The sequence below is a fragment of the Aphis gossypii genome, chromosome X, assembly GCF_020184175.1.
Source record: "Aphis gossypii isolate Hap1 chromosome X, ASM2018417v2, whole genome shotgun sequence".
In the NCBI taxonomy this organism is placed as follows: Eukaryota; Metazoa; Arthropoda; class Insecta; order Hemiptera; family Aphididae; genus Aphis; species Aphis gossypii.
The window spans coordinates 37,233,148-37,305,236 of NC_065533.1; the positions used below are offsets into that span (position 1 = coordinate 37,233,148).

General features: G+C 26.8%; 4 protein-coding genes across 6 annotated transcripts; all 4 read right to left on the reverse strand.

Moving 5' to 3' along the window:
• Window positions 1-733: 733 nt before the first annotated feature.
• Window positions 734-5,984, reverse strand: LOC114121447 (tRNA selenocysteine 1-associated protein 1-like). Its single transcript, XM_027983793.2, has 6 exons — window positions 5,196-5,984; window positions 4,946-5,134; window positions 3,022-3,181; window positions 2,748-2,913; window positions 1,200-1,378; window positions 734-1,076 (listed from the first exon to the last, which is right to left on the reverse strand). Exons 1-6 carry the CDS (start codon window positions 5,415-5,417, stop codon window positions 955-957), a joined length of 1,038 nt encoding a protein of 345 aa, XP_027839594.2. The 5' UTR covers window positions 5,418-5,984; the 3' UTR covers window positions 734-954.
• A 1,509-nt stretch (window positions 5,985-7,493) lies between these two features.
• LOC114121436 (U11/U12 small nuclear ribonucleoprotein 35 kDa protein-like) lies at window positions 7,494-10,223 on the reverse strand. 2 transcript variants are annotated; one of them, XM_027983773.2, is made up of 4 exons: window positions 10,090-10,223; window positions 9,209-9,501; window positions 8,298-8,511; window positions 7,494-8,231 (listed from the first exon to the last, which is right to left on the reverse strand). In XM_027983773.2, exons 2-4 carry the CDS (start codon window positions 9,455-9,457, stop codon window positions 7,795-7,797), a joined length of 900 nt encoding a protein of 299 aa, XP_027839574.1. In that variant the 5' UTR covers window positions 9,458-9,501; window positions 10,090-10,223; the 3' UTR covers window positions 7,494-7,794. The 2 variants fall into 2 exon arrangements, with proteins under 2 accessions (XP_027839574.1, XP_050063822.1); XM_050207865.1 differs by having other exon boundaries at window positions 9,209-9,438; window positions 10,090-10,189.
• Window positions 10,224-14,181: 3,958 nt separating this feature from the next.
• LOC114121444 (ribonucleoprotein PTB-binding 2-like) lies at window positions 14,182-50,633 on the reverse strand. 2 transcript variants are annotated; one of them, XM_027983788.2, is made up of 7 exons: window positions 50,024-50,633; window positions 18,381-18,923; window positions 18,090-18,278; window positions 17,918-18,008; window positions 17,771-17,851; window positions 17,603-17,694; window positions 14,182-17,529 (listed from the first exon to the last, which is right to left on the reverse strand). In XM_027983788.2, the coding sequence occupies exons 1-7, from the start codon at window positions 50,297-50,299 to the stop codon at window positions 16,636-16,638; spliced, it is 2,166 nt and encodes a 721-aa protein (XP_027839589.1). In that variant the 5' UTR covers window positions 50,300-50,633; the 3' UTR covers window positions 14,182-16,635. The 2 variants fall into 2 exon arrangements, with proteins under 2 accessions (XP_027839589.1, XP_027839591.1); XM_027983790.2 differs by having other exon boundaries at window positions 18,096-18,278; window positions 50,024-50,632.
• Window positions 32,429-38,058, reverse strand: LOC126552832 (uncharacterized). The gene is made up of 2 exons (XM_050207866.1): window positions 35,597-38,058; window positions 32,429-33,128 (listed from the first exon to the last, which is right to left on the reverse strand). Exons 1-2 carry the CDS (start codon window positions 35,808-35,810, stop codon window positions 32,452-32,454), a joined length of 891 nt encoding a protein of 296 aa, XP_050063823.1. The 5' UTR covers window positions 35,811-38,058; the 3' UTR covers window positions 32,429-32,451.
• Window positions 50,634-72,089: the final 21,456 nt, after the last annotated feature.

Sequence of the window (72,089 nt, forward strand, 5' to 3'; positions counted from 1 at the left end):
AAATATTATTGTTTCAAGATACACTATATTTGCATCATAATATTAATGTGCCATATTGGCTACTAAAACTAAATTGTTGTAGAAATTTAATCAAATAATTAATATAAAATGCCATTTATTATAATAATAATTAAAATATTTTTAAGTACATAAAAAAATTATGAAATTGGTAATCTTTATTTTCTTTACGTCTAAGTCAAAAATATACATGATCTTTTTAGTCTCTTGTTTTCAGAAAATGGTGCTTAATAGTTAAGAACCAAGATTTAATATTGTAATTTTTATTATGAAATAAAATCACATTTAAATATAAATTAAATTTTGTGTACAAATAATAAATCCTAAAACAAAAAATAAAATACATACTTTTAAGTATTTTACAGTTATTTGTGTACTAACCGTGTAATTTGATAAAACAAAAATATTATAGATAAAATACACTTTTAATTAGAGTTAGCATTAATAAAAGAATATATTATGTAAGACAATACAGACATGTTATTTAATATTTTAACTAAATTGTAATTTAATATATTATTAATATGTAACGTGCCACGTATTTACATAATATTACAAAACTAAAAATTAAAATCATCTGACCTTTCATCATACAAGTGTTAAACATAATATACAGAAATGATAAATAATTATTTCAGAAAACAAGGGTTGGTTAAAACATGATAAAAGTAAAACTATTTAATTGGTAGCATTAATAATACAATAAATAAATGAATTAAATATGAATCAATATTATATGCTATAGATACACACACAAAGAATAAGATAAGTTGCTTATTAATTTTAAGTTATCTTAAGTCATATTTCTCAAAAGTATTTATCATATATATATAAAAAAAATATTTTAAGAACATTATTTATCATAGTAATGTATAAGTGCATAATGTATAGTAGATAAAAAAAAAAAACATAAATATTTGATGTTCTCATTCATATTTAAATAACCTCTACAGTGTCGAGTGGTAGCCATTTAGAACTTTCAAGTGCATCCCATAAATTGTAATCTTGTGTCACTAGATCTTTATTTAATGCATCTATATCAATTGACTTTTTGTAATCTGCAAAATTTAAAATTTTTAAAGAAATATTCAAAAATTACTTACATATATTTTATTTTTAAAACTTTAAGCACAACGTACAATTACTAATTAATTATAATATGCTGAAATATAATAACATACCAACTAAATTTAAATTTCCATTAGTTTTAATAGCAGTAGTTTCAATCGTTGGTTCTGTCCTAAGCATACAATTCTGACTTTGAGGTTGGTTCCACATTGAGTATCGATGCCAATAGTTGGTTTCAAAATACTGTCCATAATCTTGACTAGCCTTATATCCTTGAGATTCATTTGAAGCACTGAAAAAATTAATCAACTATTATACTGAATTATAATTATATTATAATTGTATTTAATACTAAGCCAATAATGTTTCATATCATAATTTAAATAGTAAAAAATGATTTCTAATAATATATTATACTATCTGATATATAAATACAGATTTTTATAGTTATTATTATTATGATTAAGGAATAGATTTTATTGTGATAAAATTCTAAAATACAGTGAAACTTCCTTATAATGAACTTGCATTTGATGAAATTTTCTATGCAACAAATTATTTTTGAGAACCATGACCTTCATTGTTAATTATGGGTTAATTATATTTTACAAATTCCTCTATGATACAATTTTTTTTGTTCTTCTTGAGACTTTTTTGAATAGAAGTTTAACTGAATGTCATAGTTAAACTATGAGTATTATTCCAGAACAAAGCAATGAGAAACAACATATTGTTGAAGGTTTGCAAGTAACAAATTGCAATAGTTTGGTCAAAGAATACTCTTGTATTGACTAAAAGAACATACCACATCAATAGATGTGATAGTGGCATAATTCATATTTACTATATCAGAAGAAGTGAATTAATTGTTCAGAGAATCTTGTTGATTTTTTTTCATTAAAATGTCTAATAATTTTAATAGTATCAAATTTTTTTCAATTAAATTGGAAAATTAAAGGAAGAATTATATTTCTTATAAGCTTAAAAAATAATTGAAACCTTGGATATAGTTGTAATTAAATGATACTTTATGTTTTAAAAGTGGACGTTAAATATTAGAATTTTCATTCTTCAGGAATAAAAATACTTGTCTTTAATTTCAACTATCAAAGATTAAAATATTGCATGTGTAAATCATTAAATATTAATTAATTTTCTTTGATTATATTTGAAGAAGTTTAGTTTGGAAATTAGTGGAGTTTTTGTTTGGTTGAAATAATATAATAAAGTAATTGTTTGAATAATATTGAGTTTAATTTCTTATGTATAATAGCTATATTATAATACTACAAGTATTAGGTATGCTACTGTATATCATTCAAGGAATTGATATCAATTAATCTTGGGCCTTTTTGATATTTATTGATAAATTCTAAGAACTTTTTTAAAAGACTCTTTCAGTATAAATTTTTATTAGCTTCTATTAGTTTATATACCATGTAAAAAATAACGAAATTAAGTTAACAAATTTATAATTTAATTGGTAATGTAATTATTCAAATAAAAAGAATAAAATCACATCAGTAAATAAATTAATTTTGTTTATAGGTTCACATTTAAAAATAACAAATTAAGATGTTTACTCGTCATTTAAGTAAAAATAATTATTTCGTTATATTTTATCAAAATAAATTGTTATTAAAACCAAAAAATTATCTTACACAACAATATGCCTTTCTGATTTTGGTATGACACTGCTAACCTTTATGGGTTTGGAACCAAGACCTGGAAAACCGTTCATATTGTTAAGACAGTGTTTTTGTTCTTCTTCACTGCCAAAACGAATAAATCCATATCCTTTACTGTAACCAGCACTGTCTAAAACCACTGTAAAATTTTAATTATATATTAAAGTACTATTTTAGTAAACATTATACTTATAAATATTATTTTTAATGACAGTATACATATTAAAAAGTATGTAAAAAGTAATACCTTTAGCTGTGCGTATAGATTGATAGCGGCAAGCAAACGTTTTATATAACTGATAATCATCTACATCAGAACTAAGTTCACCTAACCAAACAGAAAAATCTCTATCGCTTGTAGTAATTTTTCCAGGATTTCCAGCGTGGTTGAGTTTAAATCTTACAGGCTGTAAACAATGATCCAAAATTATTTAATAATTCTTAAATATATACCTGTTTTAACAAATATTAAAGGTACCTATCTATTTTTGAAAAAAAAAGATATATTTAGTATTTAACATTTTAATAATAATAACAACTTATATTTAGCTCATCTTAAATACATATACATATATATGATATAATGAATGTTATTTTTGAAATACATACAATATTATTTTGCTTATCAAAGTAAAAATATAAATAATTTGAGCCATATAATTATATTTAGTATGATTAAAACATATAGTACGTTTAATCAGCAAGCATTTATTTGGTAATATTATTACTTTATTATTGGCTGGTCAGTACAGATAACTACCTACTTCTAATGTAAAACATTTTGTATTTTTTCAACATTCTGTACATGATATTAGTAAAATATGTAACGATTGTGTATTATATCTATATCTTTTATTACCAAAACTGTTATCTGAACAAATTTTAATTAATACTTTATTACACATTAATAAATAATTATCTATATGTACTAGCACATTTTTATATAAGAGAAAATAAGTAAATTTTTATAAAAGATACAATAGTAAAAAGTTTTATATCTATATATATAAAAAAAAGTGTACATTTTGAATAAATTTTATAACTCAAGATCCACCAAAACGATTTCGATAAAAATTTCAGGGCATATTAATATTGATATGTAGATGGTTTCTGTGAAGTTTGTTCGCTATGGGATGAGTGGTTCTGAAGTTATGGCCTCTTATAAGTGCACAAATAAAAAAATTTTAATTTTTGATAACCCATGGTAACAATTTTAACAAAAAAAAAAAGTTTAAGTACTGATTATTATTATTATTATTTTATTTTCGGTAACCATGGTAACAATTTTTTATTATTATTATTATTATTATTATTATTATTATTTTCCCCGTTTTTGTAACATTTTTCACTGATAGTTTACTCCTATTCGTCGCAGGATCAGGTTTTTATATAATACAATTTTAGGAAAATCCACCAAAAAAGTACGGAATCTGGATGTAAAAAAACAACAACAATAACGTCACTGTCCAGCAAGAAAATATAAACTATATTTTTGGTTATTGTAAAGTCGCTATTGGTTAAAATTGAATATAATATTTGTAGACCTGTTGTTATATTTTGTTAAAACCATAAAAACAAAAAAAGAATTAGCGAAATAAGTCAACGTCCACCGTTAATCACAAAATCATAGCAATAGACTAACATAACAAGTTTTACCAAGTTTTATTGTTTTACCAACAGGCTACAATACAAAAACCACCAGATGGCACGTTATTGTATTTTATCCACCGTATTAAAAAAAAAAATTGATATAACTTTGAAACTTGAATCGTACCACAAATTTAGTGTGCAATAAGAAAGCATTTTACAAAATTCGTATTTTAAAATGGTGCTTGCACAAGTTTTTTGAGAATCAAAATAGTCAATGAAAATATCTAAGTTTTAAATACCATTAAACCAAATAATAAAGAACAAATTGATTAAAATTTGAATCATATTAAAGAATTGGCATTTTAACAGGCAACAAAGTGCACGGGTTCAGCTTGTTGTAATATAAAGACTTTGTTACAAAGTATAAAATTAAAAATCGTCGTATGTAAATTTTTAATAAGTACATTTTTTTTTTACATGGTTTTATGGTTAATATTTTTTTGGGTTTTAACAAAAAAAATGTTTAAATTTTCTGATAGATTATAAAATTACTGTTTGACTTAAACAAATTGATTACTTACTGGATTAGTACCAGGTATATATTTTCCATTAAGTTTATGCATAACAGATACGGGATCATAAAAGTCAACAAATGCATAGCCAGCAGTTTCACCAGTATTTTTATTACGCATCAACTTAACATTCTTTGGATATTCTCCCATTTTTTGAAAAGCACCAGTGATGAAACTCTCTGTCATATGAGGTTCCAGCTAAAATAAAAATAATTAATTGTTAACAATCATAAATTGTAAATAATTTCACAAGACATACACTTCCCATCCATAAACTAGTAACACTTTGTCCGGGAGTTGTTACTTGTGGCTGTTGAACAGGTACGTTTGTGCTTATGAACGTTGAAGCTGTTTGCGTTGGTGGTGGAATATTATAAGCAGGTTGTTGATTATAATTGTACATTTGGTAGTAATTAGGCGGATATTGTTGATATTGTTGATTATATTGTGAATATTGAGGAGTGTATTGATTTGTATACATTTTGTTTGAATTCAGATTATTTAGCACAAATGAAAGAACAGTAAGATGAATTATTTGCTAAAACACAATTCAAGCATATAAGTAATTATACAAATCTTATCGTAAATTATTAATTCTTCATCCAATGCACTAAATGTTAATTGTACAACGCTGGAACATGAAAGGCGAACCGTGAATGAGCATTAAGATGTGTAATGGTATTATTGGACTATGTATTGTGATTGATATTGATGAATTAAATTTAACAATTATCACATGGCATCATAATTCGCGAGTTGTTAACGTTTGACACACAGACTTCTATACTATATAGTATATTGTGGTTTGACAGCGTTCAATAAGGAGATATAAACATAAAGTATTTTATAAGCGGTAAATTATTGATAAGTTATCGCTATTTTATCTCATTCCGGGAGGCCTAATGTTGTCTGTAGGTGGAGCTGCTGTATAGTACAGTAAGTTATTCTGTGGCGTAGTGTTCACGGTGGTTCCTCGATATGCCGTTATCATTATTTAAGCCAAATCACATTTTCATACCTTTGCGATAGTACCATGAGACATGAAGACTAGAGATAGGTAAATTTCATCAGTTAGATTGGCATTTTCTTTACATGATTAAATTTTCAAAATATTTCTCTTATTTTAATGCTATTTATAGGCATTTGAAGTATTCGATTTTGTTTAGTTTTTTTATTATAAATTTCGATGAAATTTTTTTGACTGAGTCAAAATATTTGAACATTTTGTACAGAGTTCCTCATGAATTATTGTAATTGTGATAAAAAAAATTATACGAATACATAGGTAGACACAATTTTTTTTATATTAACGTTTGAAATACAAATATTAACAACAGTTGGTCAAAACCATTAATGTATACAAATTATTTTGTTGTTAAAATGTATAAAACATTTTTTATATAAGTAGCCAAGAGTTGAAATTTTAATACAAGATTTTCCATAAGTTTGGCTTACAAATAATTATAAAAGAACTTGAATTTTGACCATTTAAAATAAATGTTTTCCATTTTCTCAAGACACAAACCATCTTTTTTACCACCCAGTTTAAAATATAATATATTTTATATACCTTCGTTCAGAATCGTTTTTCGTATACAATGATACCTGGTACTTACCATTGGATTCAAATTTAATACATATCCAGTATAGCGACTACAATTATAATACAGCAGAGTGTTATTACTTATCACCTATTTTTTTTTTTTTTTTTTGATAGATGCAGATAGTTTAATGGAAATAAAATGTCCGATTTTAGCAAAAGATTTTGGCAACTATATGTAGGAGCTATCATTGAAAAAAAAGAGTGGTCATGTGAGTAACGCGCTCTGCTGTATAGTAGGTCACCATAATTGATGTATTTAATTTGAATCTATAATGTTAGGTATCATTGTATACGAAAAACTCGATAAAATATCTTAGAATGATTGAAAAAAAAAGATTATTTTAAAAACAAGTTCTTATATTCCTAAGGCAGTAAGAACAAGTTCTTATTTTACAAAACAAAGTATTTATTAAGTTTTTTAACACTCCCAACATTGAATTTAAAGAATAATAAATACTATTCATAATTTTGTTTTTATGTATTAAAAAAAAAACAGTTTCATAACTAAGCAGAACATTATTTTATGCTATAAGCTATTTATTAATCTAATGATATTTAACCGTTTGTAGATAATTTCTTTGTCGTCAACCTTAACCCTTCATATTTGTTTTGCAATCTTATAAATCATTTAATAATTCAGATGTTATATTTTTAGCTAATTGTACCAAATATATTAGGTATGTATAAATTATAGAGTTTTTAAAAACCAATATTCTAGAGGTATTATAAAAATATCAATTAACTGATTATTCTATTTATTTTCTGTGTTTTCTGACAGCTAAGATAATATATTTATGAAAAAAAGATATCCTTTGACATAGACAGTAAGTAGCCCTAAGCATAGAGCATATTTAGAGCAATCTGATGGTGATTTTGTAAATCATGATTTATTATAAGATTATGAGTTTTTATACAGAATATTATTATTTGAAATCATAATTTTAACTTCAAAAATATATTTTAATGTTGTTAACAACTTTTATTTTGTGTTTTCTAGTGTTACACAAGCAACATATTAAATATAAACAACAATAGAAAATAATACTAATATTATTTTTGTTAAATTATAAAGTATTGTAAGTTAATAATTGTAAGTAATAATAGTAAAAACGTTTATACATTCAAAATAATTATTATATTATTATTATTCAGATAAATAAAAATAAAACTATATATTTATATTATGAAATTACTTATAATAATTACTAATAATTCTTTTAAATTTTTAGTATGTTTATTAAAATTGAATATAATTTCAAGGAGGTGGAATTGAATTTAAGGGTGGCGTTAAAGGTAAAGATGTGGTTGAATGTGATGGTGGCGTTAATGGTAATGTGATAGTTGAATTTAAAGGAGGTGTTAATGGTAAGACAATTATTGGTTGTGAAGGTGGTGTTAATGGTAAAAATGGATTTGAACACGAAGGAGGTGTTAATGGTAAAACTATAGCTGGTTGTGATGGAGGTGTTAATGGTAATGATATGACTGTAGGTGCAGGTGTAGTTGAAACTCTAACAGAATTTGAACGAACGTCTTTTTTAGATTGGGAAGTTTTGATTGATTTTCTTATTGCATCGATATCCTCGTAATTCATTTTTCGATGTCCCATCAGATATACTGGTGGTATAAAACCTTTAATTCTACCGCCAAATCTAAGTTGACCTGATTGTCTTTTACCTCCAAAACCTCCACCTAAACAAAATTACAAAATACATTTTAATAATTATTAATAAACAATTTAAATAAATATATATATACCTAATCTTCGAGGTTTCCATCCAGGCAGTAATCGTCCACATTCAAAGTCTACAAATATCTGAGAATTCTTTATTATAACTGATCTACACCTGTTATAAGCATTAAGTGCCATTTTAAATGTTTTGTACTCAATAAAAGCATATTGTTTACTAATGCCAGTTATAAGATCTTTAACCAATCTTAAAGCTTTCATTTTACCATAATGACAAAATTCCTAAAATAAAATAATCAACAATTATTTAATTTATATTGTATTTTAAAGTAAAATGTAAGATTTAATCATCATAGTGAAATCAACCAATTTTATATCCAAGTACATATATGATATTTAATACGGTAAATTTAAATAAGACTCTTTCTCCATAAAAAAAAAAAAAAAGATAATATTAATAATAATTATTATTATTATGCGATAAAACAGTGTATACGTCTTTCACCAATAAAACTATTAATTAAAATTAAAAATATTATGCATAAATCTATGAAAACTATTTTTTTCATTTATGAACTCATTTACATATTAGAGTCTTTGCCAGATAAATTGAGATGGTTGCAGCGATGCTTTTCAGTAGGTGTATCCCAAACTAGTCGCGATGTGTAAATTATAATAATCTATATAAGTATAAAAATAAATATATATATATATATTAATACATTATCGGTAGTAACATTGAAATACAGAGAAGCCATGATTTTTTGTTATTGCGCTGCCGCCTCAATTTATCTGGAAACGACTGTACAACCATATGTATTGACAGAAGGAAATAATACATTATTTTATATGTTCCAATAAAAAATGGTTAATCAAATTTTTGATTCATAAATCTATCATTTTTTGTTTTACATAAAATAATATAAAATCAATCTACTTATTTTCTAGTTATTGTTTCAGAATAATAATATTATCTTACATTTTCTAAATCTTCTTCCGTTGTATCTATACTTAGTCTGCCAACAAATATGGTATTTTCAGGAATTCCTTTTGCTTTGTCAGATATTTTATAATTGGAATTTATGGCTCTAGTAATTCCTTTATCATGTGGTTCAATATCAGTACCATCTATACTACCAGCTTTTAATGGATCATAAACTATTGTTCTTGGATACCAACATTTCACTTTTGGTATTTGTTCTTCAGTTCCTTCATAATAAAATGACATTTTTCATATAAGTAGATATGGTGTTAAACTTTTATTTAAAAATACTGTAAAAATAAGATAAAAAATATTATAAGTATTTAAAAACAATTCAATGTTATAATATATTAATGTTTTAAATGTTAAACCATCAATATAATACATATGGATTTGAGTTGGCGATAAATGTATGTAAAATAATGTATAAATGTTATTGATTATTGGGTAATGTTAATGCAGTTTATTTCTATTAGCAAAAAGAAATCTAGGATACCTACGAAATTTACTATGCAAGTATGTATTATCTAACCTGTATAATTTCAGTTTTGACAAGTCTCAAATTTTACCAAGAATATTATCCAGTATTGCAATTAACATATGACGGTAAGAAAAGTTATTGTTATATGTACTCATTTATGTATATTTATTTATGTTTAAAATATAAATGGCAAGTGTACACAAATAAGAAAGTTATCAAGAAGTGAATGTAAATACATACATCTGAAATGTTGAAAGATGAAAACAATATTATTGCAATCAAAAGTTTGAACTAGCGTTGTGTCGAATTATTGAATATAAAGTAATCAGTATTTATTATAGGTATTATTGATGCGCTCACGACGATAATTAAATAATTTAGAATGGTAGGTACTTACGTTTGTGCATGTACTTCGTCGAAGAACTTAACCCCGAAATTTCAAAGTCAAAAACTAATCGACAAATATTTGTTACCGCGTCGTTAATTCATTATCATACAAACATTACAATTAATGAACATCTCTCTTATCTTAAGTACATGCCTTCTTCTAATCAAATACTATTGATAACACGGTGACTAACTGACGCAAAAAGGATCTAATTGACTGGGGATTAAAATTACTATACAGATTTTATAAATTAATTAGATAATTTTGTAGGTAGTTAGTATTAATAATTTTAAATTAAAATGCGCCACTTATAATAGAATACTTTTTACGTTATTATAATATTAAATCATAGTAACTATTTAAAGTATAGAACAGTTATGATCTATCAGCTATCTAAATATATAATCCATATAGATAGAAATTATAATAAGTGGTAGGTAGGTACCTAATTAATACTATAAGTATATGTATGCGAACAATTACTAGGAGGAAATTGAATGTTGATTAATTTTTAATAATAAAGAACATAATATAATGATGAAATGCAGGTACCTAATTAAATTTCTAATCTGTAATATTTTAAATTTTTTTTTTTTTTTAATGTTTTGGTTTTATATGATTTTTTTGTGGTACTTTTAAAAAAAGTCGCTAAAACTTCTATTGGAAGTTATGTTCAAAAATGTACTTAATTTTTCAAAAAATCGTATTTTTTAATTTAAAATATTGAAAGTTTGTGTTTTTGGAATTATTTTAGATTCTAAACGGAGTTATGGATGTAATGGTTCTACAATGATGTGTGTATGTGTGTGTGTGTGTGTGTGTGTGTGAAATACAGCTTCAATTTCAAACTTCGGGGGCAAGTGAATGGCAAAGTGAATATCCTTAGTGTATTATAATGGTCAAAAGTAAATATTTTTCAACAGTTATCAAAAAATCGAGTAAAACTATTATAATATATCAATCAATAATCAATATTATTTATTTATTATTAAATTACTGCTATATTTGATACAAGCGATATTTATTCCATGCAAATATGCAATACATTGATTTCGTGATATTTTGGTTACATAACATTTATCTACCGGTGATATTTTGTCGGTGATTCATTTCGTCCAACTTTAAAATTTAAATGATGTTTATAAAAAAAAATTTTTTATAATATATAATTTCAGTATAAACTACTTATGGGAAAATTTGTTTTAAATTTTCACGGAAGCTATACCTACAAATTAAAAATTTTCTAATTTTTCTAATTTTAATATAGTTGCAAATTTCAACTTCAAACGCTTATAAAAAAATTATATTTATGTGTTTACTAACACAGAACAATGTAAGTGGGATATTACATAACATTTCCAAACTATAGACAAATCCTAGACATTTTTAATACTTAATACTAAACAATTTTAAATAGGTACCTGAAAATAGTTTAAATGCAATAAATGGTTTTTAATAGGTAATAAAAAATGCATAAATATATCATTGGATCATTGGAAAATAGAAATATTCTTAGTTTAAAATTTTTTGTTACAATTACAATTGTGTGGTTATATGTAAGACATATTATAATAATCTTAAGTTAATAAACATATAGCTTATATCGACAAATGTCTATTTATAAGTTTATAGCTTAAAAAAAACTCCATGAGAAATACCCATGTTCCAATTAAATGATAGTCATTACTCATTATATTCGAGTAATTGTTTAAACACACGTAACAGCATATAACGTGACTCGTACACCCAAAAAATAGTTGATTATTAAATTGAAATCGATTAGCTTACTTCATTTCCAATAATTGTCATTGGGTTTTATAGTAGTAGGAATGTCAAATTTTAAGACAGACACAAGTAGTTAGTTCAGTACGTATCTACTGACTTGAGACTTAAGTAGACTAGTGCATGGGAGTAAATAAAGGGGGGCTCAGGAGGGTTTAGCTCTCCCTGGGCCATCTCAGTTTGCCTTAAGATATTTTTAGGGTTCCGTACCTCAAAAGAAAAAAACGGAACCCTTATAGGATCACTTTGTTGTCCGTCCGTCCGTCCGTCTGTCAAGACCGTTTTTCTCAGGAACGCGTGGAGGTATCAAACTGAAATTTCTATATGATACTCAGGTCTACTGTCCCTGTAAGCTGTAGAAAAATCAACCATTTAAGCCAACGCAATCAAAAGATACAGCCATTTAGGCCGCAAATTTCCGCAAATTTTCGAAACTCGCACGGGAATCAAAACCTACAGGGTACTTCCCGTGAACTTAGAATCTTGAAATTGAAAAGTCACGTCTTATAGTACAGATATAGGAAAAATTACGAAAACCATAAATTTTTAGTTTCATCATATAAAAATAAAATATTTTTGACAATTTTGAAAATTTCAAAGTTACTACTTCTTATCTCATGAACGCGTTGATAAATATAATTGTAGTTACCGCAATGGCCGCAACTTACCTCTATGTATTGAGAAGAGACAACATTTTTCAATCAGCTTGTTACAATGAAATATAACATGCTGAATTACCCGTCGTTGCCGGGTTAAAGTATAAAAACATTAATAATAATTCAGTAAATTTGATAATATTTTCAAATTCTTATTCATCTGTTAAAACATTTTATAATTCGCCCGTGTGTAAAAAAATTACCCACGGAACCCTCGGTGCGCGAGTCCAACTCGCACTTGACCGGTTTTTTTTTATTAAATTATTAGTTGTCACTGTTATCGGACATTAAAATGATTCTAATATTTAAACTTATTAGTATAATATTGTTAGAACAATAAACCGATTTTCATTTATATATCCCTGGCTGCCAGCAGCAACCCTATTGAATTCTTCACGATGTATCAGTCGACAGTTTATAGCGAGAACAGTAAAAAGGATCGTATTTTGTAAATTTAATTCACCATATTATTTTGAGTACATTTAAAATTATTCTATAAATGTTAAGACTTTTGTTTGTCTGTGATTATAATGTTAAGCATTTTTAATAATAAAAATAGGAGAAACTACTAGTATAAATCCAGAATACTGACTGAAATTCTTAATAGTTTTTAATTAAAAATGTTGGTATAATACAAATATACAATGTTTGTTTTATTCTTATATAGTTATTTACTACTGTATTCAAATTTTAAACATATACTTTATAACCAAATTAGCATCAGCCATATACATGTATTAGTTTTGATTTAAATGTAAATAAATAATTGTTTTTATAATATAATAGATATAATTGTATAATTTGGTGGTGTGTTGGTGGTATAAGAGGAAGATTCATTTTACATTTGCTTTTGTAACCTACTGGGCTCAAGCACTATATATTTGAGAACTATAATATTTAGTCAGTGACATTAGTAACAAAATTGGCGAACTCAGAACTGTGTCAGATGTCAGTATTTGCTACCCTATGATCCAAATAAATTGTTAAATAAGTGAATTTTTGAAAATGTTGATGTAGGTATCAAAACCAACATTTGAAGGAGTAGTTTCTAGTTTTTTAACTTTATAAGCATAAAGAAAAAATATTTTTATTTAAACACATAAATCACAAGTTACCATTTGGTGTTCAATAAAAAAAAAACTACTTTCTATAAGCTATGTTTGTTAAACGACCTTCATTGAAATGTTAATATTTTATTTTTAACAGTTTGTGATTTTTTTGCCGTAATTGGTATTACCACTCAGTAACTTTCACAATCAACAATTCAGAAGAAGTATCTTCAAAATCAAACTTATAAAAAAATATGATGGTTTATAAATACACATTTAATATGGAGTACAGTTCAAACTATTTTATTTCATATTTTCAAAAAACATCATTTTTTTGAATTTTCATAAAATAAAAAAAAAGTATAAAAATTATATCAGCTATAAATGCTTACAATTATATACCAAATCCAAATTTTAGTATAACACTTTTTTAAAAATACATTAAAAAGCACCAGTATAGCAAAACAATAATAGCTGACTGAAAATCGGTCATAAACTTAATTGTTTAAAATAATTAACAAAGATATCCAAATTAATTACCTCTATAAAAAACATAGTTGAAGGATTTAAGGAAATAAAAATGTATAAGGTTAAATCTTAAATTCAAAAAATAGTTAAGTCAAATAAATTCCTCATATTTTCTTTAAAATACAATACTATAAAAAGAAAAGTATCAAGAAAAAAAAAATAATGTATATTGTATGTATATAAAAAAATTCTGCTTAATGAACAATCACATTATAAATTAATAAAAAAAAAAAATTAAAATTCAATATTGTTTGAAAAAAAAAATAAGCGATACGCTAACAAATATATATATATATATATATATCAATCAGCTTAAAAAAAGACAAATATATGTATATAAAATCACATTGATGTATATTCTACCTATGTTAAGGTCATAGTAAAGAATAAGAACATTGATAATAAAATATCAACGGAATAATATTATTCTATAATTAGATAACGTAAGAATGTTAAGATAACAATATTATAATGAAAAAAAGTTTTACGAAGACTGAAGATCTATAATCTTTTTAGCAGATAATAAATCACATTTGTGTTGTACATAAATTAATGGAAAATTAATGATTTCATATGAATATACTAGTCAGCCTTTTTTTGAAATTGTTAATTATTGTAAACATCAAATAAAAGCATATGATAATTAAATTAACCATAGGCAAACTATTTAAATACATATTATTAGGTATACTGTCATAATAATCATATTATTTTAGGTTGTACAGATAATACTAATAAAAATGTTAACAGTTTAACATATATGTGGAAACAAAAAAATAAAAATTGTAAACATCAAGTAGTTTTATAACAATCTAAGAATAGTACTGGAAAAAAAAATAATACACAAGATATATAAACATAAAATTTGGTTAAAAAATATACATACAAATAATTAATATTATTTGATATATCAAACAATTAAAAGCTTAAAAATAAAATTGATGATAATAATTTTGCAAAAGATATGTTATTAAAATAAAGTAACACAATAAGGGAAATAATGTACTCTCTTATAATATTAAAAATATTATAAGATCAATTTATGTACATTAAACATTAAAAGATGTAACGGAAACTTGTACTTGGTACATGAAGCTTAACATAGCTTGGATGCTATTTATACAATACAAAGAATTAAAAAAAATATATAAATTTAAGATAACAGTTGATGAAATAAGTAACATACAAAAATGATTTTATACATAAAAATAAATAAATAAATAAAAAAAAACACTGCCTACTCCAAGATGTTTTTTTGAAAAATGAAAAAAGCAGGTTAACTAATCAGCCTTAAAATAAAAACAAATACATTAATTTACTTCTTAGAAACATTTTAAGTTTTTAAAAATATGTAATAATAGCAATTTAAATTGCATACCCTTATCATATTTATGCAGTCTTAATATAAATAATTAGGATGATTGGATAAAAATATTTTATTTTATTATTTTTTTTGTTTCCGATTGTCAACATCTAATAGAACATTATTTTGAACAAAATTAAAATGAGTGTAGTTAAGACCAAATGAGCATTATAAAATACAATAACTTTGGTTTATCAATAAATTTGATAATATTAAATTGTACAATCACAGTTTAAACATCTACAAATTTAAAATACATATATGTTCATATATTATATTAAGTAGTTCATAATATATAGTTATAAATTATTCCTAATATTATAATAAGTAAATTATAGTGGGGATTGAGGAATTGTTGATCCAATAGATCCTGCGCATTAACCCAATGAAATGAAAGTTAAAAATTAGAAATATTTCTTATTAAGATTGATAAATATATTATTTAAGACTTGATATTTATATTAAAATAATATATACTAATTGGTTTGGATTACAATAAAAAAAAAAAAAAAAATACTAAAAATACTAAAAAAAAAAAAAAAATAAATAAAAAATAGAAGACTAATATGACAAATTTAACTCATTATCAAACATAAAATGAATTATCTTTCATAATAAATCAGAAGTACCATTCAGTGTGTCGATCCCTATATAAATAAATAAAGTTAACAAGTCCATTTGAAGCATCTTTGAAAAATTCATGAACATAAAATTAATACTTTAGAAGATAAAAATAAGTTAATTTAGACAATTGTAATAAATCAAGAATACCAATAAAAAAAAAAAAAATACATATAAATATATGAATATGACATTATATCATATCATTTCAGTCAACATTAAATTGTAGTCATAACAAAAATATTGAAAATAATAAATTAGTCCAGGACTTTTTAATAAATCAAAAATAGATATGTAGATGCTATATAGAAAACAGAAATAGATAAGTTGCACGCATGCCATTTAAGGGTTTTGTTTTTGTTTCTTATTAAAGAGTTTGCATTATGCTCTCATAAGACACGAACAGAAGCGAATCTATAATTGTTTTTTTTTTTGTTAATAATTAAATTAAACATTAAAATAAGAATACAAAATAATTATTGAGTCCTGGATTTTGAAATTAACATAAAAATTATGTACGTTTTAGATAAAACATAGAAAGCTAAGTTGGAATAGTTTAATTTTTCTTATTACGTTTCAAATAGGAATCAGCATAGTGGCCGCCAATTCCTTGTGAATGCTGTCCAATATACATTCCCTCAGGACTGAGTTCAGGCGATGGTGGAATGCCTCTTTTTTGACCACGTGCTGTTTCATGTTGATTTGACAACGATGATGTTGACGAAGTGGGTGTCCAAATATTTGGGGCTAAGGGAGAATACATAGATTGTGGCGATGGAGTCGAAGCAATGCTCTGCATAGAAGACCAAGTAGATGATGGAGAGTAACTCAAAGACGATTTTTCAGGTACAGCAATAGGACTGGCTAGATATGAATCAGCTGTTGAAGTCTGAGTATTTTTTGGCCATGGTTGATCCAAGTTGAGAGACAATGATGAGCCAAACGGATAAGTAGGTGTAGTTGGCGTAGCTGGAGGTGTAGTAGTGTTAACACCTCCATAAATGTTAATAACAACATTTTGTTGTTGACTTATGTTATGTTGACCAATGTTGCTGTGTTGTTGTTGTTGATGAACTAATTGTTGATTCATCTGTTGTTGGGCTATCTGTTGTTGAGCTATTTGTTGTTGAGAAATTTGTTGAGCTAATTGTTGGCCAATATTTTGTAAATTTTGGGTTTGATAAACTTTTTGTACAGCATCAATTTGATTTAAACTATTATTGTTATTTGTAGTTTGTTGTACAGTATCAACGAACGCAGGATTAAGGTTGGCAGTCAAACCTCCAAATCCATTAGCTTTTTGTGTACCAGCTAAAATCTGAGCGGTTAATAATTCTCTATAATAATTAGCCAGTAGTGGATTGGATAAATCTCCGTCAAATAATCCAGCATTTAAATGTGGCGGGACTTCTCCAACAGGGGGGCTAGGTAATAACCTTGTTCCGTAAGCCTAAAATAACAAAATAAAAATAAACAATTAAAAGTCATTTATTTATTTATTTAATGAAAAAATGTTATTTTACCTCTGGAGTAGCACCCATATAAGATAAACTTGTTGGAGAATGTAACATAGTCGGTGGAGCTTTGTTGTTTGGTAAATGTGATCTCAGTGTTGCTATAGATATTGGTAAAAAAATTCAGTTATAAGATAATTAAGTAAATAAAATAATTGAAAATTTTAATAAACTTACAATCGTTAAAATCTTGTAGTTCAGACCCCATTTGAGCGGCTTTGATTTGATTAAAAATAATATTTTGAAGATTTTGTGCAACTAAAATTTAATAAAAATGTCATAAAAATCAACTCTTGAATAAATATGTACTATTTAGATACTTACAAATTGGATTTTGTTTGGAAAGGTTTTGTAACGATTGCTCAATAACTTCTTGAGGAGGATCTGGTAAGAGTCCGCCACATTTAGATTTACTCTAGTAAAAAAAAAATAATAATAAATAAATAAATGTTTTTAATACAAATTAAATATAAACGATTATTAAATTGCTTCACACCATTACCGGTTCGTTCAACAGTTTTAAAAACAAATTTATAGCTCTGACTCCGGGTATATAGTACGTAATGCGAATATTATGGCCTCTCAGTGTATGTCCATTTAACTCTGATTGCGCTCGTTCTGCATCTTCAGCTGTGTTATACTCGACTAGACCCCAGTCTAACGGACAACCATTTTTAAGTGCAATCTAAACAATAGATTTATGATTTAGCATCGATTGAACAACAATATAATATAAAGTAGGTACTAGGTACACAATCGCCATAGTTAATTGAGTATAAATACTAACCTGGCAATATGGCGGGTTCACAACTTTGGCGAACACTTTCCGGAATTCGCTCATGTCTCTGAATGACTTGGGCAAGTTGTCCACATACAGGCATTTGGAGTGAAGCGATTCGTACGTGATGTGACTGCCATCCAACCAATCACAGACCAGTGTTGAGTCGTCGATCGCTTTGCCATCTAGACCACATTTGGCCGTGATCGCGCACTCTTTGTTTAAATACTCGACGAATCCATAACCCTTGCTCTCACCGGTCTTCTCGCTGATTATCAAGAACGTCTTGCGCACCTCACCGTACATTTGCACTAACCGGGTGAATTGGTCCTCCGTGTAGTTATACGGTAACCTAGCCACGCACAAGAGCATTTCAGTGGGAGTCGGGGAAACTGGTATGCGTTGTCCTCTCAACACAAACTGCTTATGGAAATCCCATTCCTCCATTCTTAATTCTGGATCCTCTAGCGTCACTCGGGCCATGCTGCTGCCGGATGTCGTGCTGATGTGAATGCTTTCAACAGGGAATTCGATTAAAAGTTTTCTGATTTCCTGTGACAAATAAACAAATAAAAATATTATAGGATTGAAAAAAATATATTATTTTCATTTTTATAAAAGTACACTGGTTATTATTACTGTATAGGTAAGTATTAACGAAACACTAGAAAATATAAATTGTGCTGATACGATCCGCAGATCTGTCTTACATTAAAAAAAAAGTATTATACGATAAACATATTTGTTTATTTACATTATTTATATTTTACCACGAATATTATTATATGTTAAAACCCAAATACCCTTTTACAAACTCAGGCGAGTAGATAAATTTCAATCCAGTCACTGTACGAGTACATTTGAATTTATTTTAATCAAGTAATAAATTAGAAATCCCGTCAGTCAAAGGTAAAAGATAAGAAGCAATCTTAAGTTATAAGCATAACTTATATTATATACCTAACATTCAAGTTAGACTTGAATAATTTTTGAACTCACTTATTAAAGTAATAAAGCTAATCCAACATTAACATTATGGATTATTGTCTGAATTTGGTGAGTAAAATTTGATTTAATGATGTCATAATGTTATGGTAGACTCGGGGTAGAGGTTAATAAATCGATTATGACTAGAAAAATAAAAACCTACAGCCTTCATACAAAAAATGTATAAAGAAAAGAAAAGACATATTTTATTGCCACCGGTTTGTGATTATTTACCTATAACATTAGTTACTTTTAGATGTAATCAGTTTTTATTCTTTATAAACTTAATTTTTGTGATGCATTTTTTTTTTTAATAAAAATCAACAAATTATTATGATAGTGTATATAAGTCACAATGGCTATAGGCAATTACAATTTTTTTTAAGTAATTACTAATTAAACACAGGTTTTTTTAAGTACTGATATAGTTGAACAAAACAAGTATTGCAATAAATACTTGTATATTATAAGTATTGAAATGACCTAGTATAAAATTAGACCTTAAAAATACAGCACGAACATTTTTAAAATTAAAGAAGCCCAACTATAACATTAGGTAGGTTGTTAAAATAAACGGTATTTGAAATTTAATGTTTAATCGATTTTTTTTACTTATATTAAAATCTCAATAAATATACATAATACATTGTCACGTTAAAAAAATATGTTAAATATCGAACACGTGAACGGGTAAACTGCACTTCCGGTGAATATCATGCTTCACTAATTTTTTATTCGGCACGGTAAATATTACATGGGGACCATTTTACCCTAACGCATTGATTCGTCTAGCATACATACCATATTATATTACTTTAACCAGAATAATTTTTCTACACGAATTAAAGAATTTAACTATACTCTGATATTTATAATAGCTGTGTGCAACTAACAGGGTTTTAAGAAAATATTTATTATAACAATGAAAATAGTTGGACATGCTCAGCATATATATTAGACACTAATACACTAGGTATGTCATAGTAATAATTTTGAATTTTATTTATTGTTATCATAATGAGCTTTCATAAAATATTATATTATATTATATTATAATATTATATATTATAATTTTTTTTATGGCGAATTTCCAACGACCTTTAAATGTTATTTAAGAGAAAAAAATACTAATTCCATCATTCTTAGAACCATAAGAGAAATACCTACAAGGGTCCATAATACATTTTTCTCGTTTCTCAACAATTAATATTCCAATATTTTACGAAGAATAAGATAATAAAAACAAAAAAATTATATTGTATTATTGTATTAGCAATTATGCAATAAATAAAATCTGCAACAACATTTCACAAACATTTTTTTTTTAAATAGTTTCATCATAATTTACGTTACTTCGTTTTTTTCAATAATAGTGTTATTTTATATTGCTATGCCTCATGTCTAAATATTATTTAATGTACGTGTTATAGATATCAAACTGTTGTCCTGACTTAATAATTTGTCTATATACAATTATAACAACTCATTATACGCTACACGTTTTTTTAAAAATCAATATCATGGTAGACATACTTGTCGTTAAAAATTTAATTTATGGTTCCTTTTTATCTAGTCATATTCGACATAATATGATTTTGTAGCCCCAACTTAAACAATAAAACAATATGTACAATAAGTTATTATTATAAAAGTAATTTTAATGAATTTTAAAAATATTTTATTTTATGTGAAAATCCTAATTATAATATTATAGGACAAATATTTAAATAAATATTATATTACATACAATAAAAATAATAATTATATTATAATTTTAATATAGGTACTTATAAAGCTTTTAAAATACTATTGCACCATTAATGGAAATAGATGGAATTCGGTGGCAAATTAATAAAATGCCAATGAAAATTATAATTATACTTATATTTATTTAACAGGCTTATTATTTTTTTTGTCCATTAATGAAATATTTATATAACATCTGAACCTAAAATGCATGAAAGCTTATTAGTATTTTTTTCATTTTATAAAGTAAATATTATAATTGTATACGATGTTCATAAATTTATTCATATATATATTTTTAAATGTACATTAATTACAAATTTAAAATCTAAAAAGTACTAAAGCACATGTTTTAAGTAATGGTATATAATGGGGCCAACCTATTTTAGGCTGTTAAAAGTTATATAAATATATAGATAAATAAGTTATTATTTATTAGATATACAGTTCTTCAGCGTATTTAGATTTTGAATGTTAAGTCGTTAAATCTACGAACATTTAACGATATAAATACATAATTAAAGATACATAAGCGGTGCTTATGAGAATCATAATACGTCGAAAACGCGCAAAATCGAACTTATATTGTGGTCGGATATACAGAAAAATTAAGAATGGTCATACGAGTATATGAAGGGCCCAATAACGAATAAATCCAAAGCGTATAATAGCCGGACATAAAAAATGATGTGGCTCGACCAAAAATCATATCAATAGATTTTATGTTTAAAATGTAAAAGCATAGGTACTCTATAAAAAATAATACATAACATGATCCGAGTGTAGACTCAATGTTTTTTTTACTATATACATTATACCATGCAGTCAAATATGTGTGTAAACATGACTAAATAACAATACTCAGCCATGTGTGGAAGTAATTTTTTACAAACTCACAACACGTGTTATCCCATTTCCAAACACGATATACAATAATATATGGTTTATACCATGCATTATATTAATGTTATATAACAACTATAAAATAAATAAACTAATATCTTACATGACACCGAATGTTTTTACAATTTTGAACTTTATCCACTCTATGTTGAAGATTTTTTATACAATTGTATATTAAGAATTACCGTTAGTAATCTTTGCTCACCATAATAGTTTCAAGTCGATGACAATAATTTTTCTTTTGTAGATTGAAAAGAAATCAAATTATATTCAATTTTAAAAAATATTAACGAAAATGTAAAATAATATTTCACAGAGTAGAAAATTTCAATAATATATTTTGTCGAACCTATAGTGTTTTCCGAAAAAATTACTATCATTTTATCGTATTTAACTTTAAGTAATCTTTTTTCATAACTTTGCTGAGTAATTTTATTAAAAGAATTATTTGTTTCACGTCAAATATTATGATGTACTCGTACATGTATATTTTATTTGAAAGTTTTGATTTTTTGGTTTAGAAGCTTATTTAAAAATAGTTTTTTATTAGCGCAGTGAGTCTATAAAGTAAGTAATTATTTATAAACTATTATTATAAATCTAATATTTTTATCACGAATTGGAATACCGTATTGCCGTTTTGGAGACACCCCCAAAGAGGTAACTCAGAAGGTAAGGTTAGCAAAAAACAATTCACTATCTGCATACAATTTATGAACATTATTATTACTATTATTGTTATTATAATGTGTGCACGCCGTCGTAATATAACATTAAAGTTTTACTGCTGCCAACGTGTACGACGTACGTGTACTATGGACCATTGAAGTACATGGTAATTTATTTCGTACAGTCGTCATAATATGTATTTATTTTCTTTTTAGTTTTGTTATTATTATCGCGTCTTAAGGGAAAAAACATAGAACACATTTCTCGCGATGTTTAATCAGGCCGTAGCCCGCTCATATATTATTATGTTATGATATTTCGTCCCGAATCGTAAAACAAGATTTAAAAAAGTAAGTGGAACAGATGGCTGAATTCCAATAATTATATATGCCATTTTTTTCTTTATTTTTTCTCATACCAAAAAGAGTCTGTGATATAACACATATAATTTTCCTCCATTTACTAAGAGGGACCATAATATATATATAGGTATCTACAATAGCTGTAGCAAAGGAACTCAGCAACAGCAATGTATAAATTGTATATATACGGGATGAATAACTAAATCTCTCACTGACTCATTAAGACTTTATTTTCAAAAATGTTGATTTATTCATTTAAATTTTGATTTCGATACATAAGCATTTGCAAAACATAGGAGAAGGATCATGCTCGGTGAATACGTGAATACTCTACGCATAGTTTAATAACTACTGTAGTCAACTATTGTTATCCAATCACAATTATTATTTTTTAATATCGTCCTGCTGGCCCAAGCCCAACGATAGCGATGCGATGTCATTTCAAACGATGACAATCGCGCAATACGTATTTTAAACGATGATAGGTCATGATGTAGATAATTGCGAGAAAAAACCATTGCAGTGGTATTTAATAATATTGGCCGCGTTCGTATAAATAATGAGCAAATTTTCTTAGTCGAAGAAACTATATAATTCGAGAGAACTGCACAGATGGCACTAGTTATTTTCGTTTATCTGCTGCACGCTGTGGAAACCAACCGCCAAAAGTTTATTAACGGGAGCGTACCGTGAGTAGAAATTATTTATTATCTCAGCGGAAAGTTATGCAAAATATTCCATCGCCTAAAATACGATGGTTATAAATTTATAAATATTTTATAGACTATAATATCGACGCGGTCTGTAATAATTCGAATTCGAATCTCAAACGAATTTAAGAGGGCACCACACTCAACACATTACTGTAATAATGATAATGAATAATAATAATAATAATTCATAGGGAATTTTATCAAACTAATTTCTCTTATATGGTTTTCAAACATACATAAATGCAGACATAAATGTCTATAAATACATATTAAATTATAAATATTTCTACCTAAACATAATACAAAAATACGGAATTTATAAATTACTTTTTCTAATAGCTTCAATCAGTTCCTCTATAAAAATGTAGTACGAATCGGTATTATTTTTTTTTGGATACAATACAGATCAGCGGATAGTGAATATTAAAATCCAAATTCTAAGTTCGTGGCTTACTTTAACGGTCAAACTATACACTAAAATTCTACTTTATTTAAAATGGAAGGTGGTTACAGTATTTAAACTTAATACCTATATCATACCATAACATTTCAAAAATTTACCCTTTTAGATAAGTTATAAATTTACATTTCGGTCTATTTTTGTTGTTCTTTTACTTTAATAAATCGACACTACGACACATACGAAATATATGATAAGCAATAGGTATAAAATGTTGGTTTTATATATAAGGTACCTAACTATTTGGTTTGATAATTTTGAATCTATTTAAAAATCATTAACATTAATATCGGTAAAATAAATTAAAAAACCATTAGAAGCTAAGTTAAATTAAATTATCAAAGAAAAACGTCGTGTTTCATAAAACAATTTATAAGTCAAATGTAGAGATACAAATATTCTGCGATCCAAAGACCCCAAGTATATTTAATTGTATGAAACAACAACTAGGTATATAGGTATTTATACATATTTTATGTGAACAAGCAAAAACTTTGTAAATATGTAATATGTATATTGTATATACACCATAATCTGATTGTATAATATAAATCATGTATAATTCGTTAACCATTACGTTGACAGACACGAAATAGGGTATAATATTACAGAATTGTAATTAATATTGCATTGTGCGTGTCATCCATTGTACGACTCCGTTTATTAACAAAAAAAGAGTAGTTTATAGTTTTTTTTTGTTAAAACTGCGTATATTAAATGAGTAGTGTACTTTTCGTCGAATCGGGTCGATGGCCACATCGAATAACTAATTTTAGATACCTAAAATATCAAACGAACAAAATTATAGGTACTTTGGGATACTATTTCCATAAGTTACAATGTAATATTTTGTAATATTATATATAAAGTTAATGTGTCGTATACAGAGCGTTTATTAATACAATTTTTCTTAGTAAGAGCACATACATATAAAAATGTTATCAAAGAAACATATATTATTGTTATTTTATCGACGGGATGCGTTTGTGACGAGTCAATTGATTGATAATAATAACAAATCTATGTCAACGAGACGATGCACGCGCTGCTCTTTATGTCAGCGAGGCAAAATAATACAGTGATTCAATTCATGATATATTTAATTGGTTTTTTCTTTTTCTTTTTTAATACGACCTTACAGACAAACTCGTTTTACATTACTATTGCTAATGAAATGCTGTTGATTGTAAGACAAAATAATAACAGTCATCGATACATTATCCTTCTCTATTCTATATACAAACAACAAAATATAGAACTTTCGAAACTTTTCGTACAAGGAGGAGGATTAACCGAACAATTCTATCAAAGATTCTAAAAAGCAATGTTATACTCAGCCCTCGTACAGGTTATGAAAAGGTTAGGTATGGAAACCAAGACGATAATTATTCACAAATTATAAGACTTGGGAAACCATAAAGTATTATAATAACGTAGAACTAAATTTAAAATAAAATTGTACCGAATATAATTGCTAATTAATAATTACTAATTACAGTGTACAATCAAATGTATAATATGTTAACAATCTTGAAAAATCGATTATGCAAATAGTGAATAGGTACTATAGTTTTGTATTAAAAATCTATACAAACTGTTGATCGATAACATCAAGTCATACTTTTTTTCTAATTCTAATAATTAGGGGTAAAAAAATTATTTTTTTGTAAAATTTTTCAACAAGGTAACATTAGCTAGTGATAGACAATGATTAAAATATACAATTTTTGTGTTTCAATGCAATGGAAAAAATAAAATGAAAAAGTATAATACGGAATAAGACAGCTAATATATTAATACACATAGAACGTTTTACGACATCTATATAAATAGAGTAATATATAATATTAATATTGTAAAAAAAAAATACTATTCAAACAGACTAAACGAATTTCAGAAAAAATACACTATAATAAAGAATTCCGACCGTGTTCTCAATATTGTCAATAGAATATTTTGTCCTTAAAACGAAGAATCGTTTGTATAACGTACCGTGTAAATGTTTGAAAAATAACGAAAAATTCAACTGTGGATACAATCGACTAGAGTGTTAACTCGCCCAAGGACAAAAACACGGAGCACAGTGTGAGAGAGACAGTGAGAAAGATAGTGTTAGGAAGGGGAAAAGGAATCTTCTCGACAAGTCCCTAAAGAACGGTACTTTTGTAAGACACACATGATTTTTAATTCTAACGGTTCTTTGGCGTCTGTATATTATTTATCATGCGTGTATAATATAATAATATATAATACAGGTTAGATATATACTGTTATAGGTACATAAAATTAGTATACAATATTATACGCTACAAACATTAGGTTACGTGATTTAATATTACATATAATATTATCGTGCACGAGCAACGACGATAAGACGCATGTTAAAGAATGTCAAGTTTTTTAAAAAAATAATAAGAATGACGATCATAGAGTTGATGTGTCAAATCGATAGTGTGAATCGAGATGTTATTAAGGTGAATTAACGGTAATCGGCCGAACTAAAAACAAAAAATTGTGTTCAAGGATTAAGTATAATATACACTCTGCAAGGCTGTCGACCGTTGTGGATCATCAGGTAGGACTGGAAAAAATAAAATATCATCAACTCTTAGATATATCTAATATCCTATACATTGGACACGAGTCTAACGTCAAAAAATATTAATGATAATTATTATTATGTTATTAAATATTATTATGCATTACGACAAGTGTCACTATAGAAATAAATATCGTAATAGTTAAAATGAATGCATGAAACCATTGAAACCCATCCCTCGTGACCTGTTGGCGTATTTCGTTTAAAACTAAACACGATATTATTATGTTGCGCTGTGATAATATAATATTGTTCAATTATAATATTTTGCAGCGCGTTACTTTGTCGTTTATCGTTTTCTTATCGTATTCCTTATCTAAAATACACGCGCAGAATTCCGGGACACGACGTGGACATTTTTTTTCTTTACTTTTATAACATTATCTAAAAATTATTTTTTTTTTCGTTATAAAAATATAAAATGATGTATCGTGCGATAATAATGATATAATATTATAATATCTGACATTGTCACAATTTGATACTACAGACTCATTGATATACTTTTTGACAAATTTGCGATGTGCATAAAAAAAGTTATGTATAATATACGTTTGTGTTAGTAAAAAACGAGTTAAAAATAATTTGTTTTGTAAGTGCTACTCAAACAGTTAAATGCTTAAAGTTAACCAAACCAACCATTTGAGAGGCTTAATATAGAACATAATAATAATATTTAAGTATTATCATTTTATCATAATAAAAATTAATTATTGATTATTTACAATAATACAATATAAAAATATGTGTAGGAACAAGATTTCGTATTTGGATATACCTATTATGTATAATAGTGATTTATATGTTGTTATGTAAATATGTCACTATAAATTTTAAATAATAATAAAAAAAATATCTTACAATAATACAATATACTTAAAATAAGCAAAAATATTATTATTATTTTGCATTCGGTAACTCATTAATGAAATTATAAGTACACAGTTTTTCAACATGGTTCAATGTACCTATCACGAAAGAAAAAAAAACTTGATTTTATTAAAAACATTAAAAATATCAGCACTTATTTATGCAAAAAAAGAATATTGTTAATTAGAGTGTACAAGCTATTTAATTTTCTCTTTTATCGTGTTGTAAAAAAATGTAATTAATGAAAAAGATGAAAACTAACGACGACGTTGTGAGAAACACGGATAGACACACGTTCTATTTATTCAGTATTAAATAATAATGATAGCGTGATGAGAAACCGATCTAGTAATTTAAGCGTACTGAAAACAAACCAATGTAATTTTATCAATTAATTATATTAAATTATTATAACAAAACTTTTCATAATAGTAAAAAGTTACATTTCTATTGACGACCCTATAGATAAAATCATTTAAATAATAGAATATCCAAATTTGTTTTCAAAATGCATATCACATAATTAAACTGATCAGAACGTTTAGAATAAGCCTTATTGACATTAAAAACTATCTATTTCAAGTTCCTTATGTGTATTTATTTTAAATATCCTACTACATTGTGTGGCAAATTTCCTATTCTTCTAAATAGACCAAATACCTGTAGCAAGTAGTAACATACAGTAAAGCAAGTATATAAGCTGATCAAAACATCTGAAAATAAGTCCCCCCTAACTGTCGAATTTAGATTTTTTAAATAAGCGTAAGACTGATTTATTTTAAGATATGGCTGTATTGTCTACACATGTCATAGTCTTCGAGAACGTAATTAACTGAAATATGGTGCAGTATTAAATTCTATAAGATGCTAAAATAACCACAAATCATGAAATGCATAGCCGAATATTGATGATTAATTAACATCACAGAACTCAAAAATCGATTTTTATTTAACGTAGTAAAATTGCCACAAATCGAAATATACAGTAATATAATATTTTAGGTTTCATATGATTATTAGATTAGTTAAAAACGTAATGTACGAATTGTACCATAAAGTCAATAATTATGGCTATTTGAAAAGTAGTTTAAAATTGAAAAATGTCATCCCGAATGCAAAGAATATCTCAAAATGTATAACATCTATAGGTTGTGTATTGTTGTGTAGGTATGCCATTCATCATCATTGAACCTTATTCATATTAACAAGCAAACGTGTACATGATAATATTTCGAGTCAAGTGGCGGAAGCCGAATGTCAGGTGACCTTCCGATGTTGTACCCTGTGCAACTGCAGGAAGAATTAAGTGTGAGTGGTCGATGCGGTGACGCAAGCTGCAGCGGCTATTCAATAAAGGATACAATTTAAAATCAGGGTTGTTCCCAGAAATTTCAAACTCTGAACACACGCAGCGCTTTTCGTATTTTTCTTAACGTAATAAATTATACACTACTGTAGACCTAAATAAAACGCATAATATCATAAGACTGGTGGTTATTCTCATATAATCGTATTACTCGCTTATCCCTCCTCGGACAAACGACGTACGTGATCGTGACTTGCACCCTCAGACGAATGGGACGATTTATATTTTATAATATGTATAATATTTTATTATACAAGATATAAAGTAAAATATAGTATAGTCACATTGTTACCACTTTGCTATATAGTTATATAATAAATATAATATTTATAACATATTACTTATTTTGTACAAGTACGTTATTGTTCAAAACCTTAAAGGTAGGAATACGGAATATTGTTCGGTCGAAATTCTGACGGTTTTTTTTTTTGTCGTTATTTTAATCGAATGCTATAAGACTGTGTAATACGCACAAAAACGTGTTCATGTTCGATTTTTATCGTATTATATTATATTATATTATGAATTTTTGGTTCAGTTGGTACGATATTCGAGTGTTTAACACGTACGGACGACAACCGAGAAAAAAATAACATGCAAAGAAAACAAATGGCAATTCGACACAAGATGTATTATAAACAATTTGATTTCCGAATTTGCGCCGGTCAAATATATTATGTTTTATTATTCGTAAATTTTTTAAATCACAAATCAAAATATTAAAACCAATAATGGCAAAAATGAAAAAACCTATTATTGGTTTTAATGTTTGATTGTCGACATTATGATTAGGTAGCTAGAGACAAAGTGAGAATTATTTTTTTATCGAAAGTAAATTTACTCAATTTTTTTTTTAAATTTATACAATAAGCAATTTATAAATAAACGTAATTTTATTTAATAATTAAAGGCTAGGGTTAAAGTACAGTAACAATTAAATAAATAATACGAGAACAAGCAATAAATAAGTATAAGTTAAACAAAACAAGGTAAAATTAAGGTAAAAAGTATGTGGGAACATTAGCACATAGATACATTTTTTATTGAATTAAATTATTATGGAATGTAAAATTAAACCAACCTGTTGATTCATTGATTTAAAAAATTTGTTTTTCTTAATTTTAACGTAGATTCGTAAATTCGTAATGATTTATTACGCAGGTTAGCGCAATTTAAATGATTAAAGTAAATACGTGCACATCGCGGGTTTTTAAATATTTTATAGAGAATTATTGTATTTTTATCATAATCAATGATTGTTTTCTGAATTCGTCGGTTTTTAAAATACGAATTACGTCAAGTATATAGAACATCCATCATACAAGATTGTTATAAATAGTTTATAATTAATTTAACTGTAATTATGTTCGGGGCCATAAATCGGTTACATTGAAATATTATAGTTTAATAGCATTCCAATGAGAATTGTAATGTTAACAACATTTTCTAAGCAATCGACAAGGCAATAAAATATTAAATAATATTATTATCATTACTATGCTCCGTGTGGTTCAGTGCGTAGTTAAATTAATCATTAGCGAAACAAACATATTAGACCAATCCGGAGCAGCTTGGTATGATAAGTAGGTATTATAATAGTATTAATATATAATACACGTATTACGAGCAGATAACTTATAGCGAATACTGCGCCCACTGCTTAAATTGTCCTATTTGAGAAAAATATGCACAAACTCATTTGAATAAATTGCAAAAATTTTTAGAAAGAAACCATAAGAATAACACTATAATTATGATTTATAGTTTGCAAGAAAACTAAACATACATAAAACGGAAAAACCTCGGTATTCCAAGACTCAAAGATCGCGTTTTATATTTAGTTCAAAGTTTCTTGAAGTTCATCCACAAGAAGTCAACGGGTTCAATGCACTATCGTCTCGGCGTTGAAGTGGTGGTGGTCCTAACACTCCTAACCACACTCTAACGCCGCCCAAGACGAGGACGTCCTCATGACTTAATTATTTACTGTTACAACGTACAATGTTTTTTAAGCTAAGCATTAATTCTTATTTACTTCTCATATCACAATTTAATATTATTTTCTTTATCGCAGTTACAGACAGTAATGATAAGATATTTTTTAGTTTTAGTTAACCGGGTTATAAATAGCGTTTACAGGTCGATTTTCTATTGTAGTACCGTTCGGTAGATTTAATAATTTAACCATTATAAAATAGGTATAAAATACCTGGTATATACTATATATATAATATGGTAGAATGGTAAATGGGCATATAATATTATATTATGTACTATCTAGCCCAAACCACACGCATAAATGGCAAAACCGTTATTTGGCGACCACCGCCGCCGTCGAAGCAGACTTTATTCGCTCTGGGTCAACTGGCCGGCCGTGCGTCGTATACACCGTCGGAACAACGATGAACCGATTCCTCGAACGATTTCTTTACCAGATATATAATAACAATAATAACAACAATAACAACAGTAATAATAGTAATATAACATTATATTATTATTATACGGAGCAGTCCGGGTGAACGAACCAACGGTATACGAGCGATGATAATATTTCGATGTCGATTTATATATTTGATATAATATATTATCGTGTGCGCACATACTAATAATAATGATGACAATAATGATGGAACGAATATGACATATTAGGCTGGCAACACACGGGCGTTATTTTACCGCGCGACATTTTACGGTTAAACAAAAATAATACGCGCAGTAAAAACATTGAACAACACACGAGCGTCATTTTACCGCACAGTATTTCTCGACTTGGCGATTTGAACAAAAATTCTTCAGTATGTGCTGACATGTCAACCATGGCAGACGAAAACATTATTTTGTTTTTGGGTTACCGTTTGTTAATAAAAAAGAAGAAAAAAATCAACAGGAAAATGTGGGTTCATCCTTTAGTTAGTTCTCGTCCATCCGAAGGCGCGTTTACTTTAATTTTTGAAGGCCTTAGAAGTGATCCTGAGAAGTTTTTTAATTTTTTTCGTATGAGCGTTTCTGCATTTGATGAGCTACTATCCACATACTTGGGAGAAAAACTTTTAAAAATTGATACAAATATGCGGAAGGCTATTTCTCCAGCTGAAAAATTGGCAGTGACATTAAGGTAAGCATAACAATTTATTTAATAATTTTTCATAATTGTATTATAAGAATATTTAGAAAATTGTTTAACAAATGTAAAACATAGGACATTTATACTGTATGTATAATGTGTACGAAATATTATATAATAAATATTAAAAACAAAATAAATATTGAACTCCCTATCAGTACTAGTAACAAATAATAATAAAACAAACCTTTTTTTTAATACAAATTTTAAATTTAAGTATATAGAAAAAAAATAATGAATAGCTGTTAAATTTTTAAAATGCAACCCTTAAATTTAAATTAACTCATGTTTGGTCCATTCGTAAATGTTTGATCGTCTGTAAATGTATCGGGTTGGAAAAAAACTTGAGGCGATGAGGAAGATGAGCTAAAAGAAGGTGCGCTAGATGGTAAGTTATAGTTGTAGTAGGTACGAGGTGGATCATAAAAATGCTGCATTGGTCGGGGTTGTTGATATTGAACCGAAGAGTAGGTGGAGCCATTTTTTATTTTTTGTACTACGTTAATAACTTCTGCTCTAAACATCAAACTTTGATCATCATCAAATTGTCTGACAATAGAAAGCAACGAATCAAAAAATTTCTCATGTTCGTCTTTTTCTTGAATCACATTCTGACTTTGGCTCTTTTGTTTTGTTGCTTCTTCCAAGTACTCCATGAATTTATCCTCAACATTTTTAGTTTTTTTTTTGGTTCGATTAGAACACAATTCTACATGTTGCATAGGAGGTTCAGCCGAAGAATCAATTATTTGTGATTCATCAACATTTTCTGGTTGTATTTCTAAAGAGCTTGTGGTTGGTCTAGGTTGAACAGTTTTTATAAGAAATCCCAGTTGGTCATGGTAGATATATTTTTTTTTTTTCTTCGCTCTATCTCCAGATTTTGGTTTATTCTCTTTAATCGATCTAAAGTACGCATCTTTAATGTGTTTCCACTTTTTCTCGATGTTATCTCCTATTTATAAATATATATTATAATTAGTTGTTAGAATTCGTATTACAGTGATGTTTTTTTTTTAGTTTTTAATTTTTTTTTTTGTACATAATATATTCTCAGTAGTTTGCAATAGTGCCGAAAAAAGACAAAAACAAAATTAAGAAAAAACAGGAATATTTTTACACAAAATCGGTTTTCCTATACTTTAAAAAGTTTTTAAAATATTCTGACTGGTATTGAGCTATTTAGTCACATTTTCAGTTTTCAATTTTTAGTTTTTCTTTTTGTAAATATCAATAAAATTGTATTTGTTGAGTCAAAAGTATAAAAAATTAATAAATGGTTTCTAATATATTGTTACAATATAACAGTTGAAAATATTAAAAATACATAGGCATGATTTGATTTTATAGTTATTTTAATTTCAAAATTGGATGAAATACTATGTTCAAATCAATTAAATTGAAACTTAACAATATAATTTACAATATACAAATTTTTATGAATTACATCTACAAAGTAATTTGCAAATATTCATGATTTTGACGAATTTTTGTCAATATTTGAACTTCAAATGCTAACAAAAAAAAACTGTGCCTATGTATTCTTATAATATTTGAATCACTATAATACTATCTTATGAGGAATTTTGTATTAAATTTTCAAGTATTTTGACTCAACCAAAAAATTTTATCGATATTTATAATTAAAAAATAAACAAAAACAAATTTTAATAATATTTCAAATGTCTAAAAATAGCATTAAAATAAGCAAAATATTTTCAAAATTAAATCATGTAAAGAGAAAATGTAAATCTAAATAACTGGTGAAATTTTCAAGTATTTATGACTTATACTTTTTGAATAATAACAAATATTTAAAATCGTTTGAGGATAAATCGTTCTCGTTACGCAATTTTGTAAAAATTTAAAATTCAAACGAACATAACATTTTTCATATAATGACGTTTCGAAATTTCTTTATAGCTATTTGAAGAAAAATTTATGGAAAACATAGTGTTGAATTTTTTAACCTTAGATATAAACAAACATTTTATGATTTTTCAACTTCAAAATTACTTGCAATTTTTCGCGAGTTTGACATGTTTCGTAAACATTTGAAATATAAACGCTTAAAAAAAAAAAATTGTGACTAACGATTTTTGATTTTTGTCGACTACAATAAGAACAACTCATAAGAAAACTTGTATTCAATTTTAAAGTTTTTTTGGTTAATTTTTTAAAACAATTTTTTAATGATTATTATACAGTTTTATAATAGCCCACTTAAATTCTTTTTTTATTTATAACTACATATATTATATTATTTATTATTATATTTAGATACCTAGGAACCGGATCTACATTCCAAGATTTACATTATTTTTTCAAACTAGGAGCTTCAACGATAGGAAATATTGTTAGAGAAGTTTGTAATGTAGTATGGGAAGAACTTGCTCATATTCAAATGCCACCTATGACAGAGGATATGTGGAAAGATACTGCAGCTAAGTTTGAACAACGTGCTAATTTCCCCCATTGTTTAGGAGCGATAGACGGGAAGCATATCCGTATTATAAAGCCATCGGGAACTGGAAGTCAACATTTCAACTACAAACATTATTTCTCAATTGTCCTGCTAGCAATCGTTGATTCTAACTATAAATTTGTTTACGTCGACATAGGATCATTTGGAAAAGATTCAGATTCGACAATTTTTAAAAATTCTACATTTTGGAATCTGCTTCAAAAAAATGAACTTAATATTCCTGAAAGTTGTCCAATATTGAATACTAATATCAATGCAGATTATGTTTTTGTAGCAGATGAGGCATTTGGTCTTTCCCAACATGTATTACGTCCTTATGGAGGCAGAAATTTAACAAAAAATAAACGTATATTCAATTATCGCTTGTCTCGTGCGCGAAGGTATGTTGAATGTGCGTTCGGTATACTATCCAATAAATGGAGAATTTTTCACCGGCCAATGAATGTTACAACTGAATTAGCAGTGGATATTACAAAAGCATGTTGCGTTCTACACAACTATGTACGCGAAAAAAACGGAATAAATTTTCAAGATACTCTGTCTATTGATGGATTAGAGGATGTAAACAATACATATGACCGTGGCACACGATCAGCAAATGATATGAGGAATACATTTGCTGATTATTTTTCTTCAGTTGGAGCTGTACCTTGGCAGCATGATATATAAAAAGGTTATAGAATAGAACAAAAAAAATTTAAAGAATGTTATTCAAATATCTAATGTTACTCTACAAAAAATGTACCTAGTTCAAAAACCATTTATTTAGTGATCACATTATAATAATTACCCAATAAGTAACAACTAATGTTCAATAATATTTTAAACTCAGTATTTTTTTTTATAATATTTTAAGATTTCAAATATCACTACACCTAATAAAACATAATATTCTATTCTAAATAAATAAATATAAACAATTTTTATAATTTACTTACCTATAATTTTTTGATCCTTTATATCCATCTCTTCAAACCCTGGTTTTATTTTACAAAATATGTCTTTCCAGCATTTCCTTTTTTCGTTTCTGTCCGAGTATGAATCTAATGTCTTATCCCATAATAACGGATTTTCCTCTACTAATGTTATCAAAAGATCAACATCCAAAATATCTTCGTCAAGAACCTGAATTTCTTCATCTGTTGAAGACATATTGAACAGCACAAGCACAAGTATGACTACTACGATCAACAACAGGCAAGTGACAAACTATTTAATTATCGCGCGATTATTACGGCCCATGTGATGCCGCTCATTTATTTTAGTGCATATGAACGGAAAATACTTATCGCGCGCTATTTTTAACGCACGGTATAGTCAAGGTGCACGCGACAGTTTTCGAAATGACGCGCCTTATTTTTACGGCGGGACACTCGTGTGTTGTGCTCTATTCATTTTAATGCATTTTAACAAAACGCGCCGTAACAATACGGCGCGGTAAAAATGTCGTGCGGTAAAATATCGCCCGTGTGTTGCCAGCCTTATGGTTAATAATATGTCATTTAAACGCGTTCTCTGGACCGTGATTATTTAATACATGTTTTTTTTTCATGGCAAGTTCGCACGGTCGCGCCGAAACACCATTAGCGAGTAGCAACGACGTACACGTCGTCGACCGATCGGCCAAAAGAAGAAAATATGAAAACATTTTTTTTTTTTAAACCGTACAAAAATACAAGACACAATAGACGGACACAACTCGCTATTATTATTTTTATATTATTATTATTATACCATCGAAATTCGATCGAACGAGCACAGGCACAGTCCTTATACATATAGGTACCAGACGGTACTCACAACTGACTAGGAAGGATACGTGAAAAAAACACATATTCAAAACGATTTCAATACGAATTCGTACGTGCGTTTCAGCATTTTAATAACGGTAATTTGGAACTATATATAAAACAATAATATAATTAGGAATGCCTGGAATCACTGGACAAAACACAAAAAAATATAATTAATAACGGGATCGTTAAGAAATAAATAATTTAAAAGTACAAAAAATGGAACAAGATAATGTATAATAATTATAAATAAATATTGAATGCATACAGTAAGTTTCTTTGCTCTCTAGGGAATACTAAAATTACACATATTTTGACATTCAAATTATTGGCCATTCCATTGTATCATTTGCGAAATACAATATTCATAGGCCGAGTTATAAGTCATTTTAAACCGTTTATTAACTATGACTTTAAAACCAATATTTAATAGATTACCTACAACGAATTGGAGATAGAAAAAAAATATGAAAAATTGTATTGAAATTTGGAAAATGATATATATTATTATACATTGATATTAGTTTAAAAATGGAAAATATATAGATAACTTGTTTTGATGTAGGTATTAATAATCAATAATTAATAAATAAGATCCAAAATAAAACACAAATTAGAAACTAAAGTATCCTATTCATCGGTTTCTTTTAGCGAAACAGATACAAAATTTTTTTTATGTGGTTTAAAATTAAGGAGTTAAACACATTTGAAGACGTCACAGTGTCATACCCGTATGTGTTGTCTCCGTCTTACACAAGTACGCCTTTACATTTATCAGTTTCAATAGTGTGCTTTTAGTTTTAATATTAGTGAATTGACATATTATCAAACTTTTAGTTAAGAACATAATCTGTGTTCTCTCATTGGCTTTTTACGATATTTTAATTTTTAAGTGAATTATAATCATTTTCAAATACTTAATATTTTTCATACTCATAACTCACTTACAAACTAAAATATAGTAAAAAACCAACGAGAGAAAACAGATAATGTTCATATTTAAAGTTTGATAATAAGTTGATTCACTCTAGTATTAAAAATAAAAGCACACTGAAACTGGTGAACGAAAATTTACTATATCGTGAGTGTAAAACGGAGACAACACATGCGGGCGCTACGTCCCCTAATGTCTCCACACTTAAGGCCATTCGTACCTCGTTGAGATAATTAGATATAATTAATAATTATGAAATACAGTTCCGCCATTTGAACACTCAAGCATAAAATATTTAACGAATAATTATAATAATATTAATTTCCATCCGTTATAAAGTGATCGATAAGTATGCGTTTGTTTGTGTATTAATATCTTTGACGTTTTTATTTTGCGCGAGTTCCAGGATTTATTGTGCAAGGGTTTGGAATTTGAAAAATAAATAATGAAAAAAGGTAATAAGAAAGGCAAAACAATAAGAAATGAGGTTTTTTGTTGTTGTTTAAGAACTGGTTTTAACTGAATTCATTTAATAAGTCCCAAAATGATTGATCGCGTTTTACAACTAGATAAGTTAAGTTAATTTAAATATCAAGTTTTTGTGACAGGAAAACGTCAAATTTAAAAATTGATCGATCAACTGTTATTGATATAAATGACATGTTGTATTGGAGAAAAAATACAAACAAAAGTAGCATTGTAACTTTGTAAAAATAAAATCAAACACCGTGAAAAACTAACTAAATATAAATTAATGAAAACAATACCTCCATATTATATACGTATATATTATACGAGTTAATGTTCCGCAAGGTGTACAAATAAAATTATAATTTATATTATATAATAAACTTTAAAGATACATAAATTTAATGAAAGTGTATCAAAATATTTGTTCTTATAAAAAAATACAATTTATGATAGCGACTAAAAGTAAAATTTAATAGTTCTAAGTCAGCACACTATTATATTAAATCTATACTTATAATATATTTAATGTATTTTAATTAAAAAAATTGATACGAAAATACTAACGGTGTACAATACAATATTATTTTATACATTAGTTTAGATAAATTTAAAAGAAAGGACATCGAACTTAGATTTTTAAAAATATCTAATATTTACATTAAATCAAATGAAAGGAGTGTATACAATTTTGAGAAAAAACTAATAAGTCCTATTTATAAGTGCTGTTATTCATTTTTAAACAAAATGTAAATACTAATATTATAAGCGCTCTAAAATATTATAGTAAGTTGTAGTGATATATTACATACTGTGTGTGTGTCATATGTGAACCATTTAGTCTCGCCTCCGTTAGTTATGTTTAACATTTTATAGGTCAATTTGAGCCTCGGGGCAAAAGAAGCAAAGAATAATAATATATTTCGGACAACCCGTGGCCTCCACGGTAGGTCATTGACGTACATTGACACACGCTGAGTAATTAATACAATATGATAAATAAACGCGAAACTTAAGTATACTTTCCATGTATAGTATGCATATAGCACAAAGAAGTCATTTATTTCCTGCAAGTCCCATTAACCTAAAAAAATTTCTGAATGAATATAGAACGATAAGTTTTTACTTTTTTCATAAACTATACTGTATAACGATGGACGTCAATAATGTGACAATAATAGGTAGTTAAAAAAACAAATCCAAGACGAATTAAACACACTATTTTGAACGATAGATGCCGATTATTTTAAAATGGTTATTGAACACCGTAAATAAAGTATTAACTGATACTATATATAGTCAAACAATATCAATCTTTAATCACAGTATAACTGTAGACAAATTCAAAATTATTGTTCTAAATAGAAGGTGGTATCAAGGGAAATGGTGACGCTGTTGAACCAACATCTTGGATCTATTATTATGGAAATAAGAAAAGTAATAACATTGAACTGTATATTATCACAGGAAGAAAACGGTCATAAACTACATAGATAATAATTTATTAATAGCATAGCAAACCAAAAGGCGAGAATCTACAAATGCGCACACACACGAGCATAAAGTTTTAAGTTATTATTATTATAAACAAATAATATGAACTATGAATTGAAGACATAGAAAACATCAGTGTATATTATTATTATTCCCGTGAAATAATATTTAACTAATCAAACAAATTAGTCGTTTGGCGTAATATTCCACTGTCCAATCGGCAAGGTTATGGGAACGATACGTTGCATATTTTTACGCGTCAAACTGGTTTGGCCGATACACCTAGATAACCGGAAGTGCAACGACACCACACACAACAGGAATAAAATGTAATTTTCTTCCATTAGAATACGAGAAACAAAAAACACGTATATACGGCAGACACCTCTTTTATTGTAGGCACATCCATCGTTTATGATAATACTATGATCTTATTAATCGTAGTACCGAATCGAGACGGGAACACTACCGTACGCAAGACTTGGTCGGGGTTACTTCTCTTCCGCGATTTCTAGCAACGATCTTTGGAATTATAAATGATACTATTACGTCTCTGAGCGAATAGAACGCAATCGGAGTGTTCAGTAAATTTCATATTTTTGATTTGGTAGAGGGGGGGGGGGGGTTGACCAGAGTCAACCCGGGAGCCGAATATTCGGTTGGACATCGATGAGAAAAGACGAAACAAAGCCATCTACGATTTCAGCGCGTCGTCGACCGTAACGGCTGAAAAACCGCGTGCCGATGTCATATCGCGCTGCGTACAGATACGCGATACGACGACGACGGTTATCTTGCCGGCCGGGGTCGTCGGGAAATCGTGCGCGGCGTTTGTGGAGAGATAAGGGGGGGGGAGGCGAGGAGGCTTTTCCTCCGCCGCGGCGGCAGCTTCAACGCCGCGCGGCAAACGAGGAGGGGGAGGTATTCTTTGCACGACCGTCCATTGTAACACACAAATAGCGCAACGACAACAACAATAATAACAACAACGACGACGACGACTATTACTATTAACACTATACACCACTACTATTCCTAGTTGCTTACGCGCACACGCACGCGCAGAGTATTAACAACCGGCAGTGGCGGACACGCAAGTGTAGTGCCCGTGGTACTGAACTTGGCGGACCGGTGCCATTGACCGGCGACGGTTTCAAGGTTCCGCCGCCGCCGTCGTTGTTCTTCGGTCGCCGCATCAGCAGGTTAGCTACTACTACCACCACCACCGCCGCCGCCGCCGCGCGCCGTCCGACTATAATAATAATAATAATAATATATTATAGTATAACCGCCGAGCAAGAGTGTAGTAACCGGCCGCCGCCGCCGCCGTCAACGGACCATAAGAAACGCGTTAAATATAATAATGTTATTTTATTCCCTCCGAAAAGAAAAAAATAAATATATATAAAAATTTTTTTTTTATTTTTTTTTTCGACGGTAGCGACCAAACTCTCCCCCCCCCTTGTCGCCCGCCACGGTCGTTTTTACCCGTCCGCGTTTTGTACACGGTTGAACCCATTGCCGATGCGCCTCGAGTAGTATTTCGTTACACCTCGCGTAGTCGGCCGCCGTCGGTGCAACAGGTGTAACGGCGGCGGGGGCGACGCTTGCCTATTGTGCGTGCGTCGTCGTCGATATTATTATTATTGTAACAGTAGGCATAATATTATTAAAACGTCGTTGTGTGTGTGTGTGTGTGTGTGTGTGTGTACGACATATCACGGTCGGCGGTGGAACTACGTTACTCTGACCAAAAAGAGGGGGATGAAAAACGGTGGACGAAAACGAAACACCGGTTTTCACGACCCTTTTGAGGGCATTTTAAAATTTTCAAAATTAAAGTGTCAAGAGAAACGTCATACGGGACATTAGATGACTTTATATTACGTTTAAGGTTAACGGATGAGTCGATTCATTCTAACACACACGTTAAGAATAACAGAGTATCTTCTGAACGTTAAATTTACTTTGATATGCGGCAGTAAGACAGAAACAACCCAGAGTAACAAAAAAATCTACATACCGGATTGTTACTGGTTTTTAAAAAAAAAAAAAAAAAATATATATACATAGTTAATATTACTCAAAATGTACTGGTTATTGAATTGAGTGAGAAGAATATGAGCCGTTTAAGCGAGTTTTATATGACTTAAATAAGTTTAATTTTTTAAAAGCACACCACACGTCTCCGTCTTACATGGGTATATACAAAAAAAGCGAATTTTTGTTCAACAGAATCAATTTTAACTATTATCAAATTTAAAGATGATAATAATATTATCTAGTGTATCGAGTAGGCTTTTATTATATTTTAATTTTCAAATGAGTTTTAGTGAATTATATAAAATATTAACTTTAAAATGCTCACTTAAAAATTAAAAATTTATCAATAAAGCCTATGAGATATTCTAGACATTATTATCATTACCTTTAAGTTTGATAGTAGGTAAATTTACTCAAAGTTAACAGCATAAAATTAATTTCGCTGAACCAAAATTTGCTATATTGTATGTATGTAAGACAAAGATAACTCATGCGTCCTCTTAAGTACTGAGTAACTCAATAAAAATATGATAATTTTTTTTTTATTATTATTGTGTGCGTTCGTATTAGTCGTTTATTTGTGACAAGGAGAAAAACCCCGTTACGGCAACGAGATTATTACACAAATATTATAAAAAACGTTTATACTATTATAATATTATGCGCGGGTTATACACTACGGGTATACCGTATGTTGCATTACAATAATATAATTATTATTACGATAGTAACCTTGTGGAGGCGAGACGCGGCGCGCGGACACGTGGTATTGGTATTGAAAGTTTCGTATCATTTATATCCGATATTACCATAACGCCGCGGAAATAATGATACTGTTTTGAAACAGCCGACCATACGTGAAAAACTATACAGAGCTTTTAGGATTTCAAACGCATTCTACATACTAACACGCTCTTATTCATACATCTTATATAATTAACGTATCCAATATTTTATTTGCCAAATCTATTTAAGTTAATATTAACGTTAGTCCAATGGCGTGACGTAAATATAAGCAGTGTAAAGCGGTTCTTACAATTTCAGTTATAAAACGTTATGAATATATATTATATTTAAATGTCCAAATGAATAGTTTAATTTAAGCCATGCTCAAGTTCTAATAATGTAAAATTACATATTGTTACATTTTTTTGATGATATTATACTATTATTTTTATTTGTCAGTAATTTAAAAATAATATTGTTGGTTACGGGCGTTTCAGCCGTCGGAAGATAATAAGCCGAGAATACTCAGTAAAATTTTTCCCGAACGTTCAGGTCAACCAAGGTTTATAGATAATTATCTATAAACCTTGCAGGTCAACAGCACATTTTTTATAAATTTGAGAAATATGATGTGTGTAATCGATTCCAATTCCCTTCCCTATTTTAAATTTCTTATATGATTCTATTACAGTTTATACCTTGGTTTATATCTAGTATAAAAGTAATTGAATTGTAATTAATAAATGGAACAGTATAAGGGAAGGTAGTACTATATGAGCAATTTTCAAATTTATTATACGTGTTTTAATTGGCATCATTATATTTACTCTATAGTGTTGACTACGACGCTAGTATTTTCATCGGCACCGCTATTCATTGACTTCCAAAATCCAACTGTATTACTCAATAACTTCAATATTCTTATTTAATGATTATAGTCAATTATTTAAATAATTGTGTATAATATTTATTATAATTATATAATTTATTTATAATTAAGCGATGATAATAATAAAGATGTTAATTTTACCATTAGTGGAAAGTAAACAAGAAAGAACAATATTATAATTAGCTTCTGCACAAAATGCATGTGTTGTGCGAAAGAGGTAGATATAATTTTTAGTGATTGCTTACATCACTGACGACTCGTCACACCACGCCATGCCACTAAACGTTATAATATATTAAAGAGTTATATTTTACTATTATTTATTTAAATTTTTGAAATATAAAGTAAATTAAAATGTTTTATGTTTAAACACATTAACGAATAACGAAAAGATAAATATTCCTTTGCAAGCGCTAAGTAAATGTAACTAATTAAGCACAAACAAATTAACTAATAAAAATATTAAATTATATTTACGTATATTTTTATCAACTAAGTATAATTTAATTTGTGTTAAATAATACAAAAAACCGCATGACTAATTGCCAAAATTAATATAATATTAAAAGTTTATTTTATTTATATATAATATCTACAGTCTACTAGGTATATTAGGTACATAAAAATAGCAACTATTTCAATGCAGTTTACCTAAATAATAAAACCAAAAATATACAGCACCTAGTTCACAAAATTAAAGAATAATTTATGTAGTATTGGAATTTAAAAAGTTTGACTTATTTATTAAAATATTAATAAAGTTGGGGACTGATAAAATAGTTTATAAGCTTCCAATCAATAGTTTAATATTACCCGACTCAGTTTTATTCAATTAAAAAAATACAAATATTAGTTCTTAATTGACAATTATCTTATAACTTGTCAACAAAAGCCCTCGGACACAATGGCCCTTTACTAATGCAATAAATTTCCCAATTTACTTTGTATGATATATTTTTCAATTCAGTGTTGTTTTTTAAACATTTTATAGCTTTAAATAACTCTATACTTATTTACTATTGTACATTTATTCATGAAATATTATGTTACATAAAATCTGAAGATAAAAATACTTATATAGTTTTTTTGGAAATTGTTAGCGGTTTCAATGGACTGTTATTATTTTGTATAATTATTAATTTACATATAATAAAAAATGTAATTTTAACCCAAAAACCTTTAAAATAAGAGGAAATAAACGCACTATGTATTTTTCCCACACATATAAGTCTAAACAAGTATTAGATGAAATAATTATCTATAAGCCCACGCGCATTTATGAATATGGGTTATGCGATTCACCAACACCTAAGGAAAACGTGATAATGAATAGAAAACTTGTGGGTTCAAACTCCTCCTTTTTCTTCTTCAGGAATAACAATGGATAAAGATTGGGCCATTACGATTTAAATAATTGCACAGAGTGGAATAAGAATAAGAACATTTCCTATTAAGCCGTATACTTATTTTTTTTTTTAAGTTACAAATATATATAAGACTTAAAAATTAAACAAAACTAAACCACGCCGATCAAATTTATATAAAATACATATTATATTAATTGATACAATATGTTTTACATTTAAAGATAATTCAAAAATTGAAATGAAAACAATAAAACATAATTCTTTACTTTATACTTTGGTTTGCAAATTAAAAATCAAAAATCTAAATATACTCATTGACCACGTAGTTACCTTGGAATAGAGAACGGACTTTTCGTTTTACACATTTGTCAAGAGCGCAAAAAATTACATGCCTAAATCCACCAAGGTCTAACTCTTCAATTTCATCCTTGTTTTCAAATAAAATATCAAGTAATCACGGTTTCAAGTCACGTAATTTCTCTCCCACCTACCAGCGAAATGAAATATTAGTCTTAAGATCGAATTTGAAACTATGTAAAATTGACATTTTATAAAATTATCAAAAGCAATAGGTAGAATATAAGATACAATAAGATATAATGCATATTATATAACAATAATAGATATGATTAATATTTTATAGATGCTTATTATTTATAAGTTAATATTAGTATAATAATCATTGTATTATACTATTGATATATAACTATGATCAACAGGATGGTTAACATTCGTAACATAATATATAATAAACATATTATTATGTAGGTAGGTTTGTTATAAGTAGCGTATATTGTACGATGCGCGAATTGTCATGTGTCGGGTCAGGGTTCATGGTTTTATATTGAATTCACGTCATCATTTATTTTATTGAAATTGTGAAACGTGAGTCATAGAGAACTTGAGAAACTTGTAGTAACTGGTAATAAATGTATAAATGAATCGATACTTATTATTACTTTTGTACAAAATTATGTATATTATTCCACAAATAATAATTTATATTATAATATTGATTTTAAAAAAAACAAGTAGGTACCTAATCATTAGAGAGCATAGAGAAATATGAACTATAGAATTTACATATTTGTTTTATGTTTATTTTAAAGTATGCTAATTAAGACAAAAATACATTTTATGGTAGGTATTGAACAGATATTTTTTGCAAATATTCCAAGATTTGTTTCATTCGAGCATTCATTAGTAAAAATATGCTTTTAGTGACATTTGAATTTTAGTTAAGCAGGTATAATCATTATTCATTATAACATAATTTCAAATGCTATCATTTATTTTTATAAATTCAGTTTTTTTAAATTACACAAAAACTATTTTAAAATATTGAGTACACAAAAAAATAATAAAATAAGAATGTTATTCTTAGACTAGATTATGTTTTTTTTTGTTTTACAGAAAGATAATGTTTAGTTAAAATAAAACAAACTTTTCTTATAAAAAATGTTCTACTTAATCGGAGAATATTTTTAAGATAAAGATATTTTCATTTAAACTGCTTTTTCAATTTATAAATAAATAATAAGGTATGTATGCTTTATTATTTATACATGTAAGTTAAGTATAATAATTTATAAAAAATTCTATAATTTGTTTTATTTTATTCCTTACGACCTTACTAGAATACATGAATTCAGTACTAATAAAAGCACATTCGAAATATTCATGTGATGAATAAATAAATCTAGTATGATTTGATTTTTATTGTGGATGGCTTATGGTCTATGGATTCGTCAACATTTACAGTGTTAAAAAAAGTTTAAAAATAAAAAGTAGTTTAATGAATTCTAAAATATTAAGGCGAAATAATACTATAATTTTTTTAATATTAAATACTAAGAAATAATTAATAAGTCTATTCAGAATTTTGTTGAGTTATTTTTTCAGTTCTGGAAAATGACTGTAAAATAAAATAAATAATAAAGCACCAGGGATTTAAATACGGAATTTTAGAAAAAAAAAACTATGGGATGGTATTGTTGTTAAATAAATGACTTTTGTTATAAAAAAACATAAGTGATATACTAATATTATTTATAATAATATAATGATATGTGACAGATATATTCGTGAAATATGAAATTAAATCTTACATAAAACTGTGTACATTGAATACTCTACAACCATACACCTACATGATATAAATAGTTAAAAATCTACAATACATATAATATTATATGCGCCTAAATATGATATACAAATAATGAATGAAATTTTGATATTAGAACATTTTAGACCCAAGGAATCCAAAAAAATTTACCTATCTATTTAATTTAAATTTATTGTTTGAATTAGATACAATAATACAGTAAACTATACTATTCTTAATGTATTAAGATTTTGTCTATGTAGTGTAAGGAGTAAGATAATGTCTTAAAATTCGAGTCTAAATAAAATGTTGAACCTTAACCTTAAAATACACAATAAATTAACGAAGCCATCGATTATCTGATCGATATCAATTGGTTAATGCACTATTGAGATTCATTCTAGTGATGGGTAAATAAAATATCCAGTTAACAAAATTCAACGTTTGTAATAACCGGTATTTATGTAGTGATTTGGGTAAAAATATTTTTCTTGTATAATAGTTTGAAGTAAATACAAGGCCAAATCAAAGAGGGCAACAAACTTGTAATGTTTTTTGGCTTTTGAATTTCAACGTCCTTATATTAATATTTAGGTATTTAGTATCGAAAATCGCAAATAAATGTATGCAGTCATTATACTATTAGATATCATCTTAAATTGTAATAAAACGTAGTAAAATAACAAAATATTATAGTATCATAATGCACAAGCAATGTGACAACTAAGCTACCATACACATGCTGCGTGATTCAACTGATAAGCGATATATCTTAAAAAATAATTACAGTTAATCGCAATACATATTTTTTATAAAATATTATGAAGACCTTGCCAAAAAAAGTGGCACAAAAAAGATTACATTAGAACAACTGACAAGTCTAATTTTGACGAGATAAACATTTAATAATAATAATTAATACGTAATTAGCATTAAATATTGTAAATGTAGCAAATTCGGACACGAGTGGATACCGATTTATAAATGTAAAAATGAGATTAGATACCCACTACTTTATAATATTGTCGTTTGCAACACACAAATAGTATTTAAATTATTAGAAAGAAAAATACAACCAAGTAGTTATTAAGGAATGGTCGAGGGAATGGTTATTAAGTATATAATATAATTTAGTCTAATTAATAATAGACCATTTTCAATTATGATGATGAAATGTAAATAAATATAAATATAAATATTAATATAAATCAATACACCCAAATTTTTCAGAAATGTAAGAAAAATAATTACCCAGTTTTCACTAAATAAAGAGAATAAATAAGAAATTAAATTTTTCTCGAAATTTACGTAATATAATAACAGAATAAAATTATTTAATGGCAATTTTGAAATTATCGGTAGCAAACAATTAATTGTTATATAATATATAATATTATTATATTACATTTTATAATTAAATGTAATTTATAGGTATCTTGGTTTATTTAAAAAACACATCATTGAACATTCACCAATATTTTATAATATTTTTGTGTACACACTACACATATATTATTAAATTATTTTAAGCTTGATACAATTTTAATAATAATCAGAAAACGGCAAAATTGTTATTTAAAATAATATACTGCTGTTTGGTCTTATCACACGTTTTACTATTATAATTACATTATTGTTATTTTTAGCTTAAAAATTACTTTATAATATGTAATAAATCTTTTATTTAAATTTAAATGCTTTTAAAGCATTAACATAAACATATTAACGATATAACTATTTTTTACTTCAGTATCACAGAGTTGAATACTCTTTTTTCCTATTCGATTCAAGTGCATATGAACAACTTCATTGATTTTAAGGTTCATTAATTAGTTAAATATTTAATCATAAAATATTTTAAAACTAACAACTAGAATCAACAATTAATTTTAAAAATAAATACTTCATCTAATTAATTCATACGATTCCTCACCTATTAAATATCATTATATCAATACTAATAATAATTTTTAATATAGTACATATATAAAATAATTAACAATTAAAAAATAAAAGTAGCTAACGTTTGTACGAATGTAATATATTTGTATAAAATATATTTTCTTCAACGTATACAATCGTGTAGATAAATATACAGAACACATATTTATTATTTTAAAAATAAACTTCTATTTTATATACGTACAAAACAATCTTTTAGAATTTAAAATTTGTTTTTATTGTTAAAAAAGGTTATCTATTTTACTAATGTAATTAGATAAGTAAACACGAGTATTGCCGAAGTTTTTATTCGTATATTCTAGGTACCTACTTAAATAATCATGCCAGTCATCTAAAAAAAAATAAGGAGGATAAAAGTTTTACACATTCATAATTCACAGGCATTGTTTTCTTAAAATTAAAAGTTAAAATGGAAAATAGCATTAATTAAATAATGATAATAATTAGATACCAGATTGAATACGGATACACCATTTAAAAAAAATACGGGAGACTCATTCCCGTTCCGGTATCGTATCCGCAACGGTCTCTGTATACAATTTTTAACACAATATACTCAAAACATTTTATAATACCACCCCGGCATCCCAATTAATTTACATAACAAAAGGTATTTTCGCAAAATAGATTATGTAAGAACGGCATTCGTGATAAAACAAAAATTAAAAATACAATTTCCATAGGTACGTTATTAAAATGAATACTATTCGAACTACTCGTCGTGCAACATAAATCACAACGTACTAACATGAAAATAATATTATTGGCCGTCAGATGTTTGTCGGTAAAGTACCCTCCACTAGTCCCAATCATTTAAATAAACACGATTATTAATTATTATGAGAATCATCGGAAGCAGTACCTGGACTTATTAATCAATTCTCTATTTTACGTTAAAACGATGCGTTGCAATAATAATAATAATGATAATAAGTAATAACGAGACTGCTTTCAATGAGAATATTCGCGCGACATGACACATTCGTAACCAGTTTTAACTTGGGGAAATCCGAATAGATGCGATATCGAACTTGTCGTATGAGCTGTCAATGATAATGTCAAATTGTCAACACATAATTGCAATTTACGTCGGAAGTCGCTGTTAAAATTAGATCGATTATCTTGGTTCAATGCGCGCGTGGTCGTCGTGCATCAACCCAATCGCACAGACAAATAACGTGTGCGTTTATTATAAAAACGTTTGAATTAAGGTCGAAAATCATCTTTGTAGAGACGATGACGCAGTTTCGGGACAGCCGAGGTCGAATCTAAAGGCCAACGTATAAGGACCGCCTAGAGGGCACACAAAAACATGACCCCAGGGCATTTCCCGATTCTATTTCCGGTGTCGAAGATTATAAAATATCGTTCGGTCGTAATCAATTATTACACGTACGTATTATAATCACAACATTACGCGCAAAAAGCGTTGCCGAATTGTCGCTTATTACTAAATAACGACTACAACTAGAACTTGCTCGTTTATCAGTCATTTATATACTTAATTACTAATTATCAAACTACCTAATACTACTTAGTGCTGTAGCCGTAGTCAGTTCTAAACTTTACGGTGTAGATTACTCACCTCCTCGCTGACGTTTCTGGGCAAGTGCTTGACCTGCAGCTGTCTGTCCTTGTGGAATTTGATCTTGGCGTCTTGTACCTTCCGCTTGATCTCCTCTTCCGGTTCTTCTTCCCAAAATCGTTCGGTGGACGCGGTGGCCTGCAGTACTTGGTGGTTGCCGGCGATTCCGACGCCCGCACCACCACCGTTCCAAAACGCCTTTGGATCGTTGAGCTTGTACTTGAAACACGGGTGTCCCTCGACGGCGAACACCGATTTGGCGGTCTCCGTAGTCATCGTGTGGTACAACACGAGCCGGTCACCACAGGTATGATAATATTGTGTTTTGCGAGTCGTTTGAAAATAACGAGTGACTTAACGGTTTTTTGTTTTCTTACGATTGCCTTCGCCGGAGTTGCAGTACGTATTGGTGTAGCGGTCGACCCGGACGGAAAGAAACCGATATTATTATAACAATGTTTTTTTTTTTATATATATTTTTACTGATATCGAAACGGCCGTCGTCGTCGTCGTCGTCGTCGGCGGCGGTGTTATAATATTCTCTCAGTTGGCGACGGCACCGGACGACGTTCGAGAGCGCCAAGACGAGTGACAATGAAATACCTGGCCGGTTGCGGCGGCGCGGTGTCGGAGAGGAGGCGAACCGGGCCACGCACGCGCAGTACGCCACTCCGCACATTTTACGCGCGCGCGTGTGTGTACGATAGTTTGGGTGTGTGCGTGCGCGCGCGCGCCGCGCACGTATTGCCGCGCTTGTGTGCGCGTGTGTATGGTTATGTGCCGCCGGTTCTGCGCGCGCACTCCGAACGCACATGTTAAAAGACGGGCATAGCGACGACGCCGGACAACGATGACGCTGCCGCTGGTAGCGCGGCGGCAGCAAACGGAACGTGTGACACGACGACGGCGGCGGCGGGACTCGCGCGTGCCGGTTTCATCGTGGCGGCACAAGTTATCGTCGGCCCTGGGACCGTTTTTTCGGAATTGGATTCAGAACCGTAGTCGACCGAAATCGGTTAATCGGTTGTAGGGGGCATTATTTATGAGTACATATATTATATAATTCAGGGGTGGCCAGCGAGAAGAGACTCGCGATCCACCGAGTGTATTGATAAAATGTGGAAGAGCCAAAATGTAAAAAAAAAAAAGTTGCCATTTTATTATACGAAACACATTAAATAACGTGTTTGTAAAAATGTTACGATAAGATGCGAGCCGCAAAAGTCAATGTCGCGAGACGCGGTTTGGCCACCCCTGCAGTTACCTATATATTATGACTACAGTCGCTAGCCACTCGAATGCATATAATAAAATGTTTTTCTTACAATTAATGATAATTATTAATAGATACACCTTAAAAATATATTTCTCTAAATGACTTTAAGTTTTATTACTACACACAGTTATACGGTAAAGTACGAAATAATACGGAAATCAAGAGTCCATGGGCGTCCATTGGGAGGGGCAAGATAGGGCACTTGCCCCCCCCCTAGACAAAAAATATTAAAAACTTGTAACTCAATAAATAGTACCATACTATAATTATTATCTTTACATTTGAGAATTGTTTATTTTGACCCCCTCTAAAATTTTACTTATGGGCGCCCATGATCAAGACACAATATACTGTATACATGACGTATAGTACAGAGATTCCTAACCGGGGCGAAGAGAACTTTTTTTGTTACTTGAAATATATTTTTTATTTTATTATTTATGCAATAATAAATAAAAATAATCATGTATAGTTAATTTTCAATGTAAAAATTTGTTTTATAAAATATAATATGAGTATATACAGGAGTGACCAACCGCGTCTCGCGGACTTTAACGGCTCGCATCTTATCGTAACTATTTTTACAAACACGTTTTTATATTATGAATTTATGTATTATATAATGAAATGACACATTTTTTTACATTTTGGCTCTTCCATATTTATTAATACGTTTGGTGATTCGCGAGTCTCTTCTCGCTGACCATCCCAAGTATATACTCAGTATATTATACTGTATAGTATATACCTACGTTTTACTACTTTTGTTTATTCTTACGCACTGCTAAATAAAATCTTGGTAGTCTATAGGGTGCCTCCGAAATTTTTATAAAATGACCTAGGATGCCATGAGTCAAAAAAGGTTGAAAACCTCTAGTATAGTGTATGGAAATAGATATGGCATACGTTTTTGAATTTTTTCTCGTAAAAAATGAAAATAAATAATAATTTTTAGGTTTCTACCTATACTTATGGTTCGCAAGCAAAACTTCAAACATTAATAATTATAAATAACAGTACTTAAGCCTAAAATAATATTTTAAAGTACCTATATATAAGACATTAATATTTTAACTAATATACAGTTTGCATGATGTATATATTTTTTAATATATCATACAATATATCCCAAGACCCAAATCAGTTAGACTTCCGATACACGCGACCGGGTCTTCATTTTTTCTTCTTATGCGTCGACACTCGTTTTTAATCATAGTTTTGATTATTGTCAAGTCGGGTGCCCTCATAATAACATAATTATTACTATGTCTTAACCACAACGTCGCCCAGGAAAAATTCTAATAATATTACAATTTACCGCACGTATTAATGTATTATGATAGGTATAGTGTGACTAAATGTGACTAAATAGTATTACTATTTGGTGAAGCTTTCAAGATCATTCCAGAACATCAGTGGTTAACAAACTTTTCATATCACTATCACTCGTCATAGGTCACTCCTAACTGTGAATTCGTTGATATTTTAGCTAGTAAAAGACGAAAAATGATAAGAAGTAATAAAATCAAATAATTTTTGTGTGTATCGACATACCTAATACTGTTTTATATCTTGTCAATACACTCCGGATAGGGGAATTCTTTTTGAATCTTAAAATTACAACAGCATTGCCAAGAGCCAAGTCCTGACCTGTGTGTGACATGTAACATGTTTCGGCAAACGAATATCAAAAAACAATGGGTTGTTCATCGCATGACCAGACTAATGCCTATAGGGGCTTAAGACTATTACAAATAATTAATTTAAGCTATATTCCATTAAGGTAAGGTACTAGTATTGAATATACCAAGCACTGAACAAAAAGTAAAAAAAGATTTTTCAAGTTAAAAAAAGTTAGTTAATTAACATATATTTTATTATTTATCCCTCCCATAAATTAGTTTTCAAAATGGCTCCGCAATAGTTGTTATTTTACAGTTTTAACTGAGGAACGAAACTGCCTACATAATAATGATAGTAAAATAGGTTGTTTATATTATGATTTCGATATCGATAGCTTATTTTCTACTTATAAATCCTAAAAACTGAAGAAAAAAAAATAGTTATTTACATACATTTTTACCTAAAATAACTAAAATAAGTTTTGCGTTTTAAAATTTAAAAACGAAACGACGAATGTAAAATTACACAAATTTTTATACATTAGTAATTTTGCTATCTTTTTCTTTAAACATTTATCGAACAGAACTGCAAGAGTGTTCTAAAAGTTTCAAGTAGGTATATCGGTATGTGCTCTTAACTAGAGTAGGTACAGTCTTTTTATATCGATAAGAAATTTGAGTTTTATCAGAAAGTTTTATCTATGCATAAAAATAAAAATAAACATTGTGAAATGATGAAATGTTTAAATGTATGTATGAGAGCTTGGAACAGTTAAATAAATCATCATTAGAGTATGTCATGTTATAGTTGTTGACTTATTGTATTATATTAATATTGTAAAATAAATACATTATTTATTTAAATAATTAATTGTGTTAACATACTTAAAAAGGACGTTGTACCCGCATGTATTGTCTCTGTTTGACATTCCGATAACACGACAAATCTACGTAAATGATTTTATACCTATATAATTTATACTACTATAGTTATAAAAAGTTAATATTAGAGCAATACCATTTGTAAAAGAATATGTTTAACTTTTTTTAATATTTTTATTGTATATTGAAATACATCAAAAAAATAAATATCATAATTTTATCAAATATATAAAAATTATAAATATTGTATCGTAAATAATATTATATGCTTAATGCTATACAATAGTATAAATACCAATTACTAGTGGACCTTAGTGGCAATTTAATAAATGTTATGCCACCCGCAATGAAACAGAAGTACCTATACATTTTCTAAAATTTAACAAAGTATATTTTTAGAGAAAATAAAATAAAATACTTATATCGTGGTTTAATTTTAGTATAAAATATTTTTATTTATCTCATTTTATTATTTTATTATACATTTTGATTATTATCATTAAAAATTTAATTTGGAACTATGATTTTTACATCCGGTGAAAAAAATATTCTTAACGAATACATTTTTTTTAAAAGGAAATATTACGCAAATTCAAATTTATTTACTGCATGCGCCCTGCTAGTAATTTTCATAATAAATATTTGGCCCTTTTCAAAATCTTAGTGGGGAACGTTGCTATAGTAGCTGTATACTTTACCTACTTAATATTGTTAATTATTATTATATTTTATAGGCATAAATATAGTTAAAAATCTGTGGGAGGAGGGAGAAAAAAATCAATTAAAACATTTTAATATAATTTATTATTTTGACGAGATAAGCTAGGAAATATTTGAAGAGCTTCAGAAGTTTTAAAATAAAAAATAGTATGACAATAATAATCCAGACAGCAGAAAATTGCTTTTCTGCGGTAGTACACTAATACAATATAATTTTACAAATAGTACCTATATATAATAATTAATAACATATAAACATATAGAAAACTATAAAATTAAAATTGAAATTTTATATTGGAAATTCTCAATTTAATTACATTTGTTCCTGTAAAACTATCTTTAAAATTAAAATGTTGTACTTTTGTACTGATTATCATAAGTATTCATTTACATATTTTTAGGTATATTAACACAATTAAATAAATAAAAAAAACTATAATTAATTAAGTTCCAAAGAGTAATATATTTATTTATCTATTATAGGAAACGTGCAATTTATTATTAATCATTTTAAATCAGTTTTTATTTAATAACGGATTGTTTATTAAGTTATTAGAAAAAACTTATTTTGACTATAACAATAATTATAAATTTAAATTTAAATTGACATTTAAAATTATAATCCCTATAATATAGGCTATAATAATATCCGTATAGTTTTCAAACATATGGATAATTTTAAATAATCGTTTTTTTTTTTTTTAATATCTATCTACTTCCTTTATTTGTTACTTTATTTACTCATTTAACAGTCATATATGACATATTATGTCAAATAATCAAAAGTTCATTTTCACGTTAATATAACAGTGGGTTAACGATTTCATCCACATTAAACATTTATGCGTATATAGGTACGTATACAAATTAAATTATCTATAATTTGTTTTTTTTTTTTTACTTAATGTTCTGTTGAGGTTATATCGAATTGATTATAAATATATCCATATATGTTGCGCAAAATCATTATGAAAATATTTCTATAGAAAAGTGACGACTACTGCATAAAAACTATAATATGTTATTTCTGATATATAATTTATGAGATATCCGCTATTAACCAACGTTCTTTCATGTTTATTCTAAATTCTTAGTTATAAAATGATCGATAAGCACAAAAGTAAATACACAAGGAACGAGCAATATAAATATTTTAAAAATAATATAATAATCGGTAGGTACTTTTATAATGATTTGTATTTACATTTTAAAATTGAAATAGAGGGGCAAATAGGTTAGATTAATGGATAATTTGACAAACATTATAAAAAATTCAACATAAAGACATTAATTAATGTATTAGATAGGTTTAGTATGCACCTTTTAATATTTTAGATCATTTTGCACATTAATTCATAAAAACCATTGTTTATGTATAGATAATAGAATTCATGATTATAACATTAAGGAGTATATAGTTTTATATATTATATTCATTTAATAATTTCATATTATGTCTAATCCTTGGCTATTTCAAGACTTAAATTAATATAGTTTTTCTCGGTGATTTCGCAGTACCTATACAAAATATTTAGTATCAATGAATTAGTTTTTTTTTGTTAAATATTAAGTGTCAACTATGTTTTATTACCCGGGAACCTATATAATATATCACACTTAGTTCGATGCACAATAAGTTAACTATTTCCGAGATGCTAAGGTAACTATATACGGTAAAAATTAACATCTTACAATTTTATTTGAGATAACTGTAACTTATAAATTGCAAGTAAATTATTTAAAAACAAAACCAATCATTAAAAAAATTGTGTTTAACTACATATTTTTAGATGTTTTGGTTCTAGTATAATTATATAATTATATTATATTATATTATAATTATATAGTATAAATGCATGTAAATAAAAAATATAAAAGATGTAAAATGTCTATAGAAAGGTTTAAAAAAAGAAAAAATATTTTGAAAATTATTCCACGTATAGAAAATTTATGAGTACAATGAAAATGTCAAATAATAAAATTAAATTATGAATTACAGCGAAATAAAAAAATTCATTTTGTCGGAAATTCAGTTTTGTGTAAAAATGAATGATTTTTCTGATAATTAATAAAAGTACTGAGAATTTTTGCTTTTGAAAAGCATAGTACTAATTAGGTCGGCTCCGAGTGATGTACCCAGTTGGCCACAAGTTGAATTTTCACCGGTGGTGACTAATGACTAATGAAGTAATAAGTAATGACTAATGACTATAGACTCATTGGACACTTAAACATTGTTTTTAATTTTAAAACACAAACTTGTTGTATTTTGGATAACAAAACCAAGTACAAATAAAAAACACTACAATAATTTTTCTTTGATTGTTTTAGATTTTGTGTAGTAATGAATTTATTAGTATTTTATTATTTTTGCATAAAATGAGCCATTATCTTTTGGAACAGTAAAACTACATCAATTTTTAATTTAGAATTAGTCCCTGGTAGCTGGGTCTAGTTGATATAGGTACTATGTTGTTGGTCAAAAGGAAAAACTCTTAAGTAACTTTTAAAAATTACATTTTATTACAGGTGCGAGGTGCCTAATTAAAAATAAATAATTATATATTTAGCTTATTATTTTCAAGGTATTAAGTATATTATATTATTCAAAATATTTAAGCTCATTAATCGATATAGTAAAATATATTACTTTAATAGTATAATATCAAAAAATATATCATAAATTCATAATACTTATAGTGATAAAGTCCGACGGTTCCTCTCCACTAAGAGTCATTTTTGTATATAATACTCTAAATCTGTGTAGAAAATAATGACAAAATGAAAATTTTTGTAATAGTAGAGTTTTTCAAGTTTCTATGATTAATATTTTATCTCTACAAAATTTCGTATGTATACGAAAGCTCATATATATTTTTATTTCTTAATTCTGTGGTTATGACTGAGGAGCGATTTAATGAATTGGCCTTAATAAAAACAAAAATGAAAATATCAGGACCAACAATTCTTTAAGTTTTTCAGAAAAAATCATTAAACATTCATTTTATTTTATTTTTTAGCTGTAAGTTTGTGCAACATATAAAATTACTAAAAAAATTCTAGAAATCACTGTGCTGTAAAAGTACCTATAGTAGGTTTAGAGTGTGTATGACGTCTAGTTGTCATTGAGTCACATCTTCTAGGTCACTGTAATAGATGTGTTAAATTATAATTTAAAAATAAATTATATTGTGTGTGAGAAATAAGTAAAAACGATTTTGAGCTGAGAGCTCGCGTCAACCTCTATTTTTAAGGGGATTTTATAATTTATTAATATTACTATAAATAACCCTCGGAAGGTTGAACTTTAAACTAATTTTTGACTAAATCATCGTAAATATTATTTAATAATAAGATTTTTTATTAATTTATATCTTATAAATGAATATCATCGTATCTAAAATAAATATATCTACATTCGTGATATAAATACTAAAATTAGCTTGAAATCAATATTTTTTATCGTTGAAAATTTGAAATATCTACTTTTCTGAAAACGTTAACTTCAAAAAGCTATAAAAAAAAAATGTGCCATTATAATTTCAATATTTTTGAATAAGAAAATAGTACCGAAGCTTATATTTACCTTTTTTGAATCTTAAGTATTAAAATTTAAAATTGTATGCTTTTTTAATTATAAAATAATATGAACAGTTATTGTGTCTTAATGAATTTTGTTAAATTTTTTTAAATTGTACGCTATAATATGTTTATTTTCAATAAAAGAGTTTAATCTCACTGTAATATAAACATGTTCAAATAAAGAAAATAATGAATACGATGAGTGATCGTGCTGAAACTTGGTGTCATAGCCCATAGGCTCACAAAACAATGCAGCACGAACTACGCGCGGATCATATATTAGTAATTAGTGTATCACAAACGTATGGCATCTGTAGGAGAGCAAATTATGCGAGGGCGTTCCTGATATTTGACAATCAATATATCGATGTATAACGTTATTATGTAACTAGAAATAGGTGTTCAGACTTAATTTAATAAAAAATCGACACCAGAAAAATCCAGCCTACAAAAATTACGATATCAAAAATATATGAATAAAAAATAGCTTATACTATTAAAAATCTCTAATACATAATATCCAATACGCATCATGTACATAGATTGCACAAAGCGTTCATCATCTATAAATTTGTTATTTTAAACCATCATGTTTAAGTAAATAATACATTTTAAACTTTAAGGAGAGCGATAAATATGTTGATCTTACAATGATGTGTATTTTTATGTCTGCCATATCAGTTTAGCCAGTTTAATGCTAATAGTTTTAGGAGTAAAAAAATATAAAGTATGCGAACAAAACAAAAATTGTAAAAATATGGAAAAATGAATTTACAATACTTACAATTCGACGGAAACCCTAACCTTTGACATATTGATATGATAAAGATTAAACACGCACCGCACTGTAGTTGTCGTTGAATCAATAGACTTTATAGTAAAATGCTATATCGCCAAAACATATTTACTTATGTTAAATATAAATTAGTTGTTTATTCAATGTTATTTAAAATAAAAGTAGGTAGGTACATAGGTTAAGAAAGAAAACAATTAATTAAATATGCACTTAAAATTGACAATGTATGTGTTTTAAATTTTCGTTTTTTAAATTCGTTGTATAGCCGGGTTTATAATTAGATCTACTATAAATCAAAAGTATAAAAAGTATAAAAAAGAATAGTACGCAACTCCTACAACTTTCGAACTCTGTAGGCTATAATCATCATCAGGGTTGGGATTTTATAGCATTTGCATATTTCTTATGATATGTTTAAAAAATAGCAGAGTACGCTAAAAATGTGTTTCATAAATAATCATGATATAGAGAACTCAAATTAAAAATGTTATTTTGCTTTTTTTGCATATTTTGTGATCTTTTAATTTTTAGTGATTTTTTTGGACTATTTGAGACTTTTTTGATTTTTTATCTGTTTTTTTAATCAAAATCGGTCTTATTTTACGAAATTTTATTTTACAAAACGTTGTTTTAGATTTTTGTCAATCGAATTATCGAGTAAATTGTAGGTTAAATAGATTAAGTAAATAGGTCGATTACGCTGATACAACGTCGTACAGTTACATAATATTACATAGATTATTGGTATAATATATTATTCCGATGATTTCGAATTAGGTATTTGGTTCTAATTTTTGTTATCTGCTTGTTTTTTGATTTCTTCTGTATGATTTTCTTTTTTTGTATATTTTTAGGGTATATTTATGCTATTTAGCAATATTTAAGGTCATATTATAGCGCATATTTATGCAATTTTAAGTGCTATGAAATCCCAACCCCGGCCATCATCAATAGGGCAGTAAAAATGCTTCAATTTTAAAGTTTATAGGTGGTTTCTGCTTGTGAATTTGGTTTAGTTGGTACTTTGGGGTTTGATCAAAAGTAAAAGACTATTTAAAACAACAGTAGAAAAATTATACGGAAAATGGGAATAATTTTATACGAAAAACAATAAAACCGATTTGGTTTTTTAATTTTTTTGTGTATCTTAAAAACAAATAATCATAATAATTATATATAATACTTGAAATGTTTACCAAATGTTTGTATAATAATTGTCTATACATAATAAAAAATGTATTACTTATTATTTTGACTTTTTTTGAGGTATCTATAAGAATGTGAATATTTTTTTCAATTTATGTTGGCAAAAAAAGTTTTGCTAAGTGAAAAAGCTTGAAAATTTAAAACAATATTCTTTATAAGTTGTTACTATATTATCTGTTCTAACATTTTAAGCCACAACCTTTTTCTTTTATATAGACATTAGAAGTTCAAATTTGGACGAAATTACATATGATATTTAAATGAGAAATAACGACGTTATAATGCAATGACATCCATTCCTTGTTTCCTCCAAATAAAATCACCTCCCCACGGGATTTTCGCGATCATTTTTACTTTATTGTTTTACCTTTATTTCCTATATATCTATATATTATTATTAATATTTTTTCTTTATGCAAATGATATGTGATACGAAATATTTTTTTTAGGTTTTCTACTTGCACTTAAAATGAAATTCAATCCGCCGCAGGTGGATTTCAAAACACCTATAGGCATCGATTTTCACTAAAGGTGACATAACTATAGATACTCATACAGTCATAAATCAGCTTTACATTTTACAATTGTTTACATATTAATCATATTATATAAAAAAAAAAACACCAAAGCGTCGTCTTCCTACCTAGAAAACTTATATTTACACACTGATAACTATAAGTTAAAGAGTAACTACTAACTAGACTCTTAAATTAAGCTTTGACAGTTTTAATAAATTAAAAAAACACACCAAACATTAAAAATACTACTAAATTATTGGTATCAATAAAACAAAACAAAATTACATTCAAATGCATTCCCTAAATTATAGGTAAGGTACTAATAAGTAGGTAAAAATTACTATCCGACGAAGTGTGGTTCATCATTACCATGGTTTTTTCAGCAGCTAGTCTAACTATAAAACAATTTGCATATTATCGTGATCTGCAGGATGAATTTTTAAAATAATTTTAACTTTAAACGCTCATTAAAAAAAATTATAATATTAATGTAATTAACTTATCATAGTTTTTTTTAATTACATCAAAACAATTTATAAATTAAACTTATAGTTATGTTTTCTAACCATTTAATTTGGAAAAAATTGTATTAATATATAAATCAAAAAAAAAAATTCTAAAATTCCAAATGTTTTTATTAATAATTCAGACAAATTTTTTTGTAAATTAAATCAACTATATGAAAAAAATAATATATAATAAAATAATCAATATTTGTCAAAAACTGTGGTGTTTCAAAAATATTTCCGTTTTTCCGTAAGCTAATTTTTATAGTTTTCCCAATTATTTAAAAAAATTGATCTCCTCCGCTCCTGATACTAAAAACTATAGATACTTAAATATAATTGATAATATTGTACAAGGTTAATCATGAGCACAATAGTTACTTGTAGAGATTTAAAAATATCAAAATTACATAGGTTCAACTTTTTCCATAGACATTTCAAGTTACAGATTAACACATTTACAAAATTGGATATTTCAACAAAAAATATTTATTTTAGTTTTGTTTACTACTTTATATTATATTTATGTATTTATTAGTTACAAAGGTATTAAGTAATATATTATATGAATAAGTTAGGTATACAATACTATGTACCATTTGTTTTTTTTAAAAATTAGTTAACCTATCCTCAATCTTGTATTACTTAAAAAAAATAAATTATCAATAGAAGTAATGCAATGAAAATAAATAATAATTTAATTATACAATAATATGCTTAGAAAAATAGGCTCACAGACTAGATCGTCACCACTCAGAATCATTTTTATACACATTATATTATTATAGTGACCTACTCGTCATATTTGACGCCTTCTATACAGAAGAGTGACTTCTCCAGGTTTTGAATACTTCATTTTATTTATTTAATCGTTTCAGTGTTTCGTAATATTTGTATACATATATGAACGTCGAGCATAAAAGTAACGGTACCTACATCTAAAAGAAAAAAACTAGTTTACACATTTTGATTTGGACGTACATATACTTATTGAAGATTCAAGAATAATCTTCTTGTCACATATCTATACTACCAATGCATAATATACAAATGGATTTCAAGTGTAATTTATTACCATATTTAAATATGGAGAAATACTAATCATGTCGGTCGTCGACTGTAGGATTGTCGATTATCCCAACATGTGTATAATAACAAAAATAATATAATTTCCAATTTTTTTTTATTAAATTCAATATTTTACAGCAGTCACCAGTCACCGATACAGAAAATATATAGGTACAAACTTTGTGTCCCCGATATCTGAATTACGCAGTTTATTTTTTATAAATATTATTCATTTGTTTAATGTGTAAATCTAGTTTGATATTTAAATCATATCCATTGTATTAAATTGTTTACCCACTAACGATATTTCTGTGTACCATTACTTTTTCAAACAAGTATATATAACTGTATTTATATAATCTCTGTAAATAATTATATTACTTTACTTCTAATAACTTTTTTTAGTATTCTAAATTTCAAATAAAGTCGGGTTTTGGAGACATATTATTATATAATACTTAAATTGGAATACGTGCTCAGAGGTATGCAGAGTATACGCTTGCACATTTTGTGGACTGAGTGCAGATATTTTTTAGTTGAAATACTACCAAATTCCCATATCTAATACAATTTTTTAAAACAATAAAAAATTACAAAGATGAAAGTAAAATTAGCTACGATCAATAATTACGTTTCAGTTATTTGACAACAATTATAAAAATATATTCTTTCTAATAAACTCTATACTTTATTTTTAAACAGGAGTATTTTTTTTTTTTTTTTGAAAAACCTAATATTTTTTAGCAAAGATGTGAGAATTTATATTATTTAGGAGTATGCCTATGGAATACACATACAACAATATAATATATAATATATTATATATTTATATACAATGTCAAAAGAGGTAAAGTAGTTAATCACTTTGTTGTATTATAGGTACCTGGTGGCTGGTACTGTATAAATATATATTTATATGAATGATTTAGTATGAACTACTTATGAAGAACCTCGCATTATATTTTTAATAAAAATACTTGACATTTTTCGGTTTTTATTTTTTTACGAATTTCAAATACTTATAGAAAAAATCACGCCTATATAATATATCTTAAATATTTTCAAATAAAAACTCGTGAAAAACTTTGGAACCTTGTATTATTATGAGCTTTTTGACAAAGAAAAATGTTTTTTCAAACGTTTAAGATTTGAATAATTTAAACAATAAAATGATTAGATGTTTATGAAAAAATATTGTGTTTATGTATTTTTCATACTTTTCAGTTAGTATAATAATTATTATACAAGAAACTTTACATTGAATTTTCTAGTTTTTGACAAAGGGAAACATTTTTCTCGAAATATATAAAAAAAAAATAGTTGAAAATGTATCAATATAACTTTAAGAGTGAAAATATTTAGTATATTTGTCGTGCAAAATATTATTTGTTTTTGAGTTAATACTGTTGTTGCATAAAAATTGATGTTTTTTTCCATTTTTATTTTTTTATTCTTGAATATTATATTTTTTAAATCTCACATAAACAAACATAGGGCAATACATTTTTTACTTATTAAACAATGTTTAAGATTCCATAGTATTAATACATATTTAACAAATAAAATAAATAATATAAAGTAATTAAATTATGGTTTTTAAACCTGTATCTATTATTTAAATTCTAGAACATTGATTAGAATTTATTATTTTTTTTTTTTAATGCATATTAAGTATAATTTATATGTTTAATATAAAAGTACAAGACTGTTATAAAAATAAAATTTAATATTATACTTTTTTAGTGTTTATAAATTTAAATTAAATTAATTGTTTTGTATTTACCATTAAATAAATACAAAACTTTATGGCCCTCAAATTTGCAAAAAAATATTCTATTTTTTAAAATTAATGTTGGATTAGTGTGAATTAAAACTCTAAAATGATATCAAAATAATTTATAAAGCAGGAAAGAACACGTAGGTAATCACTAATCGTATTGTTTATCGTGAGTATTGAACATGGAATTTTTTTTTCAATTTGTTTATAACAATTTCATGATTACGTTTTTATCTTATCAAAGTATATTAATTAACCATAGTTAAAAAATTTAAAACAAAATATTATCGTTTAACAACTTTAATAAAAAATGTAATTTTATTATAGTTGAAAAAATTTAGTATTAAATATTATTGGCTATAAGCCTATACAACACAAAGTTAGAATAAAATATATATAAAACCATCGTCCCATACACTAAAAATAATTCTCGACCTTCAGTCTATAAAAAACAAAAAAGTTCTATTTAAGTATGTGTTTAAGAAAAATTACAAAAATTAAGAATTAATATATTAATTTTATTATTCTTATAATACATGTTAGTTGTAACTATATATAAATCAAAGAATGAAAGAACTACACCAATATAATATTTTAAACATATTTTGCAAAATATTTGACGTAGATATCTATTTTAAAAATTAATAGAATCCTAAGTTATTAAGTTATGTTTTCACATACCTATAAGATATCCTGGAAGCCGGTTTTCGTAAATATATCATAGGATTGCTGGATAATAAAAATCAACAAAAATCTAAATACCTGTATGCATTACTCAATGGTTAGGATTGGGAGTGAAAAAGTTACTAGGTAGGTACTAGTTTTTGACGACCTAATTTACTGAAAAAATTCCATATAAATTAACGGTTCAAAATATTAATATATGTTCATAATCTTGGTGTATATTATAAGGTCAATCGGGCATACTCGATGATCCGCAGCCGGAAATATTATTGTAACTTTACAAGGAACATCGCACTCAACCTGCAAGAGCCTGATTAATAATTTTTGGTACAACTTGCATCTATGGTTCTATTGAGGTTTCTGACTTTTTTTGGATAATCTTCTCTTAATTTAGATAATCTTCGGTATGATATGAATATAACATTAGTATTTTTGTTTTGAAGTATAATTTACGTTTACGGACTCCTGTAGGGGTTGGCGGATCACAGTTTAGGAAATATAGGTTAAAACGTATGCAATACAATATGCCTATGAAATTTAATGAATAATGATAATATACTACAATTAATTTTCATTTTATAGGATATTATAAACAAATTAATATTATTGTCGATTAGGTAAGGTTTTAACAAATAATCTCGATTTAAAAATATTTTACCTGTCGCTCATTTTTGTTCTCTAGTTGTGTGGGTATTATAGTAAGTACCTAATATAAATTATAAGTCTTCAGATTCTCGGAAAACGTTTTAAAATCGCATTTAACCTATATTATTAATAATATATACAATATTCGTATACATATTTAGTCATGATGTATCGAAGACGTCTTAAAGTATATATACTTATATTCCGGTTAAATATATATAGTCGCAGCAGTAGTATATATATTGTACACTTAAAATATAAGATATAATATATTATATTATACATGTAAAATACATTCATTATGATCTGACATAATTTTATCAAATGACCATTCAATGAACATGTGAAATGCAATCATCATATTACCTTGATTGTTCAAAATAAATATGTTCATTTCGCAAATAAGTAACTATGTAAATATTGTAACAGTTTACCCAAATAATCTAACGTTTGATACAAATTGTATGTGTAATATAATACATAAAAAACTATAAGTTATTAATTATTATACACTGGTATTTATTTAAACTAAGTAATACATTTTGTTCAAGACGACATCGACCTAGTCTAATCATTAATTTTGTGACAGAATCATTTTATAATCATTATTCTATTATAAAATCAATGGTTTTACAAACGCATACCGATTTTACCATTTTTCAATTTTACTCTGTTAAATATTAAAGTGATTTAATTTAAATCTACGAACATAATTTGTATGTATATGTAAGGTTATTTTATGATGCTTAATTTTTCAAGCAAATCATGAGCGTTTTAAAACTGAATTTTTTGTACATTTTAAAATTTTTACAATTTGCTTTAAAATTAAAGTAGAAAAAGTACACGCAGTGTACTGGATAAATATCTTATTTTAAAATTTCATAATAGGTCAATTCGCTGTTTTATAAAAAAAAATAACAGAGTAATACGGAATTTCTGACGTAAGTACTAAGTTTGTCATGTTATATGTTAGTAAGACAGAAAAAAACACGTTAGTACAATGCTCTCGTTCTCTTAAGTAGGTTTCAATATTTTTAACGATAAATATTTTTACGCTGTTTTTACCCTTAGAGCACAGTCGGAGAACCACTATATTAAACAAAGTGTATCGATACGTTTATGTATATTAACCTGATTGAGACAGTAAAAAAGGATATTTTACTCTGCGCTGGACGGAATAACTTTATTTTCTAACGCTTCAACTGGCATCGACAATTAAACTTTCTTTGCTCATGTATGATAACAAAATTTATTAAAAAATAGAGTAGAAAAATATATAAGAAAATCAATATATTTTTCTGTAATTTTTAATATAAAAATGAAATTATGTAACAACTTGTTTTCATATATACTACATACTATTGGTATTTGTGTGAATTATAAATTATAATTATTATAATATTATGGTTATAGGTACAAGAGAAAAGACAAAAGGCGGACATTCTTTTATGCATCAAATATAGGTCGTTGTTTTGATTAGGTGGGTGTGTTCTTAAACTCGGAAGCGATTATTATCGTATAATCATATGATTCGTATTCTATAATATTATCATGAGTCATGATTGATATTTTTTATCTGTTTTTTATTTTAAAAAATAATATAATATAATTTTTTTTTAGCACTACTTATACCGAGTGACTCTTTTATCAAACAATACTCATTATTTCGAAATCTATTAACGTTTTTGAAAATATTTTTTTTACATAATTTTCAGCCGAACAGTGTCGGCCTGGCTTATAAAAAGCCTCGACCGTAATTTTCATTTGGAGCCTCAATTTTTTTTTCTTCATTTACTATGAACAATGTTGTTCATAGGGTAGTGAATTAGTGTATAACCTCCTCTCTTACCATGATTAAAAGCTCAAAAAAAGAGTTAGGTATATGTAGCCTAGTCAGACACCTAGCCGAAATAAAATAAATTCTTTAATATTTTTAATCGTTATAATTTTTTTAATGACAACATATCTTTTTAATTTCATATTCTGAAGCAGATTTATTTTGATACATTATAATCAGAATTTAGACGTTTAGTTTATGAGTTATACCAAAGTTATAACTAGGTATTTGAAGCTTATGTGAGCGGAGTAATAGACTAATATTTTGCGAATATCCCTGTTGTACTGCACTCGACTCCGCTCCCCAAAATATTAAATACTTTTAACAAAAAAGTAATGAAGTTTGAAATTCATTCAAATTTTGATTTTTATACGTTAAAATATTCCGAAAAATATCGTGCTTTAGAATACATCATTAAAAATGTACCAATATTGTCATTCAAAAAAGTAAAAAAATATTGTTTTATTTTGACTGGAAATTATGTAAAAAAAAAATAGTTTAAAAATCTATTAATGTTTTTTAAAAATATATTTTTTTTTAATGTTCGATAAAAGAACTACCTTTTACAGAAATATAATAAAGCTCATAATATTCAATCGAAACTCATATCTATCATATAAAATACTAGATTTATTTTAGGTATGGAGGCTATAAAAAAAATTAATATAAGTATTCGATAGTTCTTTGAATAGGTACTTTTATGTGCTCGTAAAATGATGTCTGTTATGGTGTCCATATTGTGTTTACGGTGAACAAATAATTAACATTTAATATTTAAAATGGTGAACATCTTTTGAAATTGCTTGTTGCTCAATACGGTTTTCTAATCAAACAAGCCACTTGAAAAATAATATATTGAAGCTTTTTCATTTTTAACCAGCCAACTAAGTGTTTTTATTAAAATAATGATGAAGTTATATATTTATAACGTTATTAGTTAATATTATTTTTGTATTCCACTTCGTCGTGAGTTTATTAACAGAAATTTAAAATAGAATGAAAGTATTAAACTACATTAATGTGTTTATGGTAAATAATATTTACCTATTTCAATCACATTTCATAATAATTAATAGATGATGGAAGGGTGTTGGTAGGGATTTGACCCTCTCTTTTAAATAAAGTCTTCATCAAGTATATACCTACGATATATTAATTTTTCTTCAATTTAGAATATGAAGTGAATAGTCTTGATTTATTTTAATCTCTTTTATACATTAAAAAGTAAATAATATCTAATAAAATATATATTCGATGATATTATATCATCGAATATACATTTGTAAAAAATTAACGCCGTTTAAAAAAAATATACAATTTATCATGCTTGGATGCTTAAAAACAATTATTTTTTTATTTTGATGAATATGTTTCTGCAGGTGTGGAAAAGCGTGGCATAGCTTCCTTATATTATCTATCAAAATTACAATAGAGTGAGAAGCTCAAGTTAAAACAAAATGTTGAGCTATTTGCGGGCTAGCTATTATGCCTAGATTTTGAAATTTTATTGGGTGTTTAAAATTCTAAAAATTATTAAGACTTATAAGCAAAATATAGGAAAATACATTTTTTTTTTTCATTTCATTTTTCATTTCAAAAGCTCGAATCGTTACCTCACTTTTGTTGCATTTATACATTTTTTAGCAATTTTGTTTACTATTGTTTGTTGGTGTATTTTTTTATACCACGTACGTCGTACGCTAACAATGGGTTATCTGCCAAAATATAATGTAATATATTAAAAACTCTATAATTTAAAGTATTACACGTATTGTTTCATTCATTTTCATACTCCATGGGATGAGAGCTTAAGCACTACAGCCTCCCAATAGTGGTGCCCATATTTGTGGGTATGAATCTGACGTGATCTGTATAAAAAAAATTCAAATTAAATTAAATGAGAGATAACGCCCGGAAATGCATACATAGGCAATGAACATGCCATAGTTGCTGATATGAATAGATTTATAACCTGATTTTCTTACCCCTTATTATACATTTTACGTGAACTAGAACTATTTTTGACGATCAAATGGTAACAAATGGTATATAGTGATACACATACACATTACAAGCACAAATTTCGCCAAAAAAAAGAAAAACAACTAATTAATTGATCAAGTACTTGTATTAACGTCTTATGAAAATTCAATAAATGTTTTAAATAATTAAACTTAATTAACAAAATACTTTTTGAAGTGTCAAATGAACAAAAATGTATAATAGTCACCGAGAAAAGTTAAAATGTTTTTCGTACTAACATATTAGATCAATTTTCATAATAATTTACACATAGGAATAACTTATAGATAGTAGCACGCTTTTTTATATAAAATAAAATTTAAAAGTTTACTCATATAGCATTATTGACGTAATTTATATTTAATAGTATTATAAAACATTAAATAATAAAAGCACTTAAATGACTTTTACGTTACATCTTTTAGGATTTTAACATCTTCGAAATTTCACAGTCACCTTCGTATTTGTTCTAATAACAGGAGTTGTTATATAAAAAAAAATGATTCATGATATTTTCAAAGTTTCTTATTGGCATTATCTTTTGAATTTTTGAAAAAATAGTATATTCTTATAAATATTTAAAGCCATTTAATTTTCAATGTTTTTAAATACTTATTAGAGAAGTTATCTACTTTTACTTGTCTTAGAGTTTTTCACTAAGGATTTGCTATGAGACCAATCTACATCTCATAACAATATAGCATCATCTATGATCTATATGATTGTATTGAAATTTAACTAAGAGCTATTTATAACATTTGAAAATATTATCCTTCTTAACGAGCGTCCTTAGATAAATTAAAAGTTAAATACTGAAAAATGTTCATACTGTTCAGCCTAATATAATGATAAAATATCATAATATATAATTTTATTTAGTGACTACTGTTAAGGCGTAACTATATGCAATTAATTGAACGTACACGTTGCTTTAGTATAATAAGTAATGCATTATTTAAAGGAAGGAATTTTCCGTCTGATATAATTAATATCAAATTTAAGCAAGCAGTATTATATTAATTTTTCTTATCTAGTTCTATTTAATGATAGTGATAGTTTTTAAGAAGTCGATGAAAGTGGTAAATTATTACTTTTGAATATATTTACAATTATGAAATAAACGTTTATTAACCGCATTAGTTTCATTACTAGATTTATCGTCACGCAATGTCTCAGTCAAGAGGTTATGAAGGAACTCGCTTAGTTTTTATAATTTATATAATATAAATATAATATTCACAGTTGTCTACTTTTTGATAATTTGAATAGTTTTACACCTACTGTATTATCAACGTAAATTGTAATTTATAATATGAAATAATAAACAAATTAGCTAAAGACAAATGCAAATTAGGTTGGTGATATAATTTTATTTTTAAGAATAGCATGTAAAGTTGTATACATTTATAATATATTATATATTATAGTATTTAGTATTATATATTATCATATTTGATTTTTAGTTACAATATAATTATTTTTTATTCATAATATATATTGCTTGTTAATTATATGTTTTACTGGTATAATTGGTATGACCAATTTAACGTAAGACACTCATTGTCTTAGAAAATACTATCAATTATTAAAAAATATTTCTGTTAGGTAAATAGTCACTACAAACAACATTTTTAGAAAAAAAATTATATTTTTGCCTAGGTACTTTTATAAGTGGTGGTTGTTTTTGTTAGATTTTACTCTTCTGAATTATAACATAAATTTTTAATTTTATATTTAGATATTTAATATTATTTTGAGTATTTTAATGTATAAAAATTAAATTTCACATTGTCTATTATTAGTTATTAGTATTTAAAATTACGGAGTAGTTGAAATTTTACAGCAAATCTTTGTACAACTTCATTCCAGTCATAAAAATGTAAAAAAATACTTGTAAGTTATATGAGAGACCAGAATTAAAAATTGGGTTAAATATGATGCAAATATGCAAATAATATGAGACAATATATATGCACCAGTATTCTCAACTAATTGTTAAATATACTTCAATATGTATCATAAATTTACACTATTAAAAAATATATATATACTAGTTTTTGTTTTAACGTGTTTTTCACATTTGAAACAAAATAAAATAAATGTTGTACCTTTTAACTTCAAAAAATGTTAGTTAATAAAATATTTCAATTTAGAAGAAATCATAATTTTAGTGTTTGGTAACAAATTTCAACACATTAAAAAAAAAATTAAATAAAAAACAACAGAATCATTAAAACAATTTCAATAAAATGATGAGATAAAAGTTCAAATTTGAAATGTAGATAATGCACAAAATGTACAATATACTAATTTTATTTGTATACAACTTTGAGAAATTATTATTTGTTTATTAATTTTACTTATCAAATAATAGTTAGTTAATAATTGACAATATCAGTTTTATTTGTGAGTAGATAATAATCAAAAATTCAATATTCAGAATATTATGAGTTGAAATGATTTGATTGTTTTTTTAAATTTTACAAAATATATACGTTATATCCGTTAATGAAAAGTATGCCTTAACACTCCAAAATATATGCAATTATATGCAAAATAAAATTTGGTTTGTAGAATCAGTTCGATTAGAAATATAGACATTTTTAATCCTCAATATAGGTACTATAGGTATAGATACTTATATTTAGTACGAATTTGCAAATTCATGTAATTCCAGTATCTAGACTTATATAACTTATAAATTAGGAACTCATCCAAAGTTTAATTTTTATCCGTCGAATTGATCCAGAAAATAATATTCTTTGGAATAAGCGATTAAAAATATATGTCATTTGAAAAAATGAAAAGTATTATAGCAATAAAAATATTAGATAGATTTTTGAAAAAATGTTTTTTTAACGATTTAAAAAAATTATTTTCAACAAACACTATTTATGTTTTTGAAATAACGAACACGTTAAATAA

Excerpts from the sequence above, each read along its gene's own strand:
- LOC114121447 (XM_027983793.2), bottom strand. The coding sequence starts at position 5,417 with ATGTATACAAATCAATACACTCCTCAATATTCACAATATAATCAACAA. Across the intron at positions 3,182-4,945 it reads ATATACCTGGTACTAATCCA|CCTGTAAGATTTAAACTCAA; the intron begins GTAAGTAATCAA and ends CATTGTTTACAG. Across the intron at positions 2,914-3,021 it reads ATCTATACGCACAGCTAAAG|TGGTTTTAGACAGTGCTGGT; the intron begins GTATTACTTTTT and ends AAAATTTTACAG.
- LOC114121436 (XM_027983773.2), bottom strand. The coding sequence starts at position 9,457 with ATGTCATTTTATTATGAAGGAACTGAAGAACAAATACCAAAAGTGAAA. Across the intron at positions 8,512-9,208 it reads CGGAAGAAGATTTAGAAAAT|GAATTTTGTCATTATGGTAA; the intron begins GTAAGATAATAT and ends ATTTTATTTTAG. Across the intron at positions 8,232-8,297 it reads ATGGAAACCTCGAAGATTAG|GTGGAGGTTTTGGAGGTAAA; the intron begins GTATATATATAT and ends AATTTTGTTTAG.
- LOC126552832 (XM_050207866.1), bottom strand. The coding sequence starts at position 35,810 with ATGTCTTCAACAGATGAAGAAATTCAGGTTCTTGACGAAGATATTTTG. Across the intron at positions 33,129-35,596 it reads AAAGGATCAAAAAATTATAG|GAGATAACATCGAGAAAAAG; the intron begins GTAAGTAAATTA and ends ATTTATAAATAG.
- LOC114121444 (XM_027983788.2), bottom strand. The coding sequence starts at position 50,299 with ATGACTACGGAGACCGCCAAATCGGTGTTCGCCGTCGAGGGACACCCG. Across the intron at positions 18,009-18,089 it reads TGTTGAACGAACCGGTAATG|AGTAAATCTAAATGTGGCGG; the intron begins GTGTGAAGCAAT and ends TTTTTTTACTAG. Across the intron at positions 17,530-17,602 it reads ATATGGGTGCTACTCCAGAG|GCTTACGGAACAAGGTTATT; the intron begins GTAAAATAACAT and ends TTGTTATTTTAG.